We start from the raw sequence: 72,089 nt of genomic DNA on the forward strand, positions 1-72,089 counted from the left end.
CGACAGTGCGAGACTCTGTCTCAAAATAAATAAATAAATAAATAAATAAATAAATAAATAAATAAATGTAAACAATAAAAACCCAACATAGCCAAGATTTTTAAATCAAGAGATTTCCAGTCAAATTCCAGATTTTTAGCTTTTTCTGAAAAAATTGGGAAGTTTAGCCACATACAGCTGCATCCCCTAAGGACACAACAGTTAGAGCTTTGTAGCTGCTATCCAGGAGGGCCCCTAACAACCTCATTTGCCACAATTTCTGTACTCCTCACATTGGTCCCTGATGTTGAGGAAGAAGTTATTTTTCATTTGTATTTACATTACTCTGTTATTCTCCTATAGTAGAAAACCATTGAATTTTCCAACCAGTGATAGAAAAAAGAACATATGTACAGGAGCAGAGAGACAAGGAGAATTCAATAAAAGTGGCAAAGAGAACATGTTCTTGTGGAACTGAGGACAATTTCTAAGTCTGTCTTATGCAAACAGAGCATGTCCTTGTCGACACAATGCAACCAGCTAGTCTTTTTCATTGATGTTGCCACCTAGAATGTAGGTTTTAGAGTTTACATCTGCCAGATGAGACTATCTCAAGGGTCCCTTCCAGTTATAAAAACCTCATCTGCTAAAAATGTATGTTCTGGCATTAGAAAAGCCATTGATTCATCTTTTAGCACCAAGGGGGATTATGGCTTCAGGTGACTCGATATCTACCTACGAAATCCAAAGGGCTGGGCCTTCCACCATAAAAGTCCTTTGAGTTTTAAGTCTGCCATCAACTCACACACTTGGTGGGAATCAGCATGGTTCCAGCTCTTATTTGGCAGAATCCTGAGACAACATCAAATCAACAAGAGAGGCAGAGGGAGAAGAAATAATAGGAAACCTAAGATCTCATCCCAGTTCTTCTACTTTCTAGCTCAGACTTTCAGCAGGCCATTTATTCTCTCTGAGTCTTAGATTCTTAATCTGTTGGAAGGACACAATACCTACTAAGTAGGGAAGCTGTCCATTTCAAAATGAAACAATGAATGTAGATGCTCCCTGAAGGTCGTAAAACCATGCATTTGTACACAACAACTTTGAAATGGCATAGCATTATTTTTCCTGAGCCTCATCTGTTATTCCAGAATTGCCTTTATAAAAAAAATTTTTAATTGACAAATTAGAATTATATTAACTTGGTGCAAAAGTAATAGCAGTTTTTGCCATTAAAAGTAATGGCAAAACTGTAATAACTTTTGCACCAAATAATATATATACTTATGGTACACAGGTTTTGATATACGTATACATTATGGGATGGATAAATCAAGCTATTTAACATATGAATTTCCTCACATATTTTTATGGTGAGATCACTCCAAATCTACTCTCTCAGCAATTTTCAAGTATCCAATACATTGTTACTAACTATAGTCATCATGTTGCCTTCAACAAAAAGTAATGAAGAAAAGACTAAGGTTTCCAAACACAGAATTTGTTGTCTCTCTTTCCTGTTTTTCTCTCCCTTACTCTCTGTCTTTCCTTTTTAAGAATAATTCACATACTAAGCAAATTGATGTCTTTGGAAAAGAGGATCTTGCTACATTCAATGAAAAAGTATAACTTGAAAAAATGCAACCCTGCCTATGTTTGGAACACACACAAGTCCACTCACGCATACACTGTCTCCATGGCTAAAAACTACCTATGCTCTTTAGCAGGGGCAAAATAGAATTGCAGGGTGGTGGGTGGCATACTGATAAACTGAATATAGAAACACATCTCATATCTATATGTGTAGATCAACACCCATCATTCACAGAACGAATTCTTTTTTTCTTTTTTTTTTTTTTTTGAGACAGAGTCTTTGTCTGTTGTCCAGGCTGGAGAGAAGTGGTGCGATCTCAGCTCACTGCAGCCTATGCCTCCGGGTTCTAGCGATTCTCCTTCTTCAGCCTGCCAAGTAGCTGTAGCTGGGATTACAGGCATGCACCACCAGGCCCAGCTAATTTTTGTATTTTTAGTAGAGACAGGGTTTCACCATGTTGGCCAGGCTGGTTTCGAACTCCTGACCTCAAGTGATCATTCCACCTCGGCCTCCCAAATTGCTAGGATTACAGGCGTGAGCCATCGTGCCTGGCCAAAAGAAAGAATTCTTAATCTGGAGTCCATGGATCCAATAAGTTCCTACAGTGAAACCAGTTTGTGAGGATTTCTGAAATGCCTTGGGAAAAATGCACATTTTTGCATGTCAATGCATGTGTGCGTTTTTTTGAAATGATGATGGATAGCTTCTGTCAAATTCTCAAAAGGCCATGACACACCCACACATGGGTTAAGAACTACTGAGATACACAGTGTGTCAGTTAGGCAAACCAAATGTTTACATGTTGTTGATGGGGCATAATTACAATCACTGTATTTTTGTAAAATCCAAACATTGAGGTATAGGTTTGACCATACAGCTGGACACTACGACAGGATATTGAAATGAGGATTGTTCTAGAAGATCTAAGACATCCAGTCATCTTAGAAATAGGTAATCTGGATGCAATAGGGAGCTGAAAAAATGTGGTTTGCCAGGGATTATTACAAACAAGTTAGAACAAAAAGGTACCCTGGAGACCACAGCATCACAGGCAAAATCAGGACTAGAATCACGATTTTTAAAAAATATATATTATTATTTAAAAATTTGTGTGGGTGCCTAGTAGGTGTACATTTTTATGGGGTACATGAGATGTTTTGATTCAGGAACACAATCTGAAATAAGCACATCATGGAGAATGGGGCATCCATCCCCTCAAGCATTATCCGTTGAGTTACAATCTAATTACATTCTTTAAGTTATTTTAAAATACACAATTATTACTGTGTATTACTAATACCCCGTTGTGCCATCAAATAGTAGGTCTTATTCATTCTTTCAAATGTTTTTGTATCCATTAACAATCCCCAGCCCACGCCAAATCCCTACTACCTTCCCAGAATCAGGGTCTTTCAGTATGCTTTGCCAAGGCATTTCCATAACTCCACCCCCTGGGAACGGCCCCTCCCCTGACAAAACACTTCCCTCCAGCTATGGCCTCCTGCCTCTCGCTCTTCTCCTAGGCCAGGATTATATGTTTCCATAGCGATTATATATCCTGGGTTGGATTTTGTTTGTTTGTTTGTTTGAGACAGAGTCTTGCTCTGTCACTGATGTCGGCTTAATGCAACCTGCACCTCCCAGGTTCAAGCGATTCTTCTGCCTCAGCCTCTCGAATAGCTGGGATTACAGGCCTGCATCACCACATCCGGCAAATTTGTGTATTTTTAATAGAGATGGGGTTTTGCCATGTTGGCCAGGCTGGGCTCGAACTCCTGGCCTCAAGGGATCTGCCTGCCTGGGCCTTCCAAAGTTCTGGGATTATGGCTGTGAGCCACTGTGACTGTCCCTGGGTTTTTTGTTTGTTTGTTTTGATTTTTTTTTTGTGGGTCTTTTTTATTTAAATTTATGTATTTATTGCAGCATCTATGATTTTAAAGAGTCTTTTGATGTTAGGCCTTGATTCAAACCTCCCAACCCAAATTTTGGTCCATCAGCATGTCTGTATCATGTATCAAAACAGAAATAAAACATAAAAAAGGAAATGAAAACCTCTCGGACTATAAGTTCTTGTTTGTCAGTCAAAAGCTTGTGCAAGGTTCTTCAGCCCCTTATTAGTAAACAAAACTAAAACGTTGCTACTTGAACCATGGATGCAGAACAAGTAGCATAGGCATCACCTGGAAACTGGCCGGAAATGCACAGTCACAGTCCTTTCCTCAGGTTCAGAGAATGAGAATCTGCTCTGAACAGGACACGAGGAGACTCCGATGCACTCTAGCGTGAAAAGCTCTGTATTAAATGCATGAACCTGTCTGATAGATAGAGTGTCCCCACTGGCCAAGGTTGTCATTGCAGCCATCTTAACCTAATCATAGAAACCAGAAAAGAATTTTTAAAATGTGCAAAGGGTGAGCTTGCCATATAGATCATAGGGATGTCCCTTTTTACCATTTGTAAAGAGTCTAAAATTGTTCTTTTTCAGCATATCTATTTTTGTTTGTTTGTTTGTTTCGAGACAGAGTCTCGCTCTGTCGCCTGGCTGGAGTACAATGGCGTGTTTTCAACTCACTGCAACCTCCGCCTCCTGGGTTCAAGCAATTCTCCTGCCTCAGCCTCCTGAGTAGCTGGGAATTACAGGCGCCCACCACCACGCCCAGCTAATTTTTGTATTTTTAGTAGAGACAGGGTTTCACCATGTTGGCCAGAATGGTCTCGATCTCTTAACCTCGTGATCCGCCCGCCTCAGACTCCCAAAGTGCTGGGATTACAGGTGTGAGCCACTGCACCCGGCCTCTCCCGTATATCTAATGAAGCATTATGAAAGAACAAAAAGACCACTATTCTAAACGTCCAAAACCTGGCTTTTCATTGCAGCCTGGTTGTTTACCTTCAGATCACTTTATTTCTCTAAGGCTCAGTTTCCTCTGATACAAAACAGAATATTACTTTTCTTAGTTCATTCAAGCTGCTATAACGAAATGCTTTCGACTGGGTAATTAACAAATGACAGAAATTTATCACTCACAGTTCTGGAGGCTGGGAAGTCCAAGAGCAAGACATGAGTAGATTCAGTGTCTGGTGAGAGCCTGTTCCCCATAGACATCACAGTCTACATGTCTGCACATGGTACAGGGTGAAACTTTCCGGCTCCCTTGGGCCTCTTTTATAAGGGCACTAATCCCATTCATGAGAGCTTCACCCTCATGACCTAATCACCTCATTAAGGCCCCACCTCTTCACTGGTATCACATTGGGGATTAGGTTTCAACATAGGAGTTTTGGGGAAATACCGACATTCAGACCATAATGTAACTTCCCTGCCCACGGGGCAGTGTTTCTGTGGCTATCAAACAGAAGGAAGCGCAGTGTCATGGAAAAGAAAATGGCTTCTGGAACTACGCAGACCCAGTTACAAAGTCCACATCTAGCACGTCTTAGCTGAGTAACCTCAGGTAAGTAGCTTGCCCTCTCCATAATAATAGTACCTCTCCCATAAGGTTGTTGTGAAGATTAAATATTATAACATTTTAAAAAGCAAATGGCACTCTGTAGGCACATAATAAGCAATCAATAAGCACTATCGCCTCTGTGAAAGGATGCTGTAAACTGAAGAAATCTACAGATGTGGGAGTTTATTCCCATTGGCAGACAAGCATGACAGGCTATTAGCCCTAGATGAGAATTAATGATGTCATCCATAGCTCAGTAAGGAATTTCCCCAACCTCTGTCCTAGTTGCCCTAAAACACACACAAAGGTAACCTGGACCTTGTTTACTTGTAGTGTAATTCAAAGCATCACCATTATGCTTAATAGCAAAGCCAAGGAGTCAAAGCTTTTTATAAAAACCCATGAACTGGTGCTTAATTATGAATGTTTGCATTCATTTTATGCTTACAAATGTTAACTGCTAGTATTGCTATTATTTTATGCACAGTTTCATAGAGAACTATCTTATGATAGATTTTTTTTTTTTTTTTTTTTTTTTTGAGACGGAATCTAGCTCTGTTATCCAGCCTGGAGTGCAGTGGTGCTATCTTGACTCACTGAAACCTTCACCTCCCAGGTTCAAGTGATTCTCCTGCCTCAGCCTCCTGAGTAGCTGGGATTACAGGTGTGCACCACCACGCCCAACTAATTTTTGTATTTTTAGTAGAGACAAGGTTTCCCCACGTTGGCCAGGCTGGTCTCAAACTCCTGACCTCAAGTGATCCTCTTGCCTCAGCCTCCCAAAGCACTGGGATTACAGGCTTGAGCCACTGTGCCTCTAATGATAGAGTCTAACAAACACAATAGGCAGAGGGGCAAAGTGTTAACAGATAGAATTTCTTCACAATTTTACAAAACTCAATTTGTGCAAATTGAAAGTGATCCACCATTCTGTGAAACCTCTTTGTTTTCAATGCTTTAAGTGTAGAATCACATTTGCTCCACACAGTAACCTCATGGGTTAAATATCAGTAACATCCCCATCTTACACAAAGGGAAACTGAGGCCTGAGGAGATTAGGAGATTTTCCCACGGTCACACAACTGGGAGCAGGTGAAGTGAGGACTCTGGCAGGTAAGATTCCAAAGCTGTTGCTCTTTCTTCTCATGAGGCAGTCTCAGTCTATTGTTTGGTTTCAGCCAAGGTCCAGTTCACTGAATATCTGAGAGAAAAGAGTGTGAGAACCACCAGGGAGATGAGCCTGTTGCATAGCAACCCTGTGCTTGAGCCTGGTGCAGGGAGATAGGCTCCTTACGTTTTTAAAGCACTGCCACTAAAAATAGCCCAAGAGATGACAGATAAATGTTAGGTCTCACCCAGGAAGAAAAAATCATCTTGCACAACTGACTATCTTTACTGTGTTGTCCTTGGGGAAAACAAGATTGTGGGATGCTGGACGTCTGCAGCTTTTCTCAGCAGACGCATTACTACTTCATCCCACTTATAGGTGAGGGTGGAACCATTCATACGGTCCTCATGAAATATCTACTTCTATATTTTTTCCACTCCTTTGCTGGAACTCAATTCAGATCGAAGCAAACGCTCTCTACTTGATTGCAAAGCATGGCCTGCAGCTTCCCTGTATTTATCTCCCAGAAATTAATCACCTTGGTTAGAATCACCTTATGTGCAAACGTTTATAATGCCTATATTTGTCACTCCAGGAGAGACCATGCCCATTACAGTGGCACCATCTATAAATCTCATGCCTTCCAAAGAATATTAGATGTTTAATTAGATCTTGAAATCCCTCTTCACCTAGTACCTTAAGGGTCTCCAGGTTCTCTTCTGAGGCTGGTAATTAAAGGAAGAACTTATTCTTGAGTCCCCTACAGCTCTGTGAGAATCAGGAAGGGCCCAGAGTAATTACAAAGCCTGAATATTGGCTTAGCTTGAACAAGCACAAAAGCCAACAAAAAGAAATGTAAATACAGCCATTTGTCCACAAAGAACTTCCAAACTACTTGGCCATTTGTTTATTGAAATATTCTATAAATATTTATTAAGGTAGAATAATGGTCCCCCAAGATGTCCATCTCCTAATCCCCAGAACTTGTGCACGTTTAATTACACGGCAAAGGGTAAATTCAGGTTGCAGATGGCATTAAGAACACTAATCCGCTGGTTTTAAACTAGGAAGATTATCCTGGATTATCTAGGTGGGCCCAATGTAATCACAAGGCTCTCAAAAGTGGAGGTTGGAGGCAAAAGAGTCTGAGGGATATAGGACTATGAAAGAAAGGCACAGAGAGATGGAGAAAGGAGGCCACCAGCCAAGGAGCAAGAGCAGCCTCCAAAATACAAAAAGAGCAAGGGAACAGATTCCCCTGCCTAGAACATCCAGAGCCTCCAGCCCTGCCAACACCTTGATTCCAGCCCAGTGAAACGCCTTTTGGGCTTCTGACCTCCTGAACTGTAAGATAAAAAATTGGCATTGTTTTAAGCCACAAAGTTTGTGGCAATTTGTTGCAGCAGCAATGAGAAACTAGTGTCAGCACCTGCTTAGTGCTTAACGAACAGCTTCATGCTCAGTACTGGGAACACAACAGTGAAAAGGACAGTCACTCTCCCTGCCCTCCTGCAGCTTACACTCTAGGGATACAGACAAGAGAAGGAAACAAATAATCAGAGGCTGTAACACAGGCAATGAACATAAACAAAAGAGGGATCAACAGAGACTAACAGAATGTCATTTATTTAGGTGGGGAGGATGGCAGGTATCTCTACAAAGGTGACATCTCAACCTAAAGGAAGAGATGGGGTTTGGGGAAAAGAATTCTAGATAGACGGGACTGCATATGCAAAGGCCCAGAGGTGGGAAAGAGCTTGGAAAATGCCAGGTACAGAGGGAAAACCAACGTGGTTGGAGCATGGCAGGCCACAAGTGGAAAAGCATGAGACGACATTGATGAGCAAGGAAAGAGTTGGTCATGCTGGGCCGCAAAGGCCTGGAGACCAGTTTGGATTATCCGCTAAGAGTTCTGGGTGTGGAGGATTTTTAGTAAATACTGACACAATGAAATTCAAACTTAAGAAGATCTCTTATGCTGCTGTGTGAGGGGATGGATTGACATAGAGGGAAGCAGAAACATCCGTAAACAGGCTTTTGCATTACTGCCTATGGAGATGACAATGCCTCAGACTTGGCTGGTAGCAAAAGAGATGGTCAGGTTCAAGACATTTTCAAAACAGAACTTACAGCCTTGCTGACAGGCTGCATGTGAGAAGTGAAGGGTAAGCATAGCACCTCTTTGTGGTTTATGTTGGTCTTCATCGCCACTGTCTTGCTTTTCTTAAGCAAGAGGGGGATAAGAGACAGGATTCTATCGTTATGTGGTACACCAGTCAACTCTTGCGTATGTATTCATTCATTCAACGAGTATTGTTGAGTAGAGACTAGAACCAGGCACTGTTTTAGCTACTGGGGATATAGTAGTAAACTCAATATAAGCCCTCCACCTACAGTGTTTGTATTCTAGTGGGTTAGACAATGAACAAATGCATGTAAAATGTGTAATGAAATTTCAGGTAGTTGTAGGCTATGAAGAAAAATAAAGCAGGGAATTGCTATCTTACATAAGATAGAAATCCTAGCTAGTTTATGGAAACCATGAGTTCATTATCTAGCCTATTATCAATAAGAACTGCAAACAAGGGTTGTCATGAGCCCCAAAGCAGCTCCTTCCCTCTTTTTCTATCAAAACGGGTTGCATGGAGAATCTTGAATTGGGCCATGGAGCTTTACTTTATGTTTAATAAGAGGTGAGGAGTAGAGAAGAGTAAGAATAAAGGGCCGGAGGTGAGAGAGAGGGAAATGATGAGAAAGACGCTGCCAGGCCTCAGTTAGCACCAACTTTTCCAACCTGCTTGTTGTGACTGGGTCCTGGCACTGTTACTCGGTGACACCTCGATGCTCATTTTCCTTTATTTCCACAAGAGAAAGGAAGAAGCTTGTAGCAAATCCAATTAGGCTAACAAATTTACAATCACACCTGGACTGCGTGATTTGTATATAATATTTAATTTCAGAATTCACTTACAAGTAAACTTTCCTTTTTATTCAGTTATTACTAAAATTGGTAAAACCAAAAAAACACTGTTCTCCAAACTGGAGGCTTAACAGCCAAAAACTATAAAAATAATCAGGTAGGCAAAGTCTTTGACACGTTTGTGTTAAAAATAGAAGACTAACAAAATACTGAGCACATTCTAAACACAAAAACATAGTATACTTTGGGCTTTTGGATGGGACAGTGGCTGACAAAGCATTCAGTTCAGGTCTTGCACATCATAGGTGTACATAATGACGTGATAAAATAGGTTGGTATAATTGAGCAATAAATTTGTAAAATAAGTGTGTGACTGTGCAACTATTGTATATGAAATTGTTCTGTTTGTTATAGCAATGACTGGAGTATAGTCCTTGGAGTAGAAAATGCTTATCTATTTGTAGAGCAGGAAAAAGACAAAATAATTAACAAATATTTATGAAGCAACTTTAACTAAGTGTAGAACACTATGCTAGATGAGGAAAAGACAAGATATGCATCCCAATAAAACTTTTGCTTCTTGAAAGGTTTTCATACTGAAGAGTGAGAGAAAAGCTAGAAGTAAAAAATGAAGATGATGATGATGATGATGATGATGATGATGATGATGATGATGATAGAAGAAAGAGGGGAAGGAGAATATCTAACATTTGTAAATATTCACCATTCTTACTTTAGAATTCATCTAAATTGCTTGATATTTATTGTCACATTTAATCCATACAACACCCCTATGAGATAATCACTGTTTTATTCACATTTTACAGATAAGGAAACTAAGGAACAGAGAGGTTAAGTAGCTTGCCCAAAGTCACACAGCCTACAAATGGTGGAGCTGGGATTCAAACCCCTGAAGCCCATGCTGGAAAATCCTGTTCTATGCTGCCTCCCTGCCAATCAAGGAATGAGGGAGCACTTGGTCCACAGAGAGAACATCAGTGAGAGTAAATTTCCTCCTTCTCCTCATATTCATACTAAATACCTGAAAAATGAGCAAGTAGTCACCTTACAAAGACTGCTACTCTGTGGCTGAAAGATAAAAAGGTAATTATTTCGAAGTTATATTTAATATCATTGCCATCATCATGTAGAGAGATAATAATTTTAATGACAAATTTCCAGCCTCCACTGGTAAAACAAGAACCAACTCCAGTTCATCAAAAATGCAAATTTTAACTACCAAATTTCAAATAATTTTTGAAAAAAATGGTCTGGAGAAGAGTTTATGATATAACATGTTTAGTGATAAAAGCAGGACACAAAACTCTTCGTATTATAGAATACTCCAATTTTTCATAAGAAAAAAACCTTTTTAAGTATACAAGCTGAAATATGTTTCTTAAAGTTACAGAAAAATATAAATAAGGTAGTTACTTCTCTGTGATGGTATTTAGGATTCTTTTAATTCTCTCTTTTAATTATCCTCAGTTTTCTAAGTCTTCTAGAAAGATTTATAGTATTTCTTTAATTTGAAAAGTTTAATCTCAAAATCTACACACCTATGTATATACATCTACATATATGCTATTGAAAATCAAATAGAAATTATATTAATGTTATTTATAGATTTCTAAATTTTTAGAAATCTGTATGACATATTGACTAAGAAATAGCAACAATATTTATTTTTGATTAAGCCCAATCTATAACTTTATTAATGAGATCAAAGGCTATTTTCCTAGTTCCAGGAGAGTGTGAAATAGGCTTTTCTCCCTGAGATAAATGACCTTTACCTGGAATCAAAGACTTAAACATAATGAGAAAAAGCATAAACACGCCTTAAAGATGTCTCATTTCTCTGGAAATCCAGTGTGGAAGCAAAGACAGAGATCCTTGCAAAAAGGGGGAAATAAGAATTATAATTTCTTACCCCTCTAGCTAGAGGCGGATACATGCTATGCGGAAGAGGGTTGAGTTTTGTGGCTATTGCTCCAACTTCCAAACACCTGCAAAAACAGAATCCTCTCTCCTCTGCTTGGAGGAGGGCAGGAACTTCTATTTTTGATCCAGCAGGCTTAACAGCCACAACTTGGACAGGTGCATGTATTACTTCTGCCATTCCTAGAAAGCCCACTTTGGGGACCTCTTTCTGATTAGCCTGGTTGTGTGCAGTTCAGACTCTTTCAGGAGTGGCTTAACAAGCAGGGAAAAGGAAATCCAATCACAGGGAAGACAAAGATGTTGAGGGTTTGGCTTCCCAAGCACATCAGAAATGGCCTAATATGCCATGACTGGAACATTGAAAGCAAAAATGACTTTTTATTCATTTTAAGAGTCATAGGTAGATGCTCTGTGACCATAGGCATTCTATGATAGTGCCCAAAAGTGCCACCTTTTGTATACACCTGTGTCATCTGCTCCCCTCCGAGTGTGAGTGAAACCAGTGAATACAATGGGTTACTATGATGAACATGATTTAGATGATGAGATCTTGGACCTCAAATTGGTGTTATAATGGCATGAGACTCTTGGAAGGGAGTTAATTGTTGGGGGCCAGAAGACAGACTATGGCAGGTAAGGTTTTAAGATGTCTGCCCCCTCTCCCCGCATCAGCGTATGTCCCCTCCCCTTGAGTGTGGGACATGGACATCTCACTTATGATTAGCTTACCAACTGGTTAATTTTGAGTTCATCAAAAGGGCGATTATCCCAGGTATGTCTGATCCAATCAGACTTCACAAGAAGGTGAAGCATCAGAGATGTGATCTTGCTGGCCTGAAGAAAACAAACTGCTATGTGGTGAGAGGGAGGCTTCCAAGAGCTGAGAATAACCGTGTTGACAGCTCCTGGAAAAATGGGGACCTTCAACCCTAAGGAACTAAATTTCTCCATCATCTGGAATAAGCTTGGAAAAGCACCCCAAGCTCCAGTTGAGAACGGCAATGTTGCCAACACCTTGACTGCAGCCTTCTGGGTCTCTGAGCAGCGTTCCAACTAAGCCATGCCCAGACTCCTGACCTTCAGAAACTATGAGACAGTAACAAGTGTCATGGCCAGGAGCAGTGGCTCATGCCTGTAATCCCAGCACCTCCAGAGGCTGAGGCGGGAGGATCACCTGAGGTCAGGAGTTCAAGACCAGTCTGGCCAACATGGCAAAACCCCATCTCTACTAAAAATACAAAAATTAGCCAGGCATGGTGGTGCATGCCTGCAGTCCCAGCTACTCAGGAGGCTGAGGTGGGAGGATCACTTGAACCCAGGAGGCAGAGGTTGCAGTGAGCCAAGATTCCGCTACTATACTCCAGCTTGGGCAACAGAGTGAAACTCTGTCTCAAACAAAACAAAACAAACAAACAAAAAATACAAAGTTATTTTAAGCCACTAAGCTTGTGGTCATTTTTAATGCAGCAAAAGAAAATGAATAGATACTCTTAACATTTCAAACACAACATTGATACCTGGGATTCCACTGCTGTGTTACAATCAAGTCACATCTTTCAGTTTTATATCTCTGGCTCCCTTGACACTAAGGATCGTCTAATGACAATAAGTAAATAGGAAGTATTTCTCCCGAGGGGGATTTTCTCTAGAAGTCCTACCTTTCCCAAGAAAAGGATTATCCCAGAGACTCCTTGCAAAATTATAATGATCAATGTTATCTATGGTTCAGAACAAAGACACTCCTAAATCTAACCTAACACATGAAATTTATTTTGTTCCCAGCTTATTGCTAAGAGGGCACTCAAATGTATAGCCCAGATTGTAAATATAAGACAAACTAATTGTCTGGTTTTTCAAAAAATTCATTTTATTTATTTATTTACTTATTTATATTGAGATAGAGTCTTGCTCTATCACCCAGGCTAGAGTGCAGCGGCGTGATCTCGCTGCAACCGCCACCTCCCAGATTCAAGTGATTCTCTTGCCTCTGCCTTCCTTGCAGCTGGGACCACAAGCTTGCGCCACCACACCCAGCTAATTTTTGTATTTTTAGTAGAGATGGGGTTTCACCATGTTGGCCAGACTGGTCTAGAATTCCTGACCTCAAGTGATCCACCCACCTCGGCCTCCCAAAGTGCTGGGATTACAGGCATGAGCCACTGTGCCCGGCCCAAAAAATTTAAATTAGCCAGTTTTAACTCTGGTAGAAGCAGAATATCTTGGCCAAACTTAAGAGGGCTTCAGCCACGTCTGACATTAAAAATTATTGAAAAACCTGATGAGATTCAAAGCATAATTAACTACTCAGGCATTCTCACAGAGTCATAAAGGGGCTAGAATCACACATGCCACAAGCAGAAGGAACAGTTGGACTCTGGTTAGATGAGCTAACTGGGTAACTCCCTTAGCCAGAGGGGTCAGGCAGATCACCCCTGGCTGCGTCCTAGTGGAGCAAAATGGATTACAGCCTCACGATTCATTGCCTGTCATACACTTAAAGAGAATTCTGTGTTTCAAGAAAAATGGGAGGGAGTATTTGTGGAAGTAAAGATGATTTATATTTTTCCCCCAAGAAAGTTTGAGATGTGGGTAAATAAAAATATTTTACACTCATCTGTATCCATTTACTTGTGCTGATGTTTGTCGTAGGGTTAATGACAAGGGATGCTCTGCTTCAATGTCTAAAGGACAATAGGGAATAGTGCAAACTGCAGTGAACTAAAGGGGCAGCCCGCAGCCATCTTCAGCTCACTGGGGCCACATTGTAGTCTCAACACTTACTCTGCAAAAGAATTACCTGGGAATCCTGAAATTAAGGTCCTCAAATTTCAAAACCAAAGATGCTATTTACTTCTTCTGGAGTAGGGTTCTGGAAACTGCATTTTACTAATTCCCTTACATCAGCACTATTCAGTAAAAATGTAAATGTAATATGCCATGTAATTGCAGGCCACATATATGACTTTAAATTTTCTAGTAGCAGCATGTAGAAGAAAAAAAAAAGAAGAAATCTTAATATATTTAGTTTCATCTCATGTATTATTTTAACATGTAATTAATTATTGACAATTTCTGTCTTCAAAATTTGGTATGCATTTTATATTTAAAGCATGCCTGAATTCATACTAGCTAAATTTCTAGTGCACAGTTTTTATTATTGCATGATATTTCTCTTTCTTTTTCGGTTTTGTGAAAGTTGTGTTTGCATTGACTTCCATTGCTTAAGTTTAAACAGCTCAAAGCCCAACAGTGTATTCTCATTTGCTCGAACTTCCCTCTCCAGGCTTGGAACAGGAGATCCAAGTCCCAATCCCAATTCTGTCTGTTAAACTTTGTGAACTTGGACATGTTACCATTTCACTGTCAATGTCTCAGTTTCCCCATCAGAAGTTGAGTTACTTGTACTAGATGTCTGGAGATCATTCTTTACTTCCCTGATGCTAATAAATAAATTGTCTGACTTTTTGTTTCAAGAAAAGAGTTTTTTTTTTTCCTTTTATTGTCTTGTGATGCTTCTGAGAGAGGCGAAGTTGATGCGTGGAGGACCCACTCAGCATTCCCCATTCCCTAGCCCTCTACCCACCCAACTATCTTTGAAAATTCCTAGCCTCTGAATTTTCAGGGAGGTTGATTTGAGTAATAAACTCCCATCTTCCATGTGGCTAGCCATGCATTAATTAAACTCTCTGCTGCAATACCTCTGTCTCACTGAATTGGTTTTATCTGTGCAGTGGGCAAGAAGAACCTCTGGGCAATCACAAGAAGGCAGCCATTTCAAATAAAAGGGAAAAAAGTTTTCACAGGTTAAGTGGTTTTGCCAAAGTCATGCAAGGTTACTGGCTTCCAAAACCAAGATTAGAGCTCACATTTATCAGGACTCTTAGCAGAGACCCTCACCATAACCTCTTGTAACAGACACTTGGTTCTCATGGGTGATGGAAAACATGGTCTCAGCTCTGGAAGGATTTCTGAAATGGGAAAAGGAAGTGTTTTTCTCAGCAATCCACTAGTGAGATACACTCTTCAAGGATGTAGGAAGTTGTTGGAATAACTTAAAGAAGGAGCTCATTGCCATTATTTCCTTTGGACTTTATAAAGGGCTCGCCAACGTATTACTGGTTCTGGAGGATGTGTGGGTTAAAGGGCTTTTATTCTAATACATCTGATGGTACAGCTTAAACGCAAAAGGAAAGCAAAATGGCGCTGCTTCAGAATTTAAGCAATAAGCCAGAGTAGAAACAAGCAGGAAAGCACCAAGCTCTTATGTGTTCAGGTAACATCACTAGGTGCCATTTCCCTCCTGAAAAAAATCTCAAGAAGCTTCCCAAACATGCAACATGAGAAAGGTTATTAAAGCATTTCTTCTAAGGTGACTTTTTAATTGCAAAATGATAACATCCCAGCATCTCTGCCTCACTGAGTTTAGGGAAATATTTAGAAAGTGTTTGTGTGCCCTAAGAGAAAGGCTGGTACATAATTGCAAATTATTACCACTTCTGCAGGTCATGCTGACAAGTTTATCTCTCAGCGGGCTGACAATCAGAAACCTGCTTCTAGTCAGGTGGTTTTTCACAGCTGGTAACCTTTTTCTTTTTTCCTGGATGGAATGGAAATTAGCATTGTATGCCTACTCCTTTCACTTGCATGGGCCATTTCTCATATCAAAGCCCATTGCTCTAGGTACCAGCCTCACCAACTTAGGTAAACAGAGTTTTAGGAGGAACCGACAGATGTTAGCAAGACAAGTAATCACAGAACAACAAAGCTTCATTTCTACAGCTGTTACATAAACAGTGTTCAAAAACATGGCAACTAGGAGGCAATTTAAGGAGAGAATCTTCAGGGGATGCTTACAATGCTGGTAATGCTTAGATTGCAATGGAGGCTTAAATCTCCAATTTCGTAATATGACTGAAAAGGCCCTGCATGATCTGGCCCTTCCCACATCTCTATGCCCCAATGCCTCCCCACTGCCTGCAGCCACCTGATGTCCCTTTGGGTCCTCCAATGCTCTGAGCTCCTTTGCACCTTGGGACTTCACGTGTACTTCCTTCCTTCATTTAACAGAACTCCATTTAAATTCTACTTTCTCAGAATCTACTCATTCTCAATTAGCCCCCTCCCTTTATACTCTTAGATGTTTCTGTATTTTCTCCCCTTCTTGATACCTATTGAAATTTATTTCACTTTACTTTTTTTTTTTTGACTCAGGGTCTTGCTTTGTCACCCAGGCTGGAGTGCAGTGACACAATCACAGCTTACTATTGCCTCGAACTCCGCGACTCCACTGAGCCTTTTGCCTCAGCCTCCTGAGTAGCTGGGACTACAGGATAATTTTTTTGTATTTTTTTGTGAAGAGAGGGGTCTTGGCCAGGTGCTGTGGCTCATGCCTGTAACCCCAGCACTTTGGGAGGCCGAGGCAGGTGGATCATGAGGTCAGGAGTTCAAGACCAGCCTGGCCTAGATGGTGAAACCCCATCTCTACTAAAAATGCAAAAATTAGCTGGGTGCAGTGGTGTGTGCCTGTAATCCTAGCTACTCGGGAAGCTGAGGCAGAGAATTGCTTGAACCTGGGAGGTGGAGGTTGCGGTGAGCCAAGATCGTGCCACTGCATTCCAGCCTGGACGACAGAATGAGACTCCGACTCGAAGAAAAAAAAAATGGGGGTGGGGGGGGTGTCTCACTATGCTGCCCAGGCTGGCCCCAAACTCCTGGGCTCAAGTGATTCTCCCACCTTGGTCACCTTGTGCTGGGATTACAGGCATGAGCTACCATGCCCAACCCCTACTAAAATGTAAAGTTATATATATATTTCCTTGATTATCAGTTTATGTGTCTGTGTCATTAGAACATAAGCCACACGGTGGAAGAGATCAGGTCTGCTTGATCATTCTGTCTCCAGTGTTCCGCATGTAGTTTGCACTATTTACACTTGTTGAATGAATATGAATATACATAGTTGTCCATTTTATGGATGATTCCAACTATTTCTCACCACACCTCTCGAGTCCCTTGACATAGGTATCGTCACCACATTTTACAAAAAAGGAAATGGATTGGTGGTGACACAATTTGCCCAAGATCATGTAGCCAGTGCATAGTGGGGTGAATTGCAAATTCAAGTAGAACATGAAAACCTGTGGTTTTCCTTTGTAGCATTTTCTAAATACTTGTTTGGCCTATAATATCAGCACTTTGGGAGGCTGAGGTGGGAGAATCAGTTGAGGACAGGAGTTCAAGAGCAGCCTGGGCAACACAGTGAGACCTTGTTTCTAAAAAAATTTTAAAAAGTTAGTGGGGTGTGGTGGTGCACATCTGTACTCACAGCTACTCGGGAGGCTGAGGCAGGAGAATCACCTGAGCCCAGGATTTTGAGACTGCAGCGAGCTATGGTTATACTACTGCACTCCAGCCTGGGTGACAGAGTGAGACTCCATCTCTAAGTAAATGAATACATATATACATAAATATATACATACTTGTTTGGTATTAGAACCAGAGCTAAATACATTTCTTGCATTATTTTATTTAATCTTCAAAACAACCCATTGAGATAGGTAGTATAGCTACTGTCTTCATTTTCCAGAACAGAGAGGTTAAGTGATCTGCCTAGGGTCACATAGCTAGAAAGGGGAAGAACTCCCTGAATCCAAACATCACACTACTCCTCGTTGCCCCAGTCTCATGTGTCACACTACCTTGCGCTGCTGTTGTCATATTCTCTAATTTGGTCTTCAGGTTTCTCTCTGGAGAGTGGCCATAAGCCAAGGTAGCCACTTTCTAGGAGAGCCCTCAACAGGAAGAGAGTTAGGTTCAGGTGTGTCGGGCAGGTGAGACACAATGAGAAGGTGAAACCATGATGCATGAAACAAGAAATGTATTATTTACAGATCCAGAGAGGTCAGAGTTGCCAACAGGAGGCTACAGGAAGTCTGGAGGCCACAAGGAGCTCAACCAATGGGCAGAGAGCGAGAGGGAGGGCCTGGGGGTGCAGGCCTTTATTAAGGTCCAGGGGCATTATCCCTTAGATTTTCCCAGGGGCCTATGGATTGGCTAGTTTAAGGAAAACATGTTTGAGAAGGGGGAAATTTATTTACATGAATCTGGTGTTGACCATTGTGTTTTATCATGATGAGCAGCAGCCATTGATGTGTTGGGAGGGGGGTCAGCGGGATGAGGAACAAGCAGGCTATATTGCAAACAGGGACAGGAGGAGGGGAAGTTTTAACTAGGCCAAAGGTGATGGGGTACAACTGAGTTTCTAACCACCTATGTCAGGCCTAACAGTGGACGCTGAGGCAGCAAGTGTGTTACACAAATTTACAACAGTCACACACTGTGCTTGGGTCTGAGGATGGTTAAAGAAAAAACCATTGTCACACATGATGAAATGGTTAGTAAGACTTTGCTCAGGTCTATCGCAACAGGTGTCAAGACTATCATAATCATCTTAGGAGAGATTTGGCTCAACTTAGAATATAGCACAGACACCTGAGGATTGATCACCAGTGAGCAGACTGAGGGGTGTCAATCGAAAGAAAATTACTAAGAGGAGACATAGAGAATAGGGACATTCTTACTAGAGACAGGTCAAGGACTTATATACCAAAAGTTATGGGGGAAGAAATTGATCAAGTATGGAGGGGATCAGGTATCAAGGGTATGGAGGTTCTTGCTAAACTCACATAGCAACATTCCAGCTAAAACTGGGACAGGCAGGCCAAAGACAGCACTTTAGTTTTATCCAAAGTCAAAGCCTAGTCAAGAAGAGGAGACTTACTAAAGTTTACCCAAGGAGAGTCTTTGTCAGGTACTAGAGTGAACGATGTAGTCAGTTTCTTGAGCCCAGAGTTAGACAAAGTGACAGTCTAACAGCCTATGATGTCTTGGCAGCTTATTGTGGGCTATGACCCTCCTTTGGGTTTTATTTTCTTGTATCAATATTTGAGCAGGATGACAGAAGGTGGAAGCGGTGGTAGTGGAGAGCGGAAGGTGTGGGAAGAGATGTGGCAACCTGCGTGGCAAGTGAGTTTCAAGACCTGCTAAGCGTAATTCATTCACCTGGGAGACAGCGTGAGGCAGCCAGGCCAGGGCTGGGTTTTGGTCTCAGCTCCCCACCTCCCTGGGTATCTGGCCTTTTCTCCTGGACTGTCCTATCCTGGGTGTGTCTTCTAACCCTGCTGTGCCACTGAGATTCACAGTGCCTTGGTTTTGCCTCTCTCTGACAAAGAATCAGCCTTCAAGAGTGGGGAAACCGGGAAAACAAGTTGCTGCTTGATTATATTAGACCTTTCTCAGTCTTGCATTTTGTGTGTGTTCCTGAAAGCCCCACCTCCCAGCCTTATAGGTAGTGAGAACACACACAATGCACACACACACTCGTGGGTTCATTCATTCAGACAACATCTACTGAGCATCTTACTGTGTGCTAAGTGCTATCAAGATATAGAGATGGATGAAACACTTATCCACAAGCTCAGACATCCGTACAGTCACAGTGTGTGTTTGGGCATGTAGATAAGAACTCATAATAGAAGCTTAGACTTGAAAAGCTTCATGGGAGAGAGAACATAGTAATGACTATCATTTAAGAAACACTATATGTCCAACATTGTTCCAGAATTTCATGCACATTAACAATCTGCAACAATCCTATAAGTTAGATCCGACAATTAAGCTCCTTTACAAGGAGGCTTAAGGAGACTACCTTGTCAAAGACACAAAGAAATGCAGTAGCGAAGCTGGGATTGAAACTCAGAGTTGGTACACACCACATTGTACAACACACTGCGGAGGTATCATAGCCCCTACTGCAGTATCGTGCAAATCGGTAACTTACAATGGGCATTCAGAGCTGGGAAGTTTACTTCCACTTGGGGATCAGAGGAGCATGAAAACCTATTCAATATGATCACAAAACAGAAAGGGACTGTGGCAGAACTTGGTAGACACTAGGGAAGCTGAACCACTACTAGTAGCAGCTGGGTTCTCAAAAGCTCATATTGTGCTGGAAAGCACTTCTCTTTCTTGCAATGTGATGTTTCTCAGACCTCACTGTGAACACAGCTTATCTGGGAATCATGGTAAAACTCAGGCTCCAATTCAGCAGGTCTGGGTGGGACCTGGGACTCTGCATGCCTACCAAGCTACCAGCTCATGCCAATGCTGTTAATCCATAGAATACGCTTAGACAAGCAAAGCTCTGGGGCAGCGGTTCTCAAAGTGAGGTTTTGAGAACCAGGTAGCAGCAGCAGCATCACCCAGAAGCTTGCTAGAAATGCAAATTCCAAGGCCCCACTCCAGAACAAATGAATCAGGTACTCTAGGGTGGAGCCCAGGAATCTGCGCTTTCACAAATTCTTCAGGTGATGCTGACGCACACTGAAGTTTGAGAACCACTGCTCTAGACAGCAGTGTATTCTCCTTCTCTGCTCTCCTTCATTTATAATGTTTTGTTTTTTTTTTTTTTTTTTTTTTTTTTTTTCTGTTAGATGCTCTGATTCGCTTCTAAATTAGGGGAGGAAGTCCTGATATACTTGCTACCTGCTTGGGAGACCAATGCAGAACTCTTCCTAAAAAAGCCTCTCTAAACTTCTCAAAGATGGCAGACTGTGCGTAGTTAAGTGGTAAAACCTGGGGCCAGACTCCAGACTCATCTTTATCCAGATTCATCTTTAGTCTGTGCTATACATGATAGTTAATATTTGACATACATGGATGTCTACACACACATTTGCATATGTAGGCTTTGTACCACCTCATAGATTTGTTGTAAGGCACACACTTATCTACAAGGAACATTTCCAAGATCCAAATGTAACAGTAACAACATAATAGAAATTAAAACGCTGAACATGTATTATTTCAGAGAAATACCTCATTCTTTGATTAACATGATCTCGGTGTTTGTTAGCTGGAAGCTTCTAATTTCTCAGTAATAGAGCATTCAAGGCTATTAGCATAATTTTATGACCCCTCACTATAATTCAATGAAAATTGAGATGTTTGTTTCCACTGTATCAAATTTGCCTCTGCTGGATACTAGAAATCCATTGACTGAAGTGCTGTACCAGTTAAGCTAGAATGGGGTAAGCAGTAAATAAATGAACACAAATTTTCAGTGGCTTATTTTTATTACATGCCACGCTCACATTATATGTCCAACATGGTATGTGTGTATATAATAGCAAGAGTAGGGGAATGGGTGGAGGAGAGCCCTCTTCCAATCACCCAAGACCCAGGCTCACAGAGCTCTAGCATCTTGGGACACAATTCCCTCAATGTGTGGCTCCAAGGATACTGTTGCAAGGCAGAAACAGGATACTCCCGCAGTGGTTTTTTCACTGTCTTAGCCATAAGAGGCACACATCACTTTCACTCACATGTCATTAGCCAGAACAAGTCTCATGACTCTGCCTAGTTGTGAGGGAAGAGGAGTCTCCCATATGTCCAAGAAGAAAGGGAGAACTAGAAATTGGTGAGCAACAGTATTATCTTCACACTCAGCTGAAACATGTTACACTTGAATGCCGATAAGCATAATAAGGTAAAAAGATGAGCAACAATCAGCTCAAAAACATCTCTGTAAATCAGCACGCATGACATTGCCATTCAGGGAGCATTTATTATGTACCAATAACTCACTATCCTATTTCATGTACATCACTTCAACCGGTGCTAAAACAGCCCTAATGGGGTGGCCCCATTATCTAACCTACCAGTTTAAAACTGCAGGCAAGATCTGAGGCCGGATTTGAATCCAGTTTCAACTGTCTCTGTAGTACCCGGACTTAATCCACATGCGATACCCCTCAGTAACGATGCCGGCTCCTCCCCTTCAAAACTCTTTGATTACTCATTGCCTTTCTGTGGACTTCGTAGTTATTAAAATCCTATTCTACCAGGGACGAACCACAATCTCTGCAGGCCCTTCTCCAGTGTACTGGACTGGGTCCTGGACTGCAACTAGTGTGGACTTTGTAAGGTCAGTTCCCAAAAAAACAACATTAGTAAAACACACAGAGGATGCCCCACACCTCAGAAGTAAGGGCAGGTTTAAGACTTAGATGCTGATCCAGTCTCACTTTCTCTTCTATCTTACTGAGAGAGGTAAGAACTCTGGTCCCCCCCAGCAGCTAAAGAGGCCCATCATCTGTGGACACACTACAAGGAAAATACAAGGTAGAAACATTTAACAGGACATAGACACGAAATGAAAAAGATAGAAGTGTTCTTGTTTTCTTCCCTTGGCTACCTGGAAATTCAAAGATAAATTTAAATGCTTTGAACATCTTCCCACCTTATCCTTGGCTTCTGGTAAAATTCCCCCCCACCCCATTACCACTTGTACAGTTCATGTTCCCCGCTTAGCTTCTGCGTTAATATCAGTTCAATCACCTTAAACCATTTTTTTTAATAGTCAGGATATACAGGCACAACTTGTTTCATTGCACTGCACTTTATTGTGCTTTGCAGATATTGGGTCTTTTAAAAATTGAAGGTTTGTGGCAATCCCACATCAAGCAAGTCTATCAGTGTCATTTTTCCAATAGCACATGTGATCTTTCTGCTACTATTACAGTGGGTGTACACTCTGTAATATTATACATGATATCTTCACAATCTTTCTGCTATCACAGTGGGTGTACACCCTCTGATATTACACATGATATCTTCACGATCTTTCTGTTACTAACACAGTGGGTGTATACCCTGTGATATTATGCATGATATCCTCGAGATTTTCCAGCTGATATCACAGTGCGTGTACCCCATGTGTGTACACCCTGTGATGTTATGTAGGATATCCTTGAGATCGTTTTGCTAATATCAATTGCAGTCACTTTATACCCTGTGTGTACACCTTGTGATGTTATGCAGGATATCCTTGCCATCTTCCCGCTAATATCAATCAATCACAGTGCCTGTAAACCCTGGGTGTATACCCTGTGATGTTATGCAATATATCCTCGTGATCTTTCCGCTAATATCAGTCACAGTGGCTGTACACCATGTGTGTACACCCTGTGATTTTATGCAAGACATCCTCGCCATCTTTTCGCTGATACCAATCAATCACAGTGGCTGTGCACCCTGTGTGTACACCCTGTGATGTTACGCAGGATATCCTAGAGATCTTTCTGCTAATATCAATCCATCACAGTGGTTGTACACCATGTGTGTACACCCTGTGATTTTATGCAAGACATCCTCGCCATCTTTTCGCTGATACCAATCAATCACAGTGGCTGTGCACCCTGTGTGTACACCCTGTGATGTTACGCAGGATATCCTAGAGATCTTTCTGCTAATATCAATCCATCACAGTGGTTGTACACCATGTGTGTACACCCTGTGATTTTATGCAAGACATCCTCGCCATCTTTTCGCTGATACCAATCAATCACAGTGGCTGTGCACCCTGTGTGTACACCCTGTGATGTTACGCAGGATATCCTAGAGATCTTTCTGCTAATATCAATCCATCACAGTGGTTGTACACCATGTGTGTACACCCTGTGATTTTATGCAAGACATCCTCGCCATTTTTTCGCTGATACCAATCAATCACAGTGGCTGTGCACCCTGTGTGTACACCCTGTGATGTTACGCAGGATATCCTAGAGATCTTTCTGCTAATATCAATCCATCACAGTGGTTGTACACCATGTGTGTACACCCTGTGATTTTATGCAAGACATCCTCGCCATCTTTTCGCTGATGCCAATCAATCACAGTGGCTGTGCACCCTGTGTGTACACCCTGTGATGTTACGCAGGATATCCTAGAGATCTTTCTGCTAATATCAATCCATCACAGTGGCTGTACACCATGTGTGTACACCCTGTGATGTTACTCAGGATATTCTCGTGATCTTTCCGCTAATATCAATCAATCACAGTGGCTGCACACCCTGTGTGTACACCCTGCATATATATTCTGTGATATTATGCATGATATTTATGCATAGTATCCGCGCGATCTTTTTGCTAATATCACAGTAAGTGTACACCTGCGATATTATCCATGGCATCCTGGCGACCTTTCTGCTAATATCACAGTGGGTTTACACCCTGTGTGCACACGCTGCGATATTATTCATGACATCATTGCGACCTTTCCGCTAATATCACGGTGGGTGTATACCCTGGGTGCGAACCCTGCAATACTATGCATGATATTCTCGCGATCTTTCTGCTAATATCACAGTGAATGTACACCCTGCGATATTATGCATGATATCCTCGCGATTTTTTGCTAATATCACAGTGAGTGTTACACCCTGCGATATTATGCATGATATCCTCCCGATCTTTCTGATAATATCACAGTGGCCTTACACCATGTGATATTATACATGATATTCTCGCGATCTTTCTGCTAATATCGCAGGGAATATACACCCTGTGTTCACATCCTGCGATATTATGCATGACATTTTCCCTACCTTTCTACTAATATCACAGTAGGTGTACACCCTGTTTGCACGCCCTGCGATATTATTCATGACATCCTCGTGACCTTTCTGCTAACATCACAGTAGGTGTACACCCCGGGTGCACACCTTGTGATACTGTGCATGATATCCTCGCGATCTTTCTGCTACTATCGCAGTGGGTGTTCCCCCTGTGATATTATGCATGATATCCTGGCGATCTTTCTGTTAATATCATAGCGGGTGCACACCCTGTGTGTATATTCCGTGATATTATGCATGATATTTTCGCGATCTTTCCGCTAATATCAATCACAGTCGGTGTACATCCTGTGTTTACACCCTGTGATATTATGCACGATATTCTCGCGATCTTTCTGCTAGTGTCACCGTGGGTTTACACCCTGTGTGGACACCCTGTGATATTATGCATGATATTCTCACGATCTTTCCACTAATATCCGTCACAGTGGGTGTATATTGATATTACGCGTGTACACTCTGTGGTATTAGACATGATATCCTCGCGATCTTTCTGCTAATATCACAGTGGGTGTACAGCCTGTGATATTATGCATAATATTTTCGAGATATTTCTCAAAATATTGTGACTGTGCTAGTGTCACAGTAGGTGTACACCCCGGGTGTACACCCTGTGAGATTATGAATAATATCCTCGAGATATTTTTGCAACTTTCACAGTGGTTGTACACCCTTGGTGTACATCTTGTAAATTTATGAATAATATGTTCGAGATATTTCTGCTACTGTCACAGTTGGTGTACACCCTGAGTGTACACCTTGTGAGATTATGCGTAATATCCTAGAGATATTTCTGCTACTGTCCAAGTGGGTGTACACCCAGAGTGTACACCCTGTTATATTGTGCATAATATCCTCGAGACATTACTGCTTGTGTCACATAGTGGGTGCACACGCTGTGATATTATGCCTAATATCTTGCGGGATTACTGTTAATATCACAGTGTGGGTACACCTTCTTTGTACTCCCCTCTGATATCATGCCTAATATCTTCTTCGAGAGATTACTGCTAATATTACAGGGGGTGCATCCCCCGTGTGTACCTTTCCTGAGATATTATGCCAAACATCTTCTTAGAGAAATTCTACTAATAGCACAGGGGTGGTACACCCTGTGTGTCCACCCTGTGATATTATGTTTAATACCTTCTTCGAGAGGTTACTCCCAACATCACAGTGGGCGTACTCACTATGTGTACACCCTGTGATATTATTCATAATATTTTCGATATTACAGCCAATATCACAGTGGATGTACACCCTGCGTGTACACACTGTGAAAATATTCATAATATCTTCGATATTGCCGCTAATATCACAGTGGGTGTACACCCTGTGTGTATACTCCGTGATATTATTCATAACATTTTCATATTACCGCTAATATCACAGTAGGTGTACACCCTGTGATATTATTCATAATATATTCAATATTACCGCTAACATCAGAGTTGGTGTACACCCTGTGATATTATTCATTATACCTTCAATATTATCGCCACCATCACAGTGAGTGTACACCCTGTGATATTATTAATATATTCGATGTTACTGCTAATATCACAATGGGTGTATACCCTGTGATGTTATTTATATCTTTTATATTACTGCTAATATCACAGTACTGCTATCTCAGTTGGTGTACATCCTGTGATGTTATTCCTAATATTTTAGATTTTACTGGTGATATCCCAATGGGTGTACACCCTGGTTGTACATCCACTGTGATATTATTTATAATATCTTTGATATGATGGCTAATATCACAGTGGGTGTACATCCTGTGATATTATTCATAATAACATGGAAGCTGTGTGTAAACATTGGATATTATAAATATCGGAGTGATATTTCATTAATATCACAATGTGTAAACATTGTGTTAACACAGTGTGTTATAAATATGAGAGCAATATTTCATTAATATGGTTGGTAATCACTGAGTGTAAATACTGGATATTATAAGTATTAGAGTGATATTTCATTAATATAACAGTGTGTAAACAGTGTGTGCAAACACTGGATATTATAAATATCGGAGTGACATTTTATAAATATCACAGTGTGTAAACACTGGATATTTTAAATATGAGAGCAATATTTCATTACTATTACAGTGTGTAAACACTTAATGTTATAAATATCAGAGTCATATTTCATTATTATCAACGTGTTTAAACACTGTATGTAAACACTGATATTACAAATATCAGAACGACATTTCTTTAATATCACAGTGTGTAAACACTGAATAATATAAATATCAGAGCAATATTTCATTAATATCAATAGTGTCTAAACAGTGGATATTATAAATATTAGAGCAATATGTCATTAATATCTCAGTGTGTAAACACTGTGTCTAAACACTGGATATTATAAATATCAGAGTGACATTTCATTAATATTTCAGTGTATAAGCACTGGATGTTATAATTATCAGAGCGATATTTCATTAACATCACAGTGTGTACACCATCACCATTATAAATATCATGGCGATATTTTATTACTGTCACAGTGTGTAAACACTGGATATTATAAATATCAGAGCCATATTTCATTACTATTACAGTGTGTGAATACTGGATATTATACATCTCAGAGCAATATTTCATTAATATCACAATGTGTAAACAATGGATATTATAAATATCAGAGCCATATTTCATTAATATCACAGTGTGTAAACACCAGATATTATAAATATCAGAGTGATATTTCACTCACTGAATATTATAAACATCATCAGAGACATATTTCATTAATATCACTGTGTGTAAACCCTGAATATTATAAATACCATCAGAGCAATATTTCATTAATATCACAGTGTGTAAACAGTGGATATTGTAAATATCATCATCACAGTGATATTTCATATATATCACAGTGTGTAAACACTGGATATTACAAGTATCATCAGAGCAATATTTCATGAATACTACAGTGTGTAAACACTGGATATTACAATTATTTCATCAGAGCGATACTTCATTAATATCACAGCGTGTAAACCCTGGATATTACATGTATCCTCATCAGAGCAATATTCATTAATATCATAGTTTGTAAGCCCTGGATACTATAAATATCAAAGCGAAACTTCCCTAAAATCACAGTGTGTACATCCTGGATACTATAAATATCAGTGCAAAATTTCCCTAGTATCACAATGTGTAAATCCTGGATACTCTAAACATGAGACTGAAAATTCCCTGGTATCACAGTGTGTAAACCCTGGATTTTATAAATATCAGAGCTAAATTTCCCCAGTATCACAGTGTGTAAACCCTGGATACTATAAATATCAGAACAAAATTTTCCTAGTATCACAGCGTATAAACCCTGGATACTATAAATATCATAACAAAATTTTCCTTGTATCACAGTGTGTATGTAGGCCCTGGATACTATAAATATCAGAGTCAAATTTTCCTTGTATCACAGTGTGTAGGCTCTGGATACTATAAATGTCAGAGTCAAATTTTCCTAGTATCACAGTGTGTAAACACTTTGTGTAAACACTGGATATTATATATATCAGACTGATAGTTCACTAGTGTCACAGTGTGTAAACTCTGTGTGTAAACCCTGGATATTATAAATATCAGAGCGATATTTCACTAATGTTACAGTGTGTAAATGCTGCATATTATAAATATCAGGGTGAAATTTCACTAATGTCTCAGTATGTAAATACTGGATATTAGTAATATCAGAGAGAAATTTTACTAATGTCACAGTGTATAAACACTAGATATAACAAATATCAGAGCAAAATTTCCCTTGTATCACAGTGTGTAAAAAGTGGACACTATAAATATCAGACCGAAATTTCCCTAGTATTACTGTGTGTAAACACTGGATACTATAAATATCAGAGCGGTATTTCACTAGTATCACAGCATGTAAACACTTTGTGTAAACACTGGATATTATAAATATCAGAATGATATTTCACCAGTAGTGCAGTGTGTAATCACTGGAGATTCTAATTATCAGGGTGATATTTCACTAGTATCACAGTGTGTAACCACAGGATATTATAAATATTAGAGCGATATTTCATTAGTATCACAGCATGTCAGCCCTGTGTGTAAACACTGGATATTATAAATATCACAGCGATATTTCGCTGATATCACAGTGTGTAACCACTGGGTATTGTAAATATCACAGTGATGTTTCACCAATATCACAATGTGTAACTAGTGGATATTGGAAATATCACAGCGATGTTTTGCCAGTATCACAGTGTGTAACCACTGGAAATTGTAAACATCACAGTGATATTTCGCCGATATCACAGTGTGTAACCAGTGTATAAACACAGGATATTGTAAGTATCAGAGCAATATTTTGCTGGTATCACAGTGTGTGAACTGGATATTGTAAATATCACAGCAATATTTCACTGATATCACAGTGTGTAAACACTGGATATTGTAAATATCATAGCGATATTTCACCGATATCACAGTGTGTAAACTCTGGATGTTGTAAATATCACAGCGATATTTCACTAATATCAGAGTGTGTAAACACAGGATATCGTAAATATCACAGCAATATTTCAGTGATGTCACAGTGTGTAAACACTGTGTGTTAACACTGGATATTATGAATATCACAGGGATATTTCATTAATATCACAGTGTGTAAACACTGGATATTATGAATGTCACAGCGATATTTCATTTAATATCACGGCGTGCAAACACTGTGAGTAAACACTGGATAATATAAACATAACAGCGATATTTCCTTAATATCATGATGTGTAAACACTAGACATTATAAATATTGCATCGATATTTCATTAATATCACAGCGTGTAAACATTATGTGTGAACACTGGATATTATAAATATCACAACAATATTTCATTAATATCATGGTGTGTAAACACTGTAGGTAAACAATAGATATTATGAAAATCACAGCGATATTTCATTAATGTCACAGTGTGTAAGCACTGTGTGCAAACACTGGATATTATGAATATCATAGCGATATTTTATTAATATTGCAGTGTGTAAGCACTGTGTGGAAACACTGGATATTATGAATATCACAGCGATATTTCGTTAATGTCACAGTGTGTAAGCACTGTGTGTAAATACTGGACATTATGAATATCACAGTCATATTTCATTAATGTAACGGTGTGTAAGCACTGTGTAAATACTGGATATTATGAATGTCACAGTGATATTTCATTAATTTCACACTGGATATTATAAAAATCACAGCGATATTTAACATCACAGTGTGTAAACACTTTGTGTAAACATTGGATATTATAAATATCACAGCGATGTTTCATCAGCATCACAGTTTGTAAACCTTGGATATTATAAATATCACAGTGATATTTCATTTATATCACGATGTGTAAACACTGTAAACGCTGGATATTATAAATATCACAGCGATGTTTGCTTAATATCACGGTGTGTAAACACTGTATATTACAAATATAACAGCCATATTTTATTAATATCACGGTGTGTAAACACTGGAAATTATAAATATCACATTGATATTTCACTGAGGTCATGGTGTGTAAACACTGGATGTTGTAAATATCTGTGATATTTCATTGATGTCATGGTGCGTAAACACTTGATATTACAAATATCACAGAGATATTTCATTGATATCACAGTGTGTAAACACTGGATATTATAAATATCACATCGATATTTCATTGATGTCACGGTGTGTAAACGCTGGATGTTGTAAATATCACAGTGATATTTCATTAATATCACAAACTGCCCCAGTGACCCAGGGCCAGCCACAATATGACTTTCATGGGCCCTAGCTACTTTGTTTTTGTGCACCCCTTCTTCCAAAAAATAATTTTAAAAAATGAATATTTTATGACTGCATTCATAAAATGACTGTCATCCAAGCTGGATTCATTATTATATATCGCTTTTATTACGTTCCTTTTCTTCTTCTAATTTAAAAAGAAATTACAATTAAAACATTTTCACAGGTCCCTAAAATTACTGTGTGCCTCCTGTGCCTCTAAGGGAGAAGTCAGCTCTACACTGACCCCTGGATTCTCAGCTCACACCAGGCTCCTTCACACATACTGTTCTCCAGCCCCTTTCTGCTGTCTTTGCACAAACTTTGCCCTCTTCCTTGAACACTATTCCTTGCCTTTTTCCTCATTTATCTCCACTGTCCCGCACAGAGCATCAGAATCCCCTTACAGCACAGATCACTGGGCCTGACACCTGGCTTCTGATTCAGCAGTTGTGGCATGGGCCCCAAAGTCCACCTTTTTTCTTTTCTTTTCTTTTTTCTTTTCTTTTCTTTTCTTCTCTTCTCTTTTCTTTTCTTTTCGTCTTTTTTTTCTTTTCTTTTCTCTTTTCTTTCTTTCCTTTCTTTCTTTGTTTTTTTTTTTGTTTGTTTGTTTTGTTTTATTTTGTTTTTTTGAGACAGAGTTTCGCGTTTCTTGCCTAGGCTGGAGTGCAATGGCGCGATCTCGGCCCACTGCAAACTCGGCCTCCCAGGTTCAAGCGATTCTCCTGCCTCAGCCTACTAGTGGCTGGGATTACAGGCGCCCGTCACTGGCTGATTTTTGTATTTTTAGTAGAGACGGGGTTTCACCATGTTGGCCAGGCTGGTCTCAAACTCCTGACCTTAGGTGATCCACCCGACTTGGCCTCCCAAAGTGCTGGGATTACAGGTGTGAGCCACCGCGCCTGGCCCAGAGTCCACATTTTTAACAGGACCAAAGTGATCCTGATGCTGCTGGTCTGAGGACCACACTTTGAGAACTGCTGCTTTCAAGATGAGCTGCACTTCTATTTCCTCTACCAAGCCTCTTCTGTCTCCTAATTGGGTCGCATTTCTCCTTCACACGCTCTAGAAGGACCAAAGGCCGCTGCTTTATCTGTGTGATTTTTTTTTTTTTTTTTTTTTGCATTAAAAACTTTTTATCTTCTTCTTATTTTTGAGACGGTCTACCTCTGTCAGGCTGGAGTGCAGTGGTGCTATCACGGCTCACTGCAGCTTCGACCTCCTGGGGTCAAGCGATCCTCCCACCTCAGCCTCTTGAGTAACTGGGACCACAGGTGCGTGCCACCACGCCTGGCTAGTATTTTGTTTTTATTTTGTAGAGATGGGGTTTCGCCATGTTGCTCAGGCTGGGCTCGAACTCCTGGATTCAAGTGATCCTCCCCTCTTGGCCTCCCAAAGTGTTGGGATTACAAGCATACGCCACTGCATCCAGCCCTGTGTGATTAATTTATGTTTCTACCATTTGACTGTGAGCTCCACGTGTCTTTTCGCTAGCTGTGGGATCTGCACCCCGTGCATACAGGTGGGCGGTAAACAGGTGCTGACAGCAGTTCAAAAAAGTTGAATGAATCACCTTAACCTTCCAGCAACAGTAGATGCGAGTGTAAAATCTTATCACCTCACCAGCACTGTATTTTTTTTTTTTTTTTTTTTTAACTCTTCCAGCTCTAAATTCCACAACTCCTCCTATGCCTCTTGCTTCCATAAAAGCCCAAGGAGCCCGGCAGAGACTGCTTTGCGCAACCAGGGAGACCCGGCCCTAAGCCCCGCCCCGCGCCTCTCCCCACCTCAAGTCCCGCCTCTGGCTATAAGCCCCGCCCCTCCCCGCCCCGATCCCTGCCTTCGACCCCAGATCTAGCACCGCCCCGCCCCTGTCTCCGCCCCCAGACTCCACCCCTCCTCCTTGCTAAGCCCCGCCCCCCTCTCTGGCTTTAGGCCGCTCCCAAGCCCAGAGCTGCTCTGCGCAAGCGCGACCGACCGAGCAGCTCCGAGGAGTCCGCCCGGAAACAAACATTCCCCCGGGCAATGTCACGACCTGGTCTTCCCCAGGAGCCAGTCAGGTAAAGGCTTTCCGGGCCCTGGCACCCCGATCTTGGTCAGGCCCGGCCTTGATCGCAGCGGAGGCCACCGGGGCCTTTTGGCCGGGACTGATTTTGCAGCTCTCGCCAGTCCACCTGCGAGCGCCGGATGGGAGCATTCGCTTCCAGCAACCCGCAGGGTCCCCGAACCTTTGCACTACTCTGGCCAGGAACAGAGCCGGCTTAAGCCACTATGGTTTACGTACACGCTGCTCCCCTTCCCAGCCGGCTTGGCTGTTCTGCAATCCGCGTCTCCAGAGTTGGACCCCAGGACCCCCGACGGTGGCACAGCCCCGCACCAGGCAGCCCCGGATTCAAGTCCCCCGGTGGCTACTTTCAGTTGTGACCTTGGGTCTGTCAGTTTCGTAAACTCTCTGAGCCTGGAGGTGACCCTGTGATCACTTGCCGGGCTGTTGTGAGGATAAAATGAGAAACGTGAAAAGTGAGACCATGCTCAGAACGGGGTGGCTGCTACTGCTGTTGAAATCTTGGTGATTATTCCAGCGGCCAGCCCCTAAAGTGGACAGATAACGTTTTTGCAGCCTTTTACTTTGGCTGGTTTCTCTGGTCAGTTCTGTGGTTTCTGGGTGGTTAAAAGCCACCAGCCCACAGTTTCCTTTTCTGGAGGCGGGCCTGCGTGCATCAGATGCACTGTGCAATCCCTGTGCCAGCATTCACTGATTTTTTTTCTGGCCATTTGGTTTTTGAAATACACTGCTGTTACCCAACCACATCTGGTGAGCACCCTGCCATCTAGAAAGAGGCAAAAAATATCAAATACCTCCTGCAAACAACTGCTTATCTAATGATGGGGAGATTTATGACAGTGGTTACCATTCACTGAGCACCAGCTGTGTGCCAGCCACAGTATATGAACTGCATCATTTAATCTTCATAAATATCCTCAAGCCTGACACAAATGAAGATGAAACTCAGAGAAGTCATTTGTATACACTTTTTTTTTTTTTTTTTTTTTTTGAGACAGAGTCTCACTCTGCCGCCCAGGCTACAGTGCAGTAGGCAATCTCGGCTCACTGCGGCCTCTGCCTCCTGGGTTCCAGCGATTCTCCTGCCTCAGCCTTATGAGTAGCTGGGATTACAGGCATGTGCCATGATGCCCGGCTAATTTTTGTATGTTTAGTAGAGGCGGGGTTTTACCGTGTTGGCCAGGCTGGTCTCGAACTCCTGACTTCAAGTGATTCACCTGCCTCAGCCTCCCAAAGTGCTGAGATTACAGGCATGAGCCACTGTACCAGGCCTCCTATACACATTTGAAGCCAATTCTGGGTATCTTAAATAGCTGATTCTGCCCACTGCAAAACTGCCTTCCCACAGAAAAACTAAAATCAACGGTTCCTTTTCTAGGGCTGCCATAACAGAGTACCACACACTGGATGGTTTAAAACAATGGAAATGGTCTCTCATGGCTGTGAAGGCTGGAAGTCCAAAATCAAGGTGTCGGCAGGGCCACACTCCCTTAGAAGACTCTGGTCTGGGGGCGACCTTTCCTTGCCTCTTCCAGTTTCTGGTGGTTTCTGGCATTGCTTGGCTCACAGCAGCATCACTTCAACCTCTGCCGCCATCTTCACATGGTCTTCTTCGCTGTGTGCATCTCTCCATGTTTTTTCTTCTTCTTTTATTTTATTTTATTTTATTATTGAGTCGGGTCTCACTCTGTCACCCAGGCTGGAGTGCAGTGGTACAATCACGGCTCACTGCAGCCTTCAACTCTGGGGCTCAAGTGATCCTCCCACTTCCGCCTTCCAAGTAGCTGGGTATACAGTTGCATGCCCCATGCCTAAGCTAATTTATGCTTTTTTTTTTTTCTTTTGTAGAGACAGGGTCTTGCTATGTTGACCAGGGTGGTTTCAAACTCCTGGGCCCAAGCAGTTCTCCCGCCTCAACCTCCCAGTGTTGAGATTAGAGGCGTGAGGCACTGCACTCAGCTCGTTTCTGCTTCTTATCAGGACAACAGTCATTGGATTTAGAGCTCACTTTAATTACATCTAAAAAGGTCCTATTTCTGAATAAAGTCACACTCTGAAGTTTGGGGTAGATATGAATTTCAGGGGTGAGGGGATACTGTTCAACCCACTACATAAACTAGCAGCAAAACACACCTGTCAAAAGGACCAAAACAAGTCCACATAGAAAGGGCACCATTTGTGGTTATAAATCCAAATACTTGCATATTATTGGGAAATTGTTCTCAAAATGTGTTCCCCTGTCCACAGTGTCAGTAACGCTATCATGTGGGAGTTTGATACAAATGCTAATTCTCAGACCCTACACCAGAGTTACTGAGTCACAGTCTGGGACTGAACCTAGCAGTCTATGTGACAGCCAGCCCTCCAGGTGATTCTGTTGCTGCTAAAGTTTGGGAACCACTGTTATAAGCAGTTGAAGACATAAGAGTTTGAGAACATAAGGGCCAGCTTAACAGAAGGTAGTCTTCTAACCTTCTAACCTTAACAATGACTTTTTCATCAAACCTATCTTCTCTGAATATAATTATGGGTTTCAAAATTCAACTATTGCATTATTGAAAAAACATTTTACCATACTTTATGTTTCAAAGAGAACCTGTGTACTAAACTGTGTACTTAGAAGGTTTTTTTGTCATTTTCATCTTGCAAACAACCATGCAATTTAGATAGTATCATTTCTGTCGTGTTATTGAAAAATACACAGAGAGTCAGAAATGGCAAACTCCTAAATACAAAACAAAGCAGAAACAGAGGCAGGACTATAAGCTTTTTGCCATAACTCTGCTTTCTAAAATGTCTGTCTGCTTTGTTTTTATTTTAGAAACAGTTTGCTAGATGATGCTAAGGCCCGCTTAAGAAAGTATGATATTGGAGGCAAATATTCTCATTTGCCATATAACAAATACTCCGTCCTTTTGCCATTGGTGGCTAAAGAAGGAAAACTCCATTTGTTGTTCACCGTCCGGTCAGAGAAGGTAGGTGGACAAAAAATTTCCTGCCCTTAAACCTCAGGACATCAGAAAACCTCACGAGATTTTGTCACTTGCACACATTTTGATGCCAAAATTCTCAAAAGGGCTTTCAAAATTGTGATGTCAGAGGCATACAACCACAAGCCACAGGATAACATGGTGTTTCTTGGAGAAGGTTTAACAAGAAAATGAAGGAATTTAGCTAGCAAGCAGTTTAAAACGCTTTCAGACTAGGGTTACCTAACCTTGATGTTATTGGCATTTGGGTCTGAATAATTCTTTGGTGTGGAGGCTGTCCTGTATAATGTGCTGTGTTTACCATCACCCTTGGCCTCTACCCACAAGATGCCAGTAGCACACACAAACACAAGCTCACAAACACAAGCTCACACACACCTTTGTCCCTTTGTCCAGTATGCCAGTAGCACACACACCACAAATGTCTTCAGAATTGCCTACTGTCCTGGCAGGATTGAGGGTGCCAAATTGCCCCCACCAAGGGCCACTGTTTTAGACTATCCCACCCCCAGTATAATGTGAAAATACTAGAGCATAGAAGTTACTGGCCTAGGCTCTAAAGCTAGCTGTCCATGTTGAATCCAGGCTCTCTCCTTGCCAGCTGTGACTTTGGCCTAGTTACTTACCCTCTCTGTACTTCAGTCTTTTCACTTGTAAAATGAGGACAAAACATTAGTAACTGCTTCATACAGCTGCTATGAGCATTTCACAGGGTAACAAATGTAAAGCACCTATATAACCCTGGTACTTGGCAAGCAAGAATTCAGTAAGTTTTGGCTGTCATCGTTAGTGTCAAGTGACCTGTCAGACACGACCTGAAGTTTTAAGATAAATGATGTCACTTTAAAGAAATATGGGCTGGGAATGGAGTTTCTGGCTCACCCCTTGTATTGGTCCATTCTTGCATTGCTATAATGAAATACCTGAGGCCGGGTGTGGTGGCTCACGCCTGTAATCCCAGCACTTTGAGAGGCCGAGGTGGGAGGATCATGAGGTCAGGAGTTCGAGACAAGCCTGACCAACATGCTGAAACCCCATCTCTACTAAAAATACAAAAGAATTAGCCAGGCATGGTGGCACACACCTGTAATCCCAGCTACTCAGGAGGCTGAGGCAGGAGAAACACTTGAAACCAGGAGGCGGAGGTTGCAGTGAGCCGAGATTGTGCCGCTGCACTCCAGCCTGAGCGACAGCGAGACTCCATCTCAAAAAAAAAGAAAGAAAGAAAGAAAGAAAAAGAAATACCTGAGACTGGGTAATTTATAAAGAAAAGAGGTTTCATTGACTCATGGTTCTGCAGGCTGTACAGGAAGCATGACACAGGCATTTGCTCAGTTTCTGGAAAGGCCTCAGGGAGTTTACCATTATGGCAGAGGGTAGAGGGGGAGCAGGAGCAAGAGAGAGCAGGGAAATGCCACACACTTTTAAATGGCCACACACTTTTAAATGGATCTCATGAGAACTCACTCACTATCATGGGGACAGTGCCAAGACGATGGTGCTAAACCATGCGTGAGAAATCTGCCCCCGTGATCCAGTCATCTCCCACCAGGCCCCCACCTCCAACACTGGGGACTCCAGTTCAACATGAGATTTGGGCAAGGACGAATATCGAAACTCTATCACCCCCGCACCCGTGAGCGCAATCACTTTCCCTTGCTGTGGGGAACTTCCAAGGAAAACCTGGTGAAGCAGTCATTTTAAGGTTATCCAAGTACAAAAAGAAAATAAGCCATACATTAACAGGCTTTTTAAGCAGACTAATGAAAAGTATTTTGTTTAAAAAAAAAATGCCGAGGAATCAGCTGGAGTTTTGTGGACGTGGAAGTAGACTTGTGTGGATTGTGTTCAGTCTGAGCCAGGCAGAAATGCCGTGAACTCAGGACATGATAGAAATCCAGGTTCCAAGGGGAAATACTTAAATGGAAACCAGGGGACCAGTGTCTGTTCCCACCTCTGCCAATAAGCAGAGGAGAAGCACTTACATATATTTTTAAAAATTATCAGATATGGCCATGTGCGGTGGCTCACGCCTGTAATCCCAGCACTTTGGGAGGCTGAGGTGGGCAGATCACCTGAGGTCAGGAGTTCGAGACCAGTCTGGCCAACATGGCGAAACCCTGCCTCTACTAAAAATACAAAAAATTAGCCAGGCATGGTAGTGGGTGCCTGTAATCCCAGCTACTGGGGAGGCTGAGGCAGGGAGAATCACTTGAACCTGGGAGGTGGAGGTTGCATTGAGCCGAGATCGTGCCACTGCGCTCCAGCCTGGACAACAGAACAAGACTCCATCTCAATAATGAATAAATAAATAAATAAATAAATTAAAGAGAATTGTTGAACAAACAATAATATAGGAAATCTAGACAATACTACAAACTCAACCAAGGGGGTCTCTAGTTTCTTTTGTTTCACCCAGAGCCACTTTCGCCTGTTGATTATTAAGGTCACTTTTAAAAAACTATTTAGATTTAATTCAATCTGATTGTAAACACTATCTGGCTGTAGGAGTGAGAAATTCCCTCTGGAGCTCTACTGGAGCTCTGCCCCTCACACAAGCAGGGGGCTGGTAGGAGATATCCCCCCAGTGGATGGGGAAGGCAGGGCAAGAAGTGGGTTAACCCTTCTCAAATGTGCGATCTCCCACTAACTCTGGAACCTTGAACAAGTTTCTTTTTCGTTTTTATTGAGAAGGAGTCTTGCTATGTTGCCCAGGCTGGAGTGCAGTGGCGCAATCTCAGCTCACTGCAACCTCCATCTCTTGGAATCAAGCAATTCTCCCGCCTCAGCCTCCCAATTAGCTGGGATTACAGGTGCACGCCACCACGCCTTGCTAGTTTTTGTATTTTTAGTAGAGAGGGAGTTTCACCATGTTGGTTGGCCAGGCTGATCTTGAACTCCTGATCTCAGGTGATCTGCCCGTCTTGGCCTCCCAAAGTGCTGGGATGACAAGCGTGAGCCACCACGCCCAGCCTGCAAAGTTCTTAAATCTCTTAATCACCTCAGTTTTCTCATCACTAAAATGGGCCTGAAATCAACGCCTCATGTGCAGGGTTGTTCTGAGCCTGAAAGAGATCTGTAAAACGCCCAGCATGGCTGCTGGCATGCCATAGTGCTGCATGCCGTTGGATGCTACCTATGTTTTCGTTATCTCCTTGTCCGGGTCCACCTTGGATAAGGGACTCCTCTCAGAACCCTAGATCCCTGGTGCCCAGCAAAGAGCTGGCAAACCCCTTTCTCCATTGCACACCTGGGCACAGCCCTTCAGGCCTTCAAAGCCACCCACTTTATAGTTTTCAGGAATTAGCTGCTCTGCATTATCTGTCTTCCTCTTCTCCCCCACACCCTTGACCTCACATCCCTCCTCTGTCCCGTCTTCTACCCTCCTCCACCCTCCTCCCTGCACCCCGTTCTCTGGGACTGGAAGTAGGCAAGAGAAAATTCAAGATCAAAGCAAAGATTGAAGTTTTAGGAAATTAGGCGGCAGCTTAACTTGGCCTCTGAGTAGCATTTCAGAAGGTTTTATTGAATAAAAAATGTATACTATTTATCAAAAAAATAACTGACAGCTTTTGCGCTTAGAGCCCTTTGCAGTGCTAATAGTTTTTGATTAGTCAGTTTTAGAAATGTGCCTATTTTCTTCAAAACAGCGTAATATTTTCTTTTTAAAAAACAAAATTAAATAGATTTATCTTTTTAGATTTAAATAGATTTAACTTGTAGAGATTTATCCTGTACAATATGATGTTTTGAAGTATATATTCACTGTGGAATGACTAAATCTAGCTAATTAATGTACTACCTCACATCAAAGTAACATACTACTTCACATAGTAACATATCACCACACACAATACCTCACATAGTAACATATTACTATACACATTACCTCACATAGTAACATATCACTATGTACTTCATATAGTAACATGTCATCATACATATTTTCTTCAAAATAGCATATTTTCTTTAAAAAAAAAATTTAGGCCAGGCATGGTGGCTCACACCTGTAATCCCAGCATTTTGAGAGGCCAAGGTGTGGGGATCACCTGAGGTCAGGCGTTTGAGACCAGCCTGGCCAACATGGTGAAACCCTGTCTCTACTAAAAATACAAAATTAGCTGGGTGTGGTGGTGCACGCCTGTAGTCCCAGCTACTTGGGAGGCTGAGGCAGGAGAATTGCTTGAACCTAGGAGGCAGAGGTTGCAGTGAACCGAGATTATGCCACTGCACTCCAGACTGGGCAACAGAGTGAGACTCTATCTCAATCAATCAATCAGTCAATCAATCAATAAAATTTAAATCGACAGATAAAATTGTATAGATTTATCCTGAACAACATGATGTTTTGAAGTATATATTCACTACGGAATGACTAAATCTAGCTAATCAATGTACTAACTCACATAGTAACATATTACCTCACACATTACCTCACACAGTAACATATTAACACATATACTACCTCATATGGTAACATATCACCACACACATTACCTCACATAGTAACATATTAACACATATACTACCTCATATGGTAACATATCACCACACACATTACCTCACATAGTAACATATTAACATACATACTACCTCATATGGTAACATATCACCACACATAACATACTATCTCACATAGTCATCATCTTTGCACTAAGAACACTTTATATCCATTCAGCAATTTTCAAGAATACAGTATGTTAACTATAGTCACCATAGTATACAATACATCTCTTGAATTTATTCCTCCTGGCTGGCTGAAACTTTTTATCTTTTGACCAACATCTCCCCAACCTCCCCCTAAACCACCTCAGCACCTGGTAACCACCATTCTACTCTCTACTTCTGTGAGACCGACTTTTTAATACTCCACATATGAATAAGATCATGTGGCATCTGTGACTGGCTTATTTTACCTAACATAATTTCCTCCAGGTTCATCCATGTTGTCACAAATGACAGGATTTCCTTCTTTTTTATGACTGAATAATATTCCTCTCTGTATATACATTTTCTTCATTCACTTGCTGATGGATACTCAGGTTGATTCCATGTCTTGGCCATTGTGAACGATGCTGCAGTGAACATGGGTGTGCAGCTACCTCTTCGATATACTGATTTCATTTCCTTTGGATATATAACCAGTAGTGGGATTGCTGGATCATATGGCAGTTCTGTTTTTAATTTTTTGAGAAACCTCCATACTGTTTTCCACAATGATTGTACTAATTTACATTCCCACCAAGAGTGTGTGATAGTTCCCTTTTTTCCATATCCTCAACAACACTTACCTTTTGTTTTTTAGATAATGGCCATTCTAAAAGGTGTGAGGTAATGTCTCTCTGTGGTTTTAATTTGAATTTTCCTGGTGATTAGTGATGTTAAGCATTTTTTTCATATACCTTTTGAGAAATGTCTGTTTAGGTCCTTTGTCCATTTTTTAATTGTTTTTTTTATTATTGATATTGAGTTGAGTTCCTTATATATTTTGGATACTAGCCCCTTTTCAGATGTATGGTTTGCAAATATTTTCTCCCATTCCACAGATTGCCTTTTCATTCTGTTGAGTGTTTCCTTAGCTGTGCAAAAGCTTTTTAGTTGATGTAACCCCATGTTTTTATTTTTGCTTTCATTGCCTGTGCTTTTGGGGTCATATTTTAAAAATCATTGCCCAGACCAAGGATAACATTTTCTTGAGAGTAATGTTCTCACTAATCCAAAATGATCTTTTCCGATTCCTATTACCTATTAATTGGAATAGGTGTACAAGGCAAATTGAATAAAATTGGTATGCTATGAGATATTTTTGAAACCTTTCAAAATACAGTCATGTGCTGCAAAACTGTTTTTCCATCAATGATGGACCACATATACAAGGTGGCCCCATAAGATTATAATGGAGCTGAAAATTCCTATCGCCAACTGACATCATAGCAGTCATAATGTCATAGCACAATACAGTACTCACATGTTTGTGGTGATGCTGGTGTAAACAAACCTACTGTGTTGCCAGTGGTCTAAAAGTGCAGCACATACAATTATGCACAATATATAATACTTGATAAAAAATGACATTTCTGGTTTATGAAATTTACTACACTATTCTTTTAAATCATTATTTTAGAGTGTTCTTCTTCTACTTATTTTTTAAAAATAACTATAAAGCACCCTCAGTAAGGTCCTTCAGGAGGTATTCCAAAAAACACAGGCATTGTTATTGTAGGAGATGAGAGCTCCATGTATGTTATTGTTGCCCCTGAAGACCTTCCAGTGGGACAAGAGGTGGAGGTAGAAGACAGTGATATTGATGATTCTGTGTGTTGTATCTTAGTTTTTAGCAAGAAAGTTTAAAAAGAAAAAAAAATCCTTAAAAATAGAAAAAAGCTTCTAGAATAAGGATATAATGAAAATATTTTGTATAGCTGTGTAATGTCTTTGTGTTTTAAGCTAAGTGTTATTACAAAAGAGTCAAAAAATTAAAAATTAAAAAGTTTGGAAAGCAAGAAGTAATAGTAAGCTACGGTTAATTTATTATTTAAAAAAGAAAAAGGCTGGGGGGTGGTGGCTTATACCTGTAATCCCAGCACTTTGGGAGGCCAAGGTGGAGGGAACCATCTGAGGTCAGGAGTTCGAGACCAGCCTGGCCAACATGGCAAAACCTCATCTCTACTAAAAATACAAAAATTAGCCAGACATGCTGGGGGGTGCCTGTAATTCCAGCTACTTGGGAGGCTGAGGCAGGAGAATTACTTGAACTCAGGAGGCAGAGGCTGCAGGGAGCTGAGATCCCATCACTGCACTCCAGCCTGGTCAACAGACGAGAACACGTCTCAGAAAAAAAAAAAAAAAAAAGAAAAAGAAAAATATTTTTATAAACATACTATAGCCTAAGTGTCTAGTGTTTATGAAGTCTAGAGCAGTGTTTAATGTCCTAGGCCTTCATATTCACTCACCACCCACTCATTCACTGACTCACACAGAGCAGCTTTCAGTCCTGCAAGCTCCATGTATGGTGAATGCCCCATACTGGTGAACCATTTTTGACCTTTTATACCATATTTTTACTGTACCTTTTCCGTGTTTAGATGCACAAATACTTACCATTATGTTACTATTGCCTGCAATATCCAGGACAGTAAAATGGTATACAGGTTGTAGCCCAGAAGCAGTAGCTACACCATATAGCCTAGGTTTGTAGTAGTCTATATTATCCAGGTTTGTGCAAGTGCACCCTGTGTTGTTTACACAATGATGAAATCGCCTAATGCATTTTTCAGAACGTGTCCCTGTTGTTGAGTAACACATGACTGTACATTTAAAACAGGCATCATATCAGGTCTGTATTTCTGTCAAGCCTGATGACTGCCTGGAGGTGCCTCTGTCCCTGGCTGCCTTGGAGTTGAACATTCTAACAATAAAGCACTTTTTCAGATTGCTATAACATTAGGTGTATTTCTTATGCATTTGGTGAGACATATTTGCAGTGGGTGGTGAGTGTTCAAGACAGTAGAAATATGTCCATCAGTCTTCTTTTCACCTGTTCTCACAACTGTAATTGATGTGAAGATGTCAAGGATTTAGCTATGGCAGCAGTTTCTGCAGTGTTCCTGATTTATCAGCACAGAAGGACTTAAAAAAAATTTTTTAAGGCTTGCCCAAATGAGGCTGAAGACTATAAAATGTCAAAAAGTTTATCATGGCATTGTCTTAGTCCTCTCAAGCTGCTATAACAAAACACCTTAGACTGGGTGGCTTATAAACAACAGATATTAATTCTCACAGTTCTGGAGGCTGGGAAGTCCAAGATCAAGCTGCGAGAAGATTTGGTGTCTGGTGAGGGCCCTGTTCCAGTTCATAGATAGTCATCCTTTCAGTGTCCTTACAGGGAAAGGGGCAAAGGGTCTGTCTCTGGCCTCTTTTATAAGGGCATTCATCTCATTGATGAGGGCTCTGCCCCCATGACCTAATCAACTCCCAAAGATCCCACCTCCTAATACCATCACCTTAGGGGTGAGGATTTCAACATATGGATTCGTGGGAGAATAAACATTCAGGCCATTGCAGGCATCTAGTTTATCCTTACATAGATATATGGCCTAGGTGCTAAAAGTGGCAACATGATCTCTTGATTGAGCTTCTCAATGTCTAGGACTGACCTTACAAGTTCTCATTATTAAATATTTAATGTGGCCAGGCACCATTCCCGTGCATCCGCTCCATCCTCATGGAACAATCTTCACAGCTCTGTGAGGAGCACACTGTCATTACCCCATTGCACACAGTTGGAAAGAGGCAGACCCAGGACTCTTGCTGAGCCTGAGGGCTCCTTGACAATTCAGGAGAGAAAGGATAGTGGGTACTAGGCACGAGAGGGCATAAAAGAAATTGAGGTCACTCTGCTGAGATATTTGGCCCTGCAGAAGAGAGAACAGTGGAGGATTTGTGCCTCTCCACTTCTGCCCAAGATATGAGAGAAATAATTTTAAAGACAGAGATAAGAAAGGGGGTAATTTTAGGATGCTATAAATAGAGACACTGTCAGTTCTCGTAAAGGCAGGAAGGAATGGAATCAAGGAAGGGGGCAATGCGGGGAAAGAGGAGACCTCTATTCCTTTACCAACACATGCAAAAATAAACATAGATGCCAACACAATGCTAATAGCTCCAGGGCCTATATTTTTTGTGTCTTACTAAACTTTTGATAAATGTATGTTGTACTGATTAAAAACACAGGCTCGTAAATTAAACACTGGTTTATATTCCAGCCTACTGAGTGAACTTGGTCAGGTTATTTAACCTCTGTGAGCCTAAGTTCCCTTGTCTGAAAGTGGAAATAATAATAGTATAAGAGTAGCTCATGGCTGGGTGCGGTGGCTCACGCCTGTAATGCCAGCACTTTGGGAGGCCGAGGAGGGCAGATCACGAGGTCAGGAGATCGAGACCAGTCTGGCTAACATGGTGAAACCCTGTCTCTACTAAAAATACAAAAAATTAGCTGGGCATGGTTGTGGGCACCTGTAGTCCCAGCTACTTGGGAGGCTGAGGCAGGAGAATGGCGTGAACCCAGGAGGCAAAGCTTGCGGTAAGCCGAGTTCGCACCACTGCACTCCAGCCTGGGACACAGAGCGAGACTCCATCTCAAAAAAGTAAAGAAAAGAGTAGCTTACCTGCCCATCAATGCATGAGTGGATAAACAAACTGTGATCTATACATACAATAGAATACTATTCAGCCATAAAAAAGGAAGTACCAATACACGATAGAACACGAAGAACCTCCAAAATATATGTGAAGGGAAAAATGCCAGACACAAAAGTCGAGACTAGGTAAATCCACAGAGACAGAAGGCAGGGACAGAGGGAGAGGGGAATGAGAATCAACTGTTGTATGGGGTTTCCTTCTGGGATGATGGAAATATTCTGGAATGAGATAGTAGGGATGATTGTACAACATAGTAAATGTATTAAATGTCTCTGCTTTTTTTCACTTTAAAATGGTTACTTTTATGTGAATTTCACCTCATTCAAACATTAGTAGCTTATAGGACTGTTCTGAGGACCCAATGGGAAAAATCTTTATGAAACAACATGCCCAGAACATGATAAGCAGCCAATAAAGGACTCAACAAAATTATCTGTTGATAATATTGCCCCTTATATTATTCTTTCAGCCTTTTCCCCCTAGCAATGTCAGTCTGTTTGTGTGTGTGTGATGTGGTTTGGATCCTGTCCCCACCCAAATCTCATGTTCAGTTGTAATCCCCAATATTGGACGTGTGGCCTGGAGGGAGGCGATTTGATCATGCGGGTGGATTTCCCCCTTGGTACTGTCATCACAATAGTGAGTGAGTTCTCACGAGATATGGTTGTTTAAAGTGTGTAGCACCTCCCCTCCCTCTCTCTGTCTCCCGCTCCAGCCACGTGAAGTGCTTGCTCCTCCTTTGCCTTCTGCCATGATTGTAAGTTTCCTAAGGTCTCCCCAGAAGCCGAGCAGATGCCAGCATCATGCTGCCTGTATAGCCTGCGTAACTGTGAGCCAACTAAACCTCTTTTCTTTATAAATAACCCAGTCTCAGCTATTTATTTATAGCAGTGCAAGAACACACTGATACAGTGTGTGGTATCTTTTGGGGACAAATAGAACAAAAGTTAGCAGTGAGAAAAATTTTCAAGGTTCATTTCTTAAAAAGGATTCAAGAAAACACATTTTTGGGCAATAGGGGTCTTGATATCACCACCTGGGTAGGAATGGTCTCTGGTACAAAATAGAAGTTCAGTATTTGTTGAATGCGTAAATAGTTCCAAAATTAGAATCCCACATTGTAGCGCTGTTCTTTCCTTATCCAGCTAAGAAGGGCCCCTGGAGAAGTTTGCTTTCCTGGAGGTAAGCGTGACCCTACAGACAGGGATGATGCAGCCACGGCTCTCCGGGAAGCCCAGGAGGAAGTGGGTCTCCATCCTCATCAAGTGGAAGTTGTCTGCTGCCTGGTGCCATGTCTTATTGATGTAAGGGTTTCCTCAGACACTCATGAGCGCCGTCCCCACCCCCAGGTGGATCTACTGTTCTCAGGATTCCACACTTTCCAAACATAACCCCAAAGAGTACTGTACATAAAGTCAAGAGAACAGGTTCTCCTACAGACATTGCCCCTCATGAGCCAAGTGGCTGTGGGCAACCCCTTTTGCCTCTCTGGACCCCTCTTTCCCCATCCAGAAATAAAAGGGTTGAACTCCCATCAGTGGATTTCAAACTGGGTGCCATAGAACCCTAGAGAGATGCTTCAGAATTATCAACATTCAGTTCACATTTATTTTTCTCCAGTATACATTGGTTTTGAGAGTTCAGTTGAAAAAATAACAGACACTCCAATGTGCTAGATACCAAATTTTAGCCCCTTGGAGACCACCAATGCATTACTTCTGCCATAAAGATATTCATTTTTCTGCATACTATAGAATAAAGCCTCTCTGTAATACATTAATTGAATAGAACCATGAAATCACTAGGCAAGCTATTTTTAAAACTATTACTATTCATAACTGCATTTGTGTTGGATCAGGATTTCCTTGATATTATAATATACATCAAAACATATTTAAAATATTTTTAAAAATGAATTTCGGAGCTGATATAACCAGATCTTATTTTCTTTTTTATTTTATGTTTTATGGAGATGGGGGTCTTACTATGTCGATGAGGCTGGTCTTGAGCTCCTGGCCTCAAGCAGTCCTCCCACCTCAGCCTCCCAAAGTGCTGGGATTACAGGTGTGAACCACTGTGCTCAGCTTCAGATCTTACTTTCTGTCAGTTCACCACAACAACCTCATTGTTGTACTAATTGACTTTAGAAGGGGTAAATATTGTATTAATAAATATGATCTTGGATAACAGCATGATTTTACTATATAAATGTTTTAATAAAACCTTTAATTTTAATTTCAGAATAGCTGTAGACTGATGGAAAAGTCGTGAAGATAGTACAGAGAGTTCTTATATACCGTAGACCTAGTTTCCCCTATGGTTGACATCTTACATCACTGCATACATTTGTCACAACAAAGAAACCAATGTCAGCATGTTACTATTAACTGAACTCCACGCTCTGTTTGCTTTTTACTAGTTTTTCTACTGATGTCCTCCTTTCTGTCCTGGATCTCATCTAAGATACTGTATTGTATTTTGTGGTCATGTCTCCTTAGTCCTCTGGTCTGTGATAGTTTCTCACACTTTCTTCTCATGACCCTGACAGTTTTGAGAAGTAGTGGTCAGGTATTTTGTAGAATGTTCCCCAGTTTTGGTTTGTCTGATATTTTTCTCATCGTTAAGCTGGGGTCATAATTTGGGAACACCACAGAGGTGAAGTGCTCTCATCACACAATATCAGAGGTAGGTATAAACTTTTAATGTTTTTTTTTTGTTTTTTTTTTTGAGATGAGTCTCGCTCTGTCACCCGGGCTGGAGTGCAGTGGTGCAAACTCGGCTCACTGCAAGCTCCGCCTCCCGGGTTCACGCCATTCTCCTGCCTCAGCCTCCTGAGTAGCTGGGACTACAGGCGCCTGTCACCGCGCCCGACTAATTTTTTGTATTTTTAGTAGAGATGGGGTTTCACCGTGTTAGTCAGGATGGTCTGGATCTCCTGACCTCGTGATCTGCCCGCCTCGGCCTCCCAAAGTGCTAGGATTATAGACGTGAGCCACCACACCCGGCCTTAATGTTTTATATATTGGGCTTTCGGGTAAGTTTTTACTTCAAAAGAACACTCCCAGAGTTGCCTAACAGTTAGAAAACCAGTGGGTTAGATCATCCTTTATGTTCCACTTGACCGGAGTCTTGGTGGGACAGTGTTTTGAAGATCAGTGATGCTGAGACAATGTCTGTCTTAATTGGGTCCTTTTTAAAAATAGAAAGGTCAGCACCCAAGGGTGGTTTTGTTTGCAAGAAGCTAGTGGCAACTCAATAAATGTTTTCTAAGTGTGTGTGTATGAAAGCGAGATAGAGACACGGGATTGCACACGAAATGTGTCAATTACTTTTCCATTTGGTTTTCTAATGGGAACTCTTTTCAGTTGATTTCTGCAAATCCACCAGCATTTGGAGGATTTACTTTAGAAATCAATTAACTAATTTAGCTATACTGATTAAAAGTTTCCAAAATGAGATTAACTCTTTTCCCAAGGTCCCCAGGTGCTACTGAGTTCTGCGTGTGGGTGGATAGAATTCAGCAGCATTAACAGGAAAGTGTCTCCAGGAGATTCCTGGGGCCAGATGCTCCTGGAACAGGAGATTTCTAAAATGGTGTGATTGTGAGATTAAACAAAGGCTTTAAAAAAAGGTCTGCTGTGTTCGGAAGCGCAAGGGAGGGTTGCTTTGTTTTTTGGCCCCTGCTAATTTTTAAAATGTATCACAAAAATGCCATTTATTGATAATTATAAGCATAATCTAATCTACATGGCTATTAACCTGGAGTGATTTTTCAACCCTCGGGAATTTGGTAATGTCTGGAGATCATAGCTGGGAGCGGGAGGGTGCTATTGGCTTTTCTCAAGTGATCTCAAGTCCCAGTGATCTCGGCTCACTGCAACCTCCACCTCCCGAGTTCAAGCAATTCTCCTGCCTCAGCCTCCAGAGTAGCTACCTATGTATGTATGCACCTATGTATGTACCTGCTACATAAACCTTCCAGGCAGGCTGTGACACCACAACCCCCACCCCAGTTTTCCCTTTTGTCAGACATTTATGTACTACTTTTTGCAAAGGTCTCTGAAATATACCCAGGAGTATGAGCAACATGTCTGTGGTCGAATCCAGTTTCTGCCAAGTATCAGCAGGATGTGCCCTTGGGCAAGTTTCTTCACGTCTCTAATTGTAGTTCTTAAGGCTTCTTCGAGATCAGATTGTTGTAAGGAATCAGAGGGTGTTGGGAACTAGACTAGGTGCCCATAAGTTGTGGTCACTAATGGTCGCAGCAACCACGAATATTTACTGAGCATACATTGTTGGGGCTCTGTCCAGGCCCCTTCATATTCCTCTTACAACCCCAGGGCTTCTGATAACTCACTGTTACCAGATAGGGGGCCTGATCCAGACCCTAAGAGAGAGTTCTAGGATCTCACAGGGTAAGTCCATAAAATGAAAGCAAGTTTATTAGAGAAGTAAAGAAAAAAAAAGAACGGCTATTCCATAACAGAGCAACAGGATGTGCTGCTGGTTGGCCATTTTTATGGTTATTTCTTGATCATATGCTAAACAAGGGGTGGGTTATTCATGAGTTTTCCAGGAAAGGGATGGGCAATTCTGAGAGTTGAGGGTTCCTTCCCTTTTTAGACCATATAGGGTAACTTCCTGACATTGCCATGGCATTTGTAATCTGTCATGGCACTGGTGGGAGTATCTTTTAACATTCTAATGCATTCTAATTATCGTATAATGAGCAGTGAGGATGCCCAGAGGTTACTTTCATTGCCATGTTGGTTTGGTGGGTTTTGACGGCCTTCTTTACTGCAAGGTCTTTATGACTTGTATCTCAGTCTCATCTGGCAACTAAGCATGCCCTCACCTCCTGGGAATGCAGCCCAGTAGGTCCAAGCCTTATCTTACCCAGCCCCTATTCAAGATGGAGTTGCTCTGGTTCAAACGCCTCTGACAACACTTCGCAGCTTTCTTCCGAGTACCGGTACCCTTGATACCGGAGCCGCCTTGCCATGTGTCCTGCACAGAGAGCTGGGAGTGCCTGTGAATTCACTTCCGGCAAGGCAGTCCTTAACCAGTGACTGACTGGGGCTGGGGAGCATGAAATCTCAGCTCCCTTGTCTCCATGTGGGACAAACTGCATATTAATTTACCCTCCAGAACACCCCATGGTGCCCTTGCCAGCCTTCTTCCCTTATGAGTATTGCTCCCCTCTTCCCCTTACCTGTTTCCCCTGGGAGCACTTTCTTAAAAAATCACTTGCATCTGAGTCCTTATCTCAGAGTCCACCTGAAAAACTCCATATTCAGAGACTAAGCATTTCCCCAATGCCAGGCGTGATGTTAGGTGCTGGTAGAATGTTGCCTCTGCCCTCGGGTAACTTAATGACCCCAAATTTCCTGCCCGAAGGACATATGAAGTCTATGGTCCTCTTGTCTCCTCCTGGTCCAAATGTTGACTTTCGCTATTATTTTGGTTAATGGTCTGAGTTGTCTCTGTTCCTAAATTTGCTTTCCTGTCTTTGGCTGTCCCTCAGAACATTCTGCAGGCCGGATAGGTCCCAGCCTCACCATGTGTCTACCTCTCTGGCTTTTTCCACCCACTTTCTCTTGGGATGCTCCAGGAATTCCAGTTCTTCTCACTTTCTAATACAAAGTCAGGCAGCTCTTACCAGTTCCCACCTCCTCACTCAGCCCCAGGCCTCCCTCTCAGGGTTTCCGGTATAACAAAACAGTCTTTCATTTGACAGCACTCATGTTCATTTGCTTTTTTATTTTTATATATTTATTTTTATTTTTGAGACTGGGCCTCGCTCTGTCACCCAGGCTGGAGTGCAGTGGCATGATCTCGGCTCACTGCGATCTCCGCCTCCCGAGTTCAAGCAATTCTCCTGCCTCAGCCTCCTGAGTAGCTGGGATTACAGGCACGCACCACCACACCTGACTAATTTGTGTATTTTTAGTAGAGACGGGATTTCATCATGTTGGCTAGGCTGGTCTCAAACTCCTGACCTCAGGTGGTCTGCCCACCTCAACCTCCCAAAGTGCTGGGGTTACAGGCGTGAGCCACTGCACCCGGCCACTCATGTTCATTTGCAAGCAGTTGTGGTTGTAAATAGAAATCCCTCTCCCATGTAATATATACATGTGTGTTATATAAAGTAGTTCACATATAGTTATATATAAGACACATAATTATATATATATGTGTATGTACTATGAATTTTTTCCATAAATGGGAATATGTCATAACTAGTATTATATCACTTTACTTTTCTGTTCCTAAGTATATATTTTTTTCTTTACTGAGAAGGAAAGATGTCTATCCCATTCTTTTTAAAGCCTACATAGTATCCTATTTTATGGACATAACCCTAATTTATATAACTTAAATGCCTATAAATTGAAGAGTGATAACTTGAGAATTTTGGGCTGTTGTTGAAACTAATGCTTCAGGTTATACTTGTGTCTTTTCTTACTGGTAGGAATTTATCATACAGATACACAAATGCAATTCCCAGGTCAAAGGGAACACATTTTTGTGATACTGCCAAATTGCCATTCCAAAAGATTGTACTACTTTGTGTTCATACAAGAAATCATTTTCAGAGTCATCTCATAGATGTCACCTCAGGTAGAGCAGGATGACTCCCATTTTAGGGGGAACATAAATTTACTTCCAGAGTAAGCTTTCTTCCCCTTCTCCCAGGTTCAGTGTATTTTCTTAGCTCACCTAGAAGTGGCATGATTTTAGTATTTGAAATAATATCACTTCACTTCTTAATTTGTCTATTTTGTTTTCTGCTTTTAGACAGATACATTGATAACTCCATTTGTGGGTTTAATAGACCACAACTTCCAGGCCCAGCCGAATCCTGCTGAAGTTAAGGATGTATTTCTGGTGCCTCTGGCCTATTTCCTGCATCCACAGGTCCATGACCAGCATTACGTCACACGTCTTGGTCACCGTTTTATTAATCATATCTTTGAGTACACAAACCCTGAAGATGGTGTCACTTACCAGATCAGGGGAATGACGGCAAACCTTGCAGTGTTGGTGGCATTTATCATTTTGGAAAAAAAACCCACCTTTGAGGTTCAATTTAATCTTAATGATGTATTATCATCCTCTGAAGAGTTATTCCTGAAGGTTCATAAAAAAGCTACAAGCAAGTTATGATTTACGAGACCAAGAGACAAAGAACTATCCACGAGGATTCTGTGTGTGCTTATTCATAGAACAACAATAATGACAGCTGTTGGAATTTGACAGGTGTGAATATTTTTTCTGCAGTATGTAGTTAGAATCTTTGCCTCTTTTCCAGTTGCCTTCTATTGTCTGAAAAAGTAAAAGCCATTCAAAAATGAAAAATATGTTCATAGTGTTGCATATTTTCACCCACAATATGTTAATAATATTTTTCTTACACATATAAGAAAGAATATCTGGCACGTAGTAGGCCCTTAATAAAGATTTTTTGAATATATAACCATGTGGCATTTACCTTATTTGCAGAAGGCAATATATATACACATATATAATATACACACACATATATACACACACACACATATATTTATTATATATATATATAATTTTTTTTTTTTTTTGGAGACAGACTCTTGCTCTGTCACCCAGGCTGGAGTGCAGTGGCACAATCTTGGCTCAGCTCACTGCAACATCCACCTCCTGGGTTCAAGCGATTCTCCTGCCTCAGCCTCCCAAGTAACTGGGATTACAGGCGCCTGCCACTACACCTGGCTAATTTTTGTATTTTTAGTAGAGATGGGTTTTTGCCATGTTGGCCAGGCTGGTCTCGAACTCCTGACCTCAGGCGATTCACTCTCCTTGGACTCCCAAAGTTCTGGGATTACAGGCATGAGCCACCACACCCAGCTGGCAATATATATATTTTTAATTTGTTGTTACATGTAACAGAAACTTCTGGTCATCCATCAAAACCTATCTTCCCTGTCTTCTATGGCGGTAGAGTTTAAGCTGGGACCACAGCACTCCAGGTATAAACAGCATTACTCTGGATCCCTTGCCATTCACATTGACTCTGGGACTTACTTTAGTCCAACGGGTTATGGGTGAAAGTTGACTTTCCAGGTCATCTCCAATTTAAAACATAAGCCAGTCTCTTTGGAGTACCTTTGGTTCTTTTTTCCATGAGCTGCAACATGGACTTGTCTGCAACCCAGCCTTGACCATACAAATGAGGACATTTCCTGGGGGAATGGCAGAACCAAAAGATGTCAGAGCTTGAATCGATGAATGACTCTGTGGAGCAAAGTAACCTTCTAACCTGGGCTCCTCACTTGGTACTGTTACATCAGAAAAGAATAAAATTCTATATCATCTCTCTGCCACTGTAATTCAAAGTCACTTTTCTATAGCAGAGCTAACCAATATGCTCCAGCACCTGAAAATAGCTAGAATATTCACCTGAACTTTGAAGTGTTGCAAGCAGTTAGAAATGGGGATGATCTGACACTTTATTTTTTATTTATTTATTTTTTTTTTGAGACAGAATCTCGCTCCTTCACCCAGGCTGGAGTGCAGTGGCGTGATCTTGGCTCACCACAACCTTCGCCTCCAGGCTTCAAGCGATTCTCCTGCCTCAGCCTCCCAAGTAGCTGGGATTACAGGTGCCCACCACCACACCCAGCTAATTTTTTTGCATTTTTAGTAGAGATGGGGTTTCACTATGTTGGTCAGGCTGGTCTCAAACTCTTGACCTCAGGTAATCTACCCATTTCTGCCTCCCAAAGTGCTGGGATTACAGGCATGAGCCACTGAGCCCGGCCAATCTGACACCTTACATGTAGGTTCTGGAAAACACATAGGATGTCCTTCCTGGGTGGGAGGTGGGGTTTGGCAATCACCATCCAAAACAGCTGAAATTGAGGAATATGAGAGGCTTATATGCCTACCAATTGGGAGGGATAATGATGTATGTTTCGAGATGATGAGGGCAGAAAAATAGTGATTTAAAGCATAAGCCCCAAATCAAAAGACAAAAAGACAGACATTCTGTAATGCACCCTTGAGATCTTCTACTTCTTATGTGGGTATCTGCATATATCATGCTTTAGAGTTAGCATGGATTTTTTTGTTTAATTATATTAATCATCCTTCATGAGGCCAGAGAGGCAAGTGAATCAAGCAGCCTAACCACAGTTCTGTGATGGCGATTTCACATCTTATTGTTGTTGTTAGCTTTTTAGAGAGCCAAACCATGTTTAATAAGACTTTGTTATAGTTGAAAATGTGACGCCCACACCAAACCTATCAATCAGCCATGCGACTGTCCATTGCTGCTGAGTTTTTCTTTTCTGAGAGTCGGCAAAGGCAAATACCTGATTGGCTGCTTTATACCCATATATGTTTAAATGGCAGCGATCTGGCTCCAACCATGAAAGCAGATGTTGGGTACATTACCCCATTAACATTCTGTAACCAGCCCTGCATGAACAGGGCTGAACTATTTCCGAACAATTACAGAAGCATTTGCAAATGTGTATTTACAATCTGACAGCAGTATAATTGCCGGGTAGATGGTTGACCTCTCTGACAGTGCAGAAAGCCTCCCTTCCAAACTGTTTGTTTATGTGAACTCTCCCAGACCTGCCTGGTCCAGCTGAAGTCAATCTGAGCACACTCATGGCCACACAATTTATGGGGCTGCATGCTTAGCAAAGGAGGTATTGCCCCCTTCCTTCTTAGTGGTGTATTTTATAGTCTCTATGTTCAGAGTCCTAGTTAAATATATCTGGCTCGAATAAAATAAGTTACTGGCAAGATACAGATCTCAGGGAATCTCTGAAGCCACTGAATAAATCAGCTTCAAGAAGGACAGGGGTGCGCAGTGGCTCATGCCTGCAATCCCACCATGCGGGCAGGCTGAGGCAGATGGATCACTTGAAGTCAGGAGCTCAAGACCAGCCTGGCCAGAATGGTGAAATCCATTTCTACCAAAAATACAAAACTAGCCAGGTGTGGTGGTGCATGCCTGTAATCCCAGCTATTTGGGAGGCTGAGGCAGAATTGCTTGAACCTGGGAGGCAGAGGTTGCAGTGAGCCGAGATTGTGCCACTGTACTCCAGTCTACTCGACAGAGTGAGACTGTGTCAAAGAAAAAAAAAAAAAAAAGGCAGTAAGGAACAAACACAGCTAACTACCTCAAAGACAGAAGGATGTGAACCTTCTCTTTTGTATCCTGTTATTATTGCTACAAGAAACATCTTGAATTGATTGACACAGACATAGAAAAACAACAGACACTAAGTGCCTCAGTCCCCAATTCTATCTGGCTTCACATGGGTCACCTGGAAGGTTTCCAGGAACCCAAAAATATATTCAAAGGCAAGGGGTAAGTGGGGACTAGATGGACATCCCAAAACATCTAATCTCTCCAGTGCCTAGATTTTATAAATTCTCTAGATTCTGCCATCCAGACAGCTCAACCCTGTCTTCTTTTCAACCCTGCAATCTTGGTAAAGAAGTGGTTAAGATGGCCGGGTGCAGTGGCTCACACCTGTAATCCCAGCACTTTGGGAGGCTGAAGCTGGTGGATCACGAGGTCAAGAGATGGAGACCATCCTGGCCAACATGGTGAAATCCCATCTCTACTAAAAATACAAAATCTAGCCAGGCGTGGTGGCACGCACCTGTAGTCCCAGCTACTTGGGAGGCTGAGGCAGGAGAAATACTTGAACCCGGGAGGCAGAGGTTGCAGTGAGCCAAGATCACGCCACTGCACTCCAGCCTGGTGATAGAGCGAGACTCCGTCTCAAAAATAAATAAATAAATAAATAAAAATAAAAATAAAAAATAAAAAAAAGAAGTGGTTAATAGTGCTGAGTCTGGATGCCTAGCTTTGAATCTCAGCTCCAGTGTCAGCCTATTCTGTGACCTTGGGCAAGTTATTCCTTCTCTGTAGATCTCAGTTTCCTCTTCTGTAATGTAGGAGAAATAAATTCTGTTTTAGGGCTGTCAGGGATTAAACGAGTTAACACATGTGACCTCTTTACTTAAAGCATACCAAAGTGCTCAGAACAGTGCCTGGGAAATAAGTGCCCAGTTACCTGTTGGCTACTAATTATGGTAATATTATAACTATAACATTGTATCATAACAATAACAATAATCATTGTTATTTCTCTAGTTCAGAGTTAGACTAACATTTATCTATTATGTACCCAGCCTTTCATTTTATTTCATTAACCCTCACATCAACTCTTTCTAGTGAGTACATGCTATTATTATTCCTATTTTTAGATAGGAGACCTTGAAGATCAGAGATGCTAAATATTTGCTCGTTATCACACAGTTCATAAATGGCAAAGTCAACATCCAAACCGACATGCCTGAGATTCATAGTCCATACTCTTTCTGCTATAACCACATACTTGAAGATAAGGCAAGAATAGAAGGTTAAATTTACATCTCCCTTGAGTCACCACATGTGAAAGGGAAAACAATTCCAAGTTAATAAACTAGAGAGAGTACAGCATTTATTTTTGCCTTCATCATGTCCTCCAGCTTATTCAGCTGGTGCTGCACACAGTGAAATGAGTAATTAGCCAGGATGATTTTAATTAAAATGGAACATACCAATTAATAAATGAAAGTGCTGGCATACTTGCTAATTTAACAGCTTGTTCATGGTGCCAGCTTTCCAGTTAAAGGACTGAGAAGGGAAAACGTTCCTCCACCTCTTAGACAAGATGATTAGATATTAACCAACTGTTTATTCTTGTTAACAGTTGCTTTCTTATTTGAGAATAGCATGAAGTTTTGTTAAAATTGCTAGAGTGATCATCTCCCAGTCCAGTTGTCTCAGATGTGACATACTTGGTGTGGTTCCTAATGGGACCTGTGTGTATACCCAATTAAGACTTTTTTAAATTATTTATTTATTTATTTATTCGAGATGGAGTTTGCTCTGTTGCCCAGGCTGGAGTGCAGTGGCTTGATGCTGGCACACTCCAGCTTCCACCTCCTGGGTTCAAGCAATTCTCCTGTCTCAGCCTCCTGAGTAGCTGGGATTACAGGTGCGTGCCATGATGCCTGGCTAATTTTTGTATTTTTAGTAGAGACGGGGTTTCACCATGCTGGCCAGGCTGGCCTCAAACTCCTGACCTCAAGTGATCCTCCCATCTCGGCCTCCCAAAGTACTGGGATTACAGGTGTGAGCCACTGTACCCGGCCTCAGTTAAGAATTTTTCATTGCCCTCCCATCCCCACTCAGCCACCTCCCTGGGCCATGCCACATTGAACACAACTCAGAATTTATGAGCCAATTTCTCCATGCCACTTCTTCAACTACCCCTTACTTTATATTAATAGCATGGACACCACTTCATTGTATTCCTTTGCATATCTGTATAATACATGTGTATCTCTGTGTTTATTCCAGACCTAACCCTGGAAGGGAAATATCCATGTACCATAAGACTCCTCAGTCTGAGTTCCCCTATCCTCAAATGAATGGACCAAGGATCGATGACCAACCCATAGGTGGCCCCTAATTCAATGGCCTATGACTTGTATGATCTGCTTAAATACCGGATCTAAAGTCCATTCGATTTTCGAAAGACTTTGAGCAATGCCAGAAGGTAACATATGCTTGGGAAATATTTTGGCCCATGTACATACTGATGAGTGAGCCCAAGAAGTCAGAGTTTAAAGGTTAGTTGGCCAATAATTGGTAGAAATATATCTTTGCTCTAAGCAGTAGTTGTTGTCGTGTCAGGGATTCCATCAGATACACCTGGAAGAAGAAGAAATATTTCCTGAAGCAACTTATCCTTCTTTAAGATCTCATACTGAAGCCCATAAATTTTTATTTTATAGGTGTAGACTTGGTTTAATATTTCCTCGACGATAACTTTCCTCATTTTTCATTTTAAATCTTCAAGCCCTTACTCTCTACTTCATCATGGATGTCAATGACATCTCTGTGTCAATTTTTTTCTCTTTTTCATTTATCACCCATGTGAAACTTGAAGTTTTCCTTCCGATTATTTTCTTCTACTCACTTTCTTCACGTGTTTCTTCACTCTAGTCTCATTTCATCTTCTTTCATCAGCCTTCAGTTTCAGCTATATTTCAAGGATCCCAAACGGCATTCTGAAAATTTGTCTACATTATTTTTTCTAACTATAAATCTGTATGGTCTAACGTCAGGCTAAATGATAAACTGAAGATAGTGGAAACATTTTGCTAGAACTCTCAACCTGTTATAAACATATATTAACCCATCTTAGCCCCCTGTAGTGAATTGAATAGTGGTCCCAAAAAGATATGTCCAAATCCTAACCCCAATGCCTGTGAATGTGAGCTTATTTGGAAATAAAATCTTTGCAGAGGTAGTTAAGTTAAAGACCTTGAAATGAGATCATCCTAGATTGAGGGTAATCCCTAAATCCAATGACTGGTGTCTTTATAAATAAAAAAAGAGGAAAATTTGAGACACACATTTGCAAGAGACACAGGGAAGAAGCCATGTGAAGACAGAGGCAGAGATTAGAGTTATTTGCCATGAGCCAAGGAACACCAGGAGCCACTGGAAGCTGGAAGAGGAAAGGAAGGGTCCTCCCCACAGCCTTTGGAGGGAGGGTGACCCTGCCAATGCCTTGATTTCAGATTTCTGGCCTTCAGAACCGTGAGATAACAAATTTCTGTTGTTTTAAGCCACCAAGTTTGTGGCAAATTGTTAGGACAGCCCTAGGAAACTATATAGCCCCCTTCTGAAACATCTGTTCATTTTGAGAAATAGCTCTCCCCTCTGTCTTGGGATTACCATGGAAACAGGACATTGTTGACCTCCCAGCATAAACTCAGTTAATCAGATTTAGTCCCTCAGTAATTCCCTTGGGATTAGTACCAAGCAACACCGGAGTCTGTCTGCCTGCCCTCTGGAAGAGAGCGTATGTGAGTGTTTGTGTTCCACCATTTGCCCTAGGAAGCAGAGAAAGCTTGTCTGCAACAAGAGAGGAGAACAAAGTCAATGACCAGAATGGAAGAGCAATGAAAGTCAGTCGTGTGTTGTGAAGGCATTAGAATCCCTGGATGTTTGTTCTTGAGACCCGGATGTTTCCATGGTTTCCATGAAATGCTCCCACCCTTCGTAGTTAAATTCCCTAACATGCTTGAGCAAGCTTAGAAGGAGTTCTATAACTTTCACCGGAAAATGTCCTAACATATCACAAACACACGTCTTTATATCCTTCTCTTTTCTCTTTTCTCACACGCTTTTACACTATGGGGACCTTTGGTTCTATTCTTTCTTAACTTAGAATAGACCTATCCGCATGTAGAGTCTTCTGGAAGTGCAATATGGTATGGTAGGAAAGACTGAAGACAGAAAACCCAGTCTGCTCTCATCACTAGCTATATGACCCATTGGACAGATTAAGCCCATATGCTAATTGCAAGAAAAATTAGGAAAATAGGCATCTGGCATTTTCTCCTCCACTGTGAGAGGCAGACCCAGCTAACAAGGAAGAGGAAGATGATGGGAAATTCATTGTCTGCCACATATGTTTATTATATTTTATTTTATAAATAGAAAACAAGGTCCTGCTATGTTGCCAAGGCTGGTCTCAAACTCCTGGCTCCAAGCAATCCTCCCACCTGAGCCTTCCAAAGTGCTAGCATTACAAGCATGAGCCACCATGCCTAGCCTGCTCACATATAGAAGTGAAACTGCTCTGACAGTTAAGGGTATGAGGGGGACAGATTACTGCTTGCTTGGCTCTTATCACCTCTTCCCCACCACAGTTGCCCCCATGACTCCTCTATAGACTGCCTTTAGGTTCTATAAGGAACAAAGAGGGACAATGGAGACCCAAGTCAACTCACTTATGTCTTTGATAACATATGTGTCCTTTGCACCTCTTCTTTGTTGGTTCAGTAAACAGAAGCTAAAGCAAATATATCAAAGTCTGAATCAACATTCCTGGAGCAGCCTTTGGGTCTGGGCTAGCCCATGAGATAACTGTGAAGCTGTCACAAGACACCTCTGGCTACAGAGCACCTGTAATGTGGCTAGTCCAAATTGAGATGCTGTAGGAGTCAAATACACACTGGATTTCAAAGACTTAGTATTGGCTACATGGTGAAATGATAATGTTTTAGAGATGTTGGGTTAAATATAGGGTGAAAATTAATTTATCCTGTTTCTTAGTACTTTTTTGAATGTGGCTACTAGAAAATTTAAATTTACATACATGGCTTACAGTATATTTCTATTGGACAGAGTGGCTCTAGATGACTCATGTGTGGCCAGGACACTAGGATACTGGAGAAGTAATGATCACCCCATGTACAGATACAGTCTGTGTCCTACCCACATCCTTAGGACCCTACCATTGCAGTGAGCTCCAGATCACTTCCAACAGCCAACATTTGCATCTCTGTTCCTGCAGGCTTTTTCCAAAGCCACAGCAGGCCAGCTGGAAGTGTCAGGGAATTAATGTTCCCCACATTAGCCCTCAACCAATGACTGATGGGATTTTGCATATCAGTAGCTCAGGTTCTTTGCCCCTTGGGTGGGATAATTCTGAGACAGGTGGTCTGTACTTGCTCCCGAACTGAACTAAGCTCTGGGTGCCCGCTGTGGTGGCAGGTTTCACACCTCTTTTCATTGGCTGCCTTCCCTTCTTTGTCTCATTTCTCCACTCCCATAACAATGTGCCCTGTAGATTCCAAATAAACAACTTGAATCTTTGTCTCTAGGTTTCTAGGTAAACCAAATTAAGTCACTCCTATAGCTAATCCATCGCCAAATCGTACTGAATTTATCTTCTGAATATCTATCAAATCGAGTTCTTCTCATCTTTACCGACATCAACTTAGTTAAAGCTGTCATAAACGTCTGAAAACTTTTGCATCTATCTGGTAACTATTACCCTGCACCATCTCTCTTCTATAGCCACAGTTATTTTTCAATATAAATATCATTACATTTTCTTGAGGCACTCAAATGGCTTCCCATTGTTTTTTATGAAAAAGATGGATGGCTCTTACAAGGCCTGTGCCCTTCTAGCCTCAATGCTAGCCATACGTTTAGGACCCATGCCCGTTCATATCTCCAAAAACTTGCCTTAAATCCCCATTGTAATTCCAGTGCAAAGCTCGATATTCTCCCCAAGATTTATTCAAATCCTTCAGAGAGTACCTTTCTTCTAATCATCTTAGGTTCAATTTCCAGCTTCAGTGAATGTTAGTTCTGCATTCTGCATCTTGAGGTCTTTTCCCTTAGTGCTAACCCAAATCCAGGACAGAGACTGCTTCTCCTTGTTTTTCCTAAAGTAACTTGTATGTAAATCATTGAGTGGCTTTAGTTGGAGACATAGGGATATCGGCCAGGTAAACTTTGATTGCAACATAAGAGAGCCAAACTTAAATTTGAATATTATGATTTTCTTGTTCTTTAAAAGTCCTGTCCATTCTACCATGTTGGGTATCAGGCTGATGCTGTATTCCTCCATATGCTTGTTCTTCCCTTTCGCTTTTCTATTTGCTCCCACCGCCAAAGTGGCATTCATTTCCTTTTCAGAGGATGGTGTCTACTTGGCTCCATGCAGCTCATGCCCACTAGGACCCACCTTCCACATTCAATAAGCTTAGCAGTGAATTTTCCTAAACAAGAAGAGTTTATTTGTGGTACATTGGTTTCAATTACACTTTTTTCTCACTCCACTGGATATTTTTTAATGAAATGACAAGGGTCAAATGAGGACAGCCTTCTAGCAAAAGCCATGGGCACTGAATTGAAAAAAAACATGCTGTGCAAAACACATTTGGTGGGTGAATTCATTGATCCTGTAACGAGCTCGATGAGCCTGAGCCTGAGCTGCAGTGAAGGGGGTGAATGATAAGATCAGGAGTGGGATTTGGAGGAATAAGCTGCATTTAGGAAACGAGCAGAAGAAAGGTAGAGCTAAGGCCATGAGGGCCAGAAGGGACGACTGGGGAGCAAAGGATGTAGGTGAGGGAGAAGGAAATGAAGAATTTATACTGAATGAACAGTGAGGATGACTTTTAGGAGGAGGGTGGTGAAAGGAAGAACCCTAAGACAAAGGAAGACATCACCAACCAGGGGAGGTAGGTATTGCCCCTAGTGCTGTCCATAAATATGCTCTGTAACCTTGCAGACATAAATTACAATCTTGCTGAACCTCAGGTTCCTTATGGGTAAAGCGGATTGGAACTAGTTAATCTCTAATTCCTTTTGCTTTTGAAAACTCCAATTCTGGGTTTTCTCCAGCCTCATATCCAGGTATTGAAGCCATTCTGCTTAATGTTTTACAAAGGAAAAATCTGACTGAGGAAAAGCAAAGAATCACTTTTTGTCTACTGTTCGAAGCTAGCAGCATGCATAGAGTTTATTATGTGAAAATGCCATTTGGGGAGGTTAATTAAAAATTCTGACATTCAGATCAGGGATTTGGGGCAGGAATGTACAAGTCCGGGGCTCTGGGTAGAATTAGACAGGCATCTAAATGTTGAACCTTATTAAGTATATAGTTAGGCCTTAGGAGGGGGACATTTGGAAGCTAATATTCCAAACCCAAGTACTAGTTGGCTTTGTGCATTTTGTTAGAATTATGACATATTTAATAGGATTTAGCCGCAGAGCCTGTGCTTAACAATCTGTTTCCTTGGCAATGCAATCCTCAAACGGGCAAAGGCCATATGGAAAACATGGGTTATTTGGTAATTTAATAAGTGAAATGAGAGGAATAGTATTTAATTCAACATACATATTTTTATCCCCTCTACATACAGTAAGAAAAAAAGAGATCAGCATTAAGTACATAGTATGTACTTAATAAATGGAAAGTACAGTTATTATTATCAGAAACAATTTTTATACTATGCTTTATATTATAATAGGTGCCCAAACATGTTATGCTATTTGTCCAAAAACACTCACCAGACAAAGTAATTATTCTTAGCAGTCCCAGAGGCGTTATGCTTCAGTTTGTTTTTCTCCCTCTTTGCTCCCTGCACTTCATCAGCAAGTTTGTTCATTCTGCTTCTGATTCATGCCCCAAATGCATCCTGTCCCCTTTACTCCTGTGGCACCTAGTCCCAGCCTCATCATCCCCCTCAACCCCTTACCTCCCCTGCACCTATTCTTGCTATTTACCTGCTCTTCTTCACCCAACATCCAGAGTGATCTTTTGAAGCCATGAAAAAAGTCGTGCCATTTCTTGGCCTAAAACCTTCTAGTGTTGTCCAATTGTGCCTCACTTTACTTTTTTCTGTCTTTATTTTTCATTTCTGGTAGAGACAAGGTCTTGCTATGTTGCCCAGGCTGCCCTCAAATGTTCGTCTCTCCTCTGGCTCCCAAAGTGCTGGGATTGCAGGCGTGGGCTAGTGCGCCCACCCACCTGTACCTGTAATAAAGTTCGACCTTTGTCTTTGGCTGACAAAACTGGCACATTGTGGACTCTGCCTACTTCTGACCCTTCTTGATCTTGGCCACTGAACTTCCTTCAGCTTGTCCTTCTTTCTCCTGTTGGAAATGCTATGCTTGCCCCCACCATAGTGCTCTTGCACTAGACGCCCCCCTCCCAGCAATTGTCTTCACCCTGGTTTTTGCATGGATAGCACTTGTTTTATCATCAGTTCACGTGTTCTTTCCTGGAAGAGTCTAACCCGGATGTCATTCTCTCTCATGCACCCATATTTTACTCTACTTCCATATCTGGTATTTTTTGTGTACATACTTGGTTTTTTTTTTTTCCTATCTCTCACACTAGAACACAAGCTCTGTGAGTGTGGGGACTTTAAATTATATTTTATTTTCCATTAGGAATTCAATAAATAAGTACTGAATGGACGAATGAATTAATTTGGCTAAAAACTAGACGGTGAAGGTCATTTTATTGCCAAGAAGTAGGTCAATACAAGAATGAAATCACAGTAATGATTAGGTAAAAATAAAATTCCCAAGCACTGCTACTTTAATTTGTATTAATTTTTAATACTGATAATTTGTTTCATCATGGGCTAATTTTAGTACTATTCATGCATATTTAATTATGTTTTAGAATTATTCATTTTTTTCTCTTTTAAAGATTGTCTAATTTATTCTCAGCTAATTAGTCGAGCTTTATGTTTGTATACATTAGGAAAAATTGAAGGCAACCTAGACACCAAACAAGTTGTGAATGGTTTGAATAAATTATGGTAAATTATAGAAAGATATATATGATTTCATTTTTGTCAGTTTTATCCATACTTCTCTATTTGTAAGGATATTTATAGAGGTGTTAAAAATTGTCTTCTCAGGGAGGAGGTTGGGATTATAATTATCACTTACATTCTTTGTTTTTTGGTAGTTTTTATTTTTGGGGGGCTTTTTTCCTAATTTTTCTACAATGTGTACACACTGCTTTAATAATCCATAAAAGTAATTTTAAAAACAAAGTTTTGAAAGGATATAAAATATAAGGACTTGGAATGTCTTTGTATGAGGAGTTTTTTTTTTTTAACTTAAAAACACAAAATCCCTTCAAAACAAAAAATCTAATCCCTAAATTAAAAAAGAAAGCAAAAATTCAAATTCTGAAACTAGAATTTTCAGTGACTGAATTCAGCTAAGGTGATCAGAGGGAGGCCATCATCGGCACATCTGTGGCATACATCAGTTTAGCTGCCCAGGCCACGCTTCAGTAGAATATTCATGGCTGTGAGACCATCTTCCTTCCCTTTCATTCTCCCTCCAAGTCCAATGTTTGCGTGTGCCATAACATCACCCCCTAACCCCAGTTTGTTATATTCACACCTGCAGTAAAAAATGGCCACATATAAAACACTCTGAGAAGTCTGAGAAAGTTTTCTAAATGTAAGGAAGATATGTGAGGCTGTGGCTGCTCCCTCTCTTGGGTATCTATGTTCATTAACCGATTCACATGGGGGCTGAGCCATGTCCCAGGAAGAACATTGCAACTTGCCAGCATTGGAGTCCAGCCATGCGCAGGCATGTTGGAGCTTTGTAGGGTATCCCGCTATAAACAAGATGCCAGAAGCACAAGTCCCCTTGGGTAAAATCAACCTGAAAGGAATAAAGCCTGGGATAACAAGCTGAGTCTGGGCAGAAGAACCTGAGACTGAAAGGGAAATCATGATATAAGATAGACTACGGTGGCTGGTATTTCTTGTACCGCTTTAGCAGTTCCTATGTGCAGCCTCAGGGGAGAAAACAGATATCTTCATAGAGATAGATGTAGGAAGCCTCTGTAGGGCTCTGAGGTTCTTACCACACACCTGTATTAAACAATTTTGATGTATCTCCCCAGACCATCCCCTATGACTTGCTTAGCAAGACAGGAAAAACATCGTTCATCATTGTGCAAAATTTCAAGTCCACTAAACGATCACAAGCATCCTGACCTGAAAATACGGATTTAAATTACAGCCAAATATGAGAAATTATTTGGGAAAATATTATAACTAAGAAATAGTCTGAGCCATCATATCCAGAAGACACGTGTCTCTCATTCTGCAGATTTTCAGTACAACACTAAGAGTGCATCGTTTCATGGGACTTGTCGATTTTGAAAACCTTCATTCTCTGCCTACATTGAGTAGGCAACTATGTCTCCATGGCTTCCTCTTCCACCCACTTCTACTAGAAACAGTTGGGTCTAAAAGGACCCAAAGAACAAATGAAATGGACAATTACGTATATTCACAGAGTTCTGTCACTTGGCTTCTTGTTTACTTGTCCTTATAATCCTATGTGCAAGACTAGAATGGCAAGCTCTGTTGTACAGTGAAAGGAGATTTGGCAAATTTCAATGCTTGCCCAAGAACACAAGGCTACTTAAGTGAGGACTGCTATTACAGAACCTGTATTCCAGCCCCACCAATGTTACATTTCCCATGAAAGACCGAAAGAAGAGAAATCAGATGCGTTATTTCAAGGGCTTGGTGGTAGCTGTGTTTTTCATCTATACAGCATGTTTTCATATTGCCTTTGGCTATTGATCATCAGTGAATTTCCCAGTTATGTGTGTGGATAACATGATTTGTTAAGCATGTCTGAAGTGGATCTCTGTCTCTTGCAACCAAAGGAACCCCAGTATCAAATACATTTACAGCACTGGAGAAATATAATGCAATTTGGCCATTGTGCTCTGAGATTTCCAGGCCATACTAAGTTCAGAAGACCCCTATGAGTAACATTTATTTAAAAAAATAAAAAAATAAAAAACAGGCCGGGCACGGTGGCTCACACCTGTAATCCCAGCACTTTGGGAGGCCGAGCGGACGGATCACGAGGTCAGGAGTCCAGACCATCCTGGCTAACACGGTGAAACCCTGTCTCTACTAACAATACAAAAAATTAGCCGGGCATGGTGGCGGGCGCCTGTAGTCCCAGCTACTCGGGAGGCTGAGGCAGGAGAATGGCGTGAACCCAGGAGGCAGAGCTTGCAGTGATCCGAGATTGCACCACTGCACTCCAGAGCCTGGGCAACAGAGCAAGACTCCTAAAAAAAAAAAAAAAAAAAAAAAAAACAAACAAAAAAAAAAACTAAGCAGATGACAGAATAGAAATCGACTGCTGAAGAATTCTATCGTTCCCTATCACTACTCGAGGCAATCCGACAAAATTCATTAATTTCAGCTTCCAGTTAATAACACATCAGGAGAGAAGCTCACTAATGAACTTTTTCATTTGGAACATGAGGCCATCGATGTTTGTAGGGCATGTAGCACTGTTAAACTGGCACTTATGTTCAGCTAGTAGTGGGAAAATAAAGTTGTGTTTCTTAGACTAAACTCATCAGATAAATTCTCTTGGCTGTAAGTATTTAGACCTCAGGGTTAGCTAAAAGTAAACAGATTATCTTGAGCTACTCACATTTTTCAGATAATTGTTCCTCTATAAAATTTCCCTCCTCCTCCTCTGCAGTTGATCTTGGATGAGCTAATGAGAAATGAACCTTGCAATATGTTATTAATTTATTGGATTATCCTCCATTACCCTAAAGTTGATCAATAAAAATTAAATCATTAAGGGACCAATTTATTTTTAGAAACAATACCCAAAACACTTGGATTATAGAATTCTGTTCACAAGTTTAAAGTCCAAAGGAAAGAATCCATCCCATCCCTACCAGCACTTCCATAAAAACAATCCTCCAGCCGGGCGCGGTGGCTCATGCCTGTAATCCCAGCACTTTGGGAGGCCGAGGCGGGTGGATCACAAGGTCAGGAGATCAAGACCATCCTGGCTAACATGGTGAAACCCCGTCTCTACTGAAAATACAAAAAATTAGCTGGGCGTGGTGGCGGGTGCCTGTAGTCCCAGCTACCCGGGAGGCTGAGGCAGGAGAATGACATGAACCCGGGAGTTGGAGGTTGCAGTGAGCCGAGACCGCACCACTGCACTCCAGCCTGGGCGACAGAGTGAGATTCTGTCTCAAAAAAAAAAAAAAAAGATTAAAACTTGCTACCCAAAGTTTACTTTTCCTTTGTCCTCCTAACCTCTGATGATCTTAAATAATTTAGAAAAAATGCAAAGATTTCTCTATATCTTCTATGCCATAAAAGTATAACGCAAACAATACCAAGAAAAAGCTTGCTAATACAGGGCTTGTTCATTCAGAAGCTGCAGGAACTCTGTGGCAAACTCGTATGTCAGGTCACCTTGTTCCATCTGGGACCATAAGTCCACTAACTCATAAAGAACAATAGCAGACACTGTGGTTCTAAGAGAATTGGTCATTTTCATCATAGCTTAGAATGACAGGAGCTTTATGTAGATTCGTTCCATTCTTCACCGCCACTCAGCATCAGTGTAACCATTCCCAGGCAGCAGATGAAGAGACCTGCCAAGGCTGCAGAGCTGGCGATGGATAAAGGATGTGGCTCCCTTTGTGGCTGATGTTTGGCTCTTGATACCATTGCTGTCCCTCTGTAGTTATAGATCTGTATCTAGTCTCTGGATCTAGATCTAGTCCTGGATTTGGATCTAGTCTCTGGATCTGAATGTAGTCCTAGTTCTGGATCTAGTCTCTGGATCTGGATCTACTCTTGCTTCTAGATCTAGTCCTGGTTCTGGATCTAGTCCTGGATCTGGATCTAGTCCTGGTTCTGGATCTAGTCTCTGGATCTAGATCTAGTCCTGGATTTCGATCTAGTCCTGGTTCTCAGTCTAGTCCTGGTTCTGAATCTAGTGCTGGATCTGGACCTAGTCCTGGTTCTGGATCTAGTCCTGGTCTGGATCTAGTCTCTGGATCCGGATCTAGTCTCTGGATCCAAATCTAGTCCTGGATCTGGATCTAGTCTCAGGATCTGGATCTAGTCCCCATTCTGGATCTAGTCCCCGTTCTGGATCCAGTCCTGGATTTGGATCTAGTCCTGGTGTTGGATCTAGTCTCTGGTTTTGGATCTAGTCCTGGATCTGAAACTAGTCTTAATTTCTCCTCCTATTTTTGCCTTTTCCTTGCTCCTTGGATTTGCTGACAGCCCTTAGCTTCTCTGATCTGACCCCGTGGGGACTCTTACAGGGCTGATTCATTCTCATGCGCCTTCCTCTACATCCTCTCTACCACCAACAGGGAGGCAAGGCCTTTTCCTTCTCCACCCTCTCAGCCTTCATGTCTGTGCAGGGCTCACTCTGCCTTCTGAGCATTTGGGCTGTCACTTTCCCTAAGAAGATGCCCTGATAAAAACTCTGGTTCCTTCTCAGCCTAGGTTTGGCAAGTCCAATTTCTGTCCTTGGTAATATGAGCATGTTTCATTGGAGGATGAAAATCTCCATTTAGCTGGGATCACTAATCTTTCTGCAAAGCCCCATAGCACATGTATATTATCCATGATTTCGAAAAGGTAGTAAAGTTAAAAAAAAAAAAAAGTAACCCACATATGTTAGATTTACACAATTCTAGTCCCATGTGGGTGTGGCCAAAGCCATTAATCCTCTAGGCCTCCATGTCCTTATCTGTCAAACAAGCATTAGGATGCCTCCTCTGCAGGGTTGCTGGGAATAATGGACATAATAAAAGTGAGAGGCCTCTGGACACCTGACCAGGAGGGGCACTGAGTCATCGGTGGTAAGAACATAGGTCCATCCTGGGCACATCACTCATGCCCATCTGATTTGTGTCTTTAAAACTCTGTGCACACTGAAAATCAACAAAGAAAACAGTAGAGTTAAACTACACATTCCATCTATTAGGCCTAACTGACATTTACGGAACATTTTACTCAACTGCTGCAGAAGACACATTCTTTTCACCTGTACATGGAACATTCTCTAGAATAGACCATATCTTAGGCCACAAAACAAGTGTGTACAAATTTAAAAAAACAAACAAACAGAAATTATATCAAGAATCATAGCTGCTTCTCCAAAACTCTTTGTTTTGATCTGTCTCATGTACATTTGGCCATTGTTATTTTATTGCTACTCAAAGTGATGTCCCTGGACAAGTAGCAACATCCTCACCTGGGAGCTTGCAAGGAAATGCGGAGCTTCATATTCTTCCCTGGACGTAGTGACTCAGCATCTGACTTTCACCAGATCCCCAGTGATTCCTGTGCATACTGAAGTTCGAGAAGCGCTGCTCTATTTCACACTTCCTCTATAATTACCATCTGTCATTCCTGTCCTATTATATCTGTTATCTGATGTATTAGGCTCCTATTGCTGCTGTAACAGATTTCTGTAAACTTAGCAGCTTAAAACAATACAAATGTATTCTCTTGAACTTCTGGCAACCAGAAATCTGAAATCAGTTTCTTGGGCTGAACCCAAAGTGTTGGCAGGACCATGCTCCCTCTGGAGGCTCTGGGGGAGAATTTGTTCCTCTGCCTTCCAGCTTCTAGTGCTTCATTTCTTGGCTCATGCCTCCTTTCCCCATCTCCAAGCCAGCAGTACAGCATCTTGCTTCAGTATTCACACTGCCATGTGGTCCCTCCTCCTACCATCCATTAAAAGGACAGTTGTGATTACACTTAGGGCCCACCTGCATATTCCAAGATAATCTTCCTATCTGAAGATCCTTAACTTAATCACATCTGCAATGTTCCTTTTAAGGAAACATTCACAGGTTCTAGGGGTTAGAATGTGGGTGTTTTGGGGGGCTATTATACAGCCTGTTATACCTGGGTCTCTAATTTGGCACTTAGTAGGTCTTTAATAAAAGTTGAAATTTGTATTCATTTAGTGGCTGTCACAATTAGTATATGCTCACCTGGAGATGCCTTCATGGAGAAAGGCAAGTAAATAAATTGACTATAACCTATCGTAATCCAGTATGAATGAATGTATCCCTTAGGTTTATGTGTTTCCAATGGCAGGAAGTAGTTAAACTTGAAGGCTTTACAAAAGTGGTGAGCTAAGTCCTGAAAAATGATTAGAAATGCAGCAGGTGACCAAGACAGGAAGAGACATTCCAAACAGCAGAAACAGCATTTGCAAGTGCATAAAAGAAGACATGAAACAGCAAAGCCCATCCAGGGAGCTGTAGCGATTAGGTAAACTAGAGTGTATGTATGAAGCCAGAGACATCAGAAGATAAAGCAAAAAAGTCAGTAAGAATCACATTAGGAAATGCTTTGAATGACTCACCAAGGACACTAATGTTCATCTTGCAGATAGGAGGCTATCATTAAAGGGTTAAAATCAGGTCACTGACAAGGTCAGAGCTACGTTGAAGAAAGGTCATTTTGGTAACAGTATGGAGGCTATTTCAAAAGCTCAGAGCAATTAAATTAACGTTTTAGTTTATGGTAGGTGTTTGAATAAATATCTGCTCAATATCTCTCATATGCACCATCATGCTTGAACTGCTGGAGAAAAAGGCACCCAGAAGAACAAAATGTTCTGTTCCAAGCAGATGCCTCTCTGATCTGAGCTGGGGGTGCAGCTGTTTGGTGGTAACCAACATGCCAGTTGCTGTTTCAATCCTTTTTAACTAGAGAGGGGACACCAGGTATTAAGTGGCAAGAGAGCTCTTAGCGCAGCAGGCCTGGAAGGCACCTGGATTCCTTCAAGATAAGCTCAGCCTGCTGCCTGCTCGGTGTTTCTCAGATTCAGGTTTGTGTTGGTCTTGGTTGTTTTCACCTCTTGGCCATTGTGAATAATGCTGCAATTAACATGAGGATACTAATATCTCTTCAAGATGTTGATTCCAATTCTTTTGGGTAAATACCTCAAAGTAGAATTGCTGGATCATTTGGGGGAGTTCTTTTTTTTTTTTTTTTTTTTTTTTTTTTTTTGTGATGAAATGTCACTCTTGTTACCCAGGCTGGAGTGCAATGGCACTATCTTGGCTCACTGCAACCTCCGCCTACCAGGTTCAAGCGATTCTTTTGCTTCAGCCTCCCGAGTAGCTGGGATTACAGGCATGTGCCACCACACTCAGCTAATTTTTTGTATTTTTAGTAGAGATAGGGTTTCACTATGTTGGCCAGGCTGGTCTCAAACTCCTGACCTCATGATCCGCCTGCCTGGGCCTCCCAAAGTGATGGGATTACAGGCGAGGGCCACCGCGCCCAGCCTAGTAGATCTATTTTTAAATTTATGAGTAACCTCCATATTCTTTTCCACAGTGGCTTCACCATTTTTCATTTCGACCAGTATTGTACAAGGGCTCCGATTTCTCCATATCCTTGTCAACACTTGTTGTCTTGTGTAGCTAACACTTTTTAAACCCTTATTACATTTGAAATGTGCTAAGTGGAAGTGTAATGTGCTACCAAATTTAAATGATGGAGAAATAGCACCTGAGAGATACCATCCCACAATGACACATGTACTGAACCAAGCACTGAAGTTTTGCATTTGCTGGATTCTTATCCCTGATTTCCACAAACCAATTCCAGCCTCAATTTAGTCAACTGTCTGTAGAGATCAATGACTCTTTGGACACTAACACCCGTTTTTCCTAATAGTTATATTAAGGATCAAAAGTGCTAAAGCCCTTTGCAAACTGGACAGATATCAGTTACTTACTTGTTTACAATTCTGGAAAGGCACACTTTGCAAAGAGGTTGGAAAAATGCAAAGCTCTCAGCTTTGTTCTTTCATCAAAGAAGGCAAATACGAAAGTCATCATGTTCCTTGCTTCAGAAAAAAGGACCTGACACAACAAGGCTTTGTGCCAAAAAACAAAGAAACTAACTTATTTCTTTCCAAAGAAGCCAATGTATGTAGCTGTCTGGCCACCTAAGAGACATGCATCTTTAAGCAGAGGTTTGTCCCCTCTAGAGACACTTGAGACATCAGTGCCAAGCCTGAGAAGCCCATTACTACAACCACCTACCCAGGAAAGACAGGGATGTTTGATATAAAGTGCTCTTGGCTGAGAAAGTTTGAGTCTCTCTTCATGCCAGTTCTGCCTGCTCTTAGCTTTCCTGGCAAACCCTTGGCTCATGAAAACTTAAGGACAAAATGGCAGAAGATTCATGTGGTTGGTGCCTATGAGTGAGAAGTCTGGAGTCCAATATCAGAAGGAAGACCTCTACAGAATGGACCCCAGCGAACACACATCAGAAACTTTACCTACAGAGAC

General features: G+C 41.4%; 1 protein-coding gene across 4 annotated transcripts; it reads left to right on the forward strand.

Annotated features, from left to right (window-relative positions):
- Positions 1-32,243: 32,243 nt before the first annotated feature.
- On the forward strand, positions 32,244-52,024 carry NUDT7 (nudix hydrolase 7). 4 transcript variants are annotated; one of them, XM_054453655.2, is made up of 5 exons: positions 32,244-32,351; positions 35,178-35,331; positions 45,693-45,851; positions 46,518-46,611; positions 51,346-52,013. In XM_054453655.2, the coding sequence occupies exons 1-5, from the start codon at positions 32,317-32,319 to the stop codon at positions 51,414-51,416; spliced, it is 513 nt and encodes a 170-aa protein (XP_054309630.1). In that variant the 5' UTR covers positions 32,244-32,316; the 3' UTR covers positions 51,417-52,013. The 4 variants fall into 4 exon arrangements, with proteins under 4 accessions (XP_054309630.1, XP_054309627.1, XP_054309629.1 ...); XM_054453652.1 differs by lacking the exon at positions 46,518-46,611 and having other exon boundaries at positions 51,346-52,024; XM_054453654.2 differs by lacking the exons at positions 45,693-45,851; positions 46,518-46,611 and adding an exon at positions 45,263-45,376.
- Positions 52,025-72,089: the final 20,065 nt, after the last annotated feature.

The sequence above is a fragment of the Pongo pygmaeus genome, chromosome 18 (genome assembly GCF_028885625.2).
Source record: "Pongo pygmaeus isolate AG05252 chromosome 18, NHGRI_mPonPyg2-v2.0_pri, whole genome shotgun sequence".
Taxonomy (NCBI): domain Eukaryota; kingdom Metazoa; phylum Chordata; class Mammalia; order Primates; family Hominidae; genus Pongo; species Pongo pygmaeus.

What these genes read in the sequence shown, in the direction of transcription:
- NUDT7 (XM_054453652.1), top strand. Translation starts at nt 32,317, where the DNA reads ATGTCACGACCTGGTCTTCCCCAGGAGCCAGTCAG. An exon ending in CTTCCCCAGGAGCCAGTCAG is followed by an intron (nt 32,352 to 35,177) that starts GTAAAGGCTTTC and finishes TTTTTATTTTAG; the next exon opens with AAACAGTTTGCTAGATGATG. An exon ending in TGGTGCCATGTCTTATTGAT is followed by an intron (nt 45,852 to 51,345) that starts GTAAGGGTTTCC and finishes TTCTGCTTTTAG; the next exon opens with ACAGATACATTGATAACTCC.